This window comes from Polyodon spathula, chromosome 5 (genome assembly GCF_017654505.1).
Source record: "Polyodon spathula isolate WHYD16114869_AA chromosome 5, ASM1765450v1, whole genome shotgun sequence".
Classification (NCBI taxonomy): domain Eukaryota; kingdom Metazoa; phylum Chordata; class Actinopteri; order Acipenseriformes; family Polyodontidae; genus Polyodon; species Polyodon spathula.
Window position 1 is genome coordinate 74,762,785 of NC_054538.1, and position 72,089 is coordinate 74,834,873.

General features: G+C 38.7%; 1 protein-coding gene across 3 annotated transcripts; it reads right to left on the reverse strand.

Moving 5' to 3' along the window:
• Window positions 1-11,167: 11,167 nt before the first annotated feature.
• Window positions 11,168-47,962, reverse strand: LOC121316310 (thrombospondin-2-like). Of its 3 annotated transcripts, XM_041251326.1 has the most exons (23): window positions 47,585-47,960; window positions 47,111-47,185; window positions 45,983-46,539; window positions 45,772-45,856; window positions 42,835-43,031; window positions 42,162-42,302; window positions 38,088-38,181; window positions 35,972-36,142; window positions 33,924-34,100; window positions 32,445-32,618; window positions 31,925-32,052; window positions 31,664-31,816; window positions 29,492-29,710; window positions 27,954-28,061; window positions 27,706-27,865; window positions 24,768-24,886; window positions 23,929-24,163; window positions 22,523-22,750; window positions 20,089-20,360; window positions 15,852-15,949; window positions 14,873-15,012; window positions 14,442-14,472; window positions 11,168-11,979 (listed from the first exon to the last, which is right to left on the reverse strand). In XM_041251326.1, exons 2-23 carry the CDS (start codon window positions 47,178-47,180, stop codon window positions 11,976-11,978), a joined length of 3,561 nt encoding a protein of 1,186 aa, XP_041107260.1. In that variant the 5' UTR covers window positions 47,181-47,185; window positions 47,585-47,960; the 3' UTR covers window positions 11,168-11,975. The 3 variants fall into 3 exon arrangements, with proteins under 3 accessions (XP_041107260.1, XP_041107263.1, XP_041107261.1); XM_041251329.1 differs by lacking the exon at window positions 14,442-14,472; XM_041251327.1 differs by lacking the exons at window positions 11,168-11,979; window positions 14,442-14,472; window positions 14,873-15,012; window positions 15,852-15,949 and adding an exon at window positions 15,956-16,388 and having other exon boundaries at window positions 47,585-47,962.
• Between the last annotated feature and the right edge of the window lie 24,127 nt (window positions 47,963-72,089).

Below are 72,089 nucleotides of genomic sequence, written 5' to 3' on the forward strand. Positions count from 1 at the left end.
GAACGTGAGCTGCTATTCATACAGGCTACACAGCACATGCCAGAGCACTGCTCATTTTACTCGCTGGTGTTGAGAAAAGAGAACCCCTTCAGTCAAGACTACCAGTCACATTGGCTTCTGTCCAGTGTTTGTTTGGACATTAACCCAAGCTTTAGCATCCAAGCTTGATCCTCAGCTATGACATCACCTGTTTTCTTTTAACACACCCAGAGCTAGAGCTGCAGTCATTTTTAATACATCTTATTAAGCCCTTAAGCCAATTTACTTAGAAATGATCAAGCATTACCTAAAAGATTTCCACGAATAATATTCTCAATAATAGCAGAGTGCAAAGACGTTGATGATACATTCAAGGTGGAATTTTCTTGCTTATTCCAAACTTTGCAGAATTTTGATTGTAGCTACTTTACTCCAGTTGCCTGGAAATGTGATGGTGAGAAATTGAATAGATATAAAAGCAGGGTCATTTTGGTTTTTCCATAAAGATCCTAACTAAATTTTTCTTGAAGTGGATGAGTCCTTTGTAAACAAAAAGAGTATATGTGTCTCTTTGTTCATTTGTTTAGATATGTTCATTTTTTATGCGGCTTATATATTCGGAAGAGAAGGGGTCAGAAAGTTTTGAAAAAAATTACATTTTAATATTCTAAAAAAAATATTAAAATGTATGTCCTAAGGGGCTGAGAATGTAGTGAAAGAAACTTATAGCAGCTTGTGTAGTACTTTTGCTGGAATTTGGGGGTAAAGTACAGGAGATGAACTGTGAATGATGGCATCAGCAACATTTGTAAAATAAAAGCCTTTTCTTTAAGTGACCCTCCTACAAAAGATTTAAATTGTGCCTCAGATGCTCTGCACTATACAAAGTAATAAACCTAACTGGTGGCATCAAGAACTCTAAACAACCCAAAGAATGGCAGAGATAGATCAACCATGTAAAGTCTCCCTACTTGATAAATGGCAAATGGCCAGATGGCCAGGTGGCCATGATGGCTCAAAACCTGATTGTAAACCTGACATTTTGCGGACCTCTGTACTTCCTCTGTACTTCCTCTGTACTTACTGATGCTAAGAAGGTAGTCAATAAATCAAACTTGAGGGAAACCCCTCAGAAAAGGATTCAATTAAAGCTCAGCTGTGGTTTCAGGAGGCATGAGAACAACCTCCCCTCCACATACACCTTCAATTCACTTCAATAATTTCCTCCAAACACCTTAGGCAAATTTACTTGAAGAACTTACCGGTCTTGTCTTTTGAATTTCATGCAACCTCTACCTTCCCACCGCCTCACCAGCAGGCAGCAATTCTCTCCTCCCTGTCACCTCAGCAACAAGAACACAGGCCTCTCCCAGGGAAACAGAATTAAGACAGAAACGGCTGTTCTGTGAGAATGCATAAAATGTACCATATTCTAAACTTATTTTTGCGTGTCACAATCCATTTTGCGCTGTGCACAGATTTAATGTATGCATAGCTCAATTTCGCGGGAGTGGATGACAATTTGCGAGATCCTGCCATGTTTGAAATTATGCGCCAAGCACAAAACCAGTTTTGCGGGGCACAAAATAACGTTTTTAAAAAGTAAGCCTTAACTCCGCGCATATCACTCCAGCACTCACTCACCCAATCACCGATTGCAGGCACTTTCTGTGGTACTACAGCAATGGAAAACACCCAGCGATCATAAAAGGTTCTGTCCACATCTATATAATTAATGATTATATTCAAAAGAACGATTGTGATAGCAGCATCGCTAGTTTTAATATAGGTTTACAAAATAAACAGGGAAGCTAAAATCAAGATCGTTCTTTCGGACTGAAACAAAAACTAATCACTTTGGTGCTGAAAGAATAACTCCCAAAACAGAATCAAGAGTACAACATGGTGTCACAGTACATACCATCCGTATGTAACATAGATAGAGCCAGCAGATACTAAACTACCTGTATAATGCAGGAACACTTTACTTTAATAGACACACACAACAGTATATCAACCCTAGATTGATCAAGCAACAGTTTGCACCTCCTTACCTTTGATTCACATAGATTTCAATATCAAAGACACTGTTTATACAGTAGTAGGCTAGGCTACTGATTACTATATTGGTTAATATTTTGTTGACGTTTTGAATTCTAAATGTACGAAAGGTCCTCCTTTATTCCACTGCCCGTTCAGCCCATTTTATTAAAGTTGAATTAATTGTCCCCCAGGTTTGTCAAGCAAGCTATATATATATATATATATATATATATATATATATATATATATATATATATATATATATATATATACACAATTAAAAAAACAGGTGATTCCAGCTGGATTATTAATATTATTAATATTGTTAATTATTGTTGTTGTTGTTAATGAATGCATGTATTTTCTTATAACAGATGCCCTTATCCAGGGCAATTTACAGTTCTTACAAAAAAACACATTACGAAAATCAGATCAGACACGGAGCAATAGTGGTTTGATAAGCTTGATCACGGCTAATACTGAGGGGAAAAAAAAAAAAAACAGATGGTACTGTAGCAGAAAACAAGAAAGTCAAAAAATGTGAATGAATTAGAATGGGGAACATGTATTCATTTGTGTGAAGGGGAGAAGCTTCTGCCATCTCCACTGTTGATAGCAACACTGCATAGTGCCCCGCCACTGTCAGCATCGTAAATGTCAGTGTCCCATGCATCTGCCACCACCAGTGTGCCCTGCACTGCTGCCAGCATCGCCACTGCCAGCATTGCCACTGTCAGTGTCCTGCACTTTTGCCAGCATAGCCACTGCCTGCATAGCCACTGCCAGTGTCCTGCACTGCTGCCAGCATCGCCACTGCCTGCAACTCCACTGCTAGTGTCCTGCACTGCTGCCAGCATCACCACTGCCTGCATCGCCACTGCCAGAGTGTCCTGGACTGCTGCCAGCATTGCCACTGCCAGTGTCCTGCACTTTTGCCAGCATCGCCACTACCTGCAACGCCACTGCCAGTGTCCTGCATTGCTGCCAGCATTGCCACTGCCTGCGTCGCCACTGCCACTGCCTGTGTCGCCACTGCCATTGCCACTGCCCTGCACTGCTGCCAGCATCGCTACTGCCTGTGTCGGCACTGCCAGAGTGCCCTGCACTGCTGCCAGCATTGCCACTGCCTGCAAGGCCACTGCCAGTGTCCTGCACTGCTGCTAGCATCGCCACTGCCTGCATCGCCACTGCCAGAGTGTCCTGCACTGCTGCCAGCATTGCCACTGCCACTGCCCTGCACTGCTGCCAGCATTGCCACTGCCACTGCCCTGCACTGCTGCCAGCATCGCCACTGCCACTGCCACTGCCAGCATCGCCACTGCCAGAGGGCCCAGTACCACTGCCACCACAGGGACAGCCCTCTATAGAAAAGCCCAGAACGGGAAAAAGTCACTCAGGCTTATAGGGTAGAAATGGGGTAAAATGGGCACTTCCTCACAGAAGCCCAGAAGTAATCAAGGGGGTTAAACTAGCACCCCCTTACAGAAACCCAGGGGTAATCGAGGCATCCCCCTTAGAACAGCCCAGGGGTCACAAGAGGGGTTAAATGGACGTCCCTGACATAAAGCCCAGGACTACCATGTTTTGTGTTATTTTGTTTAATAAAGTGTTCAACATCACTTTAAAACTGCAGCTTTCTGTCTCTTTCCTGGACTCTCAGGATTTAACATCCATTACCTGCCAAACCACATCTTTAATAAAATAATTTCAGCAATCTGTATGGGTCTTCAGCTACGGCCCATCTGCCTCAGGGTAACTAAGTATAGGTTTCCAGCAATGCCACATCTGCCACAAGACATGCAGTCTAGGCCTCCTGCCATAGTCTAACTGCCTCCTGACAACCAGCCTAGGCTTCTAGCCACGTGGCCCCTCTACCACTGCACAACTAGCCAGTGCCTGCTGCCAAGCCACATTTCCAACAACGCAACTGCTTCAGGCCTCCAGCAATGCCACATCTACAGCGTCGCAACCCATGGACCAGTGACTGCTAAACAACTCTCTAGTGGTGTACACCACTGGTTTCAATGGGAGAAAGTGGCAACCTCTGGCCAAATCCACTCGTTTGACATCACTGGGTAGCTTGAATATTGTGTGAAAGTTTCTGATCCGTCTTTTTTTATCTACTGTGTCTACAGTGCAACAGCATGTACTTTGAGATCTACATCTATGGTGCATTGCTGCATTTTGTCCATTACAGGAAATCTGATTATATGATTGTTATTCCGTTCAACAATGTAATGACATTTTTTTTTACACCACTGGTTTCAATTGGAGTAAGCGGCAGCATCTACCAGCATGTAGGCATATGGTGAATATGGGTAAAATGGCAGTATATACTGGGAACGCAACAAAAGGTGCAGCACGTTTTTATTGCACACCTCCAGTTTTGCTCAGGCCCAGAAATAGTGTCCTTTCATAACTGCAGCTTTATGGGATGCTCACCAGTGATGCTACTGCCCATGTGACACTCAATGGCTCTCATTTGTCAAGCGACCTACATGTTTCTGTATTTCAGCAACTTGTTGCTTGTTAAGACAATCAACTTTCATGTAAGCAAAAGTTACCGATGCATACCAACCTAAAGGTAAGGTGCTTTCCATTTACGGTTGCCTGGATCTGTTCCAATAGCTTAAAACCATTCTTGTTATTGTTTTAAGTTTGGTATTAATGAAGCTGTAGAAAAAATTAATAAATATTGAATTAATCAAAACATACTTTAAAATTAGTTTTTAGTATTGTGTGAACGGGACCATTGTGTTAATTTGAGAATAACTCATTCAAGAAGAAATGTTTAGCTGGAATCCTTTTCAAATTCGATTCATTCAGTTGAGATGATGATCATGTCTCTGCAATTGCTGTTTTTTGGGCAATTTATAGAGGGTACCAGGTAAGTTACTGTTACCAAAATCATAACAAACTTATACAAATGCAATGGTACCAGCTGAGAAGAACAATTGTTCTGTTTCAATCAAATTTGTATTCCCTAATTTAAAGACCACCTCACCATTGCAACCCACGCAGTGACTGAAGCTCAGCATGTTCCTGCTGTCTTGCTAAATTGCTTATTTTTACCTGGCAAACTTAAGCAGCAGATGTTGCCAAGCTACTAAACCCTGGAGACAAGAGTTCAGCATGACTGGTCTCGGCCTGGTCTGGCTCTTGACCATTACGGACCACTGGAGCAGTGAGGCGAACCGGCCTTTACTAAGCAAGCCCCTGAGTATATTTCATGAATCATATTTATGGAAATTAAACCATGAAAGGTAACATTTGAGAGCATTTATAATAAAAGCAGATGTGCAGTTTAAAAGTATTATAACAGCTGTAGCTCAATTATTATATTGTACTAAACTTGTTTTGCTCAGTACCTCTATTCAAAGAGAGATACAGCAAATCCCTTGCCTTTGTTTGCAAATATCCTAATTAGTGGAAATATATTCTCTTATTTTTACGATTCACAAGATCCATAGATCCTTTCCAAGAGTTATAGCTGGGGTTCTATCCAAAGCACTCATTCTCCTCAGGTTTATACACTCCTGAATGATTTAGCACCCGATTGCACAGTTTATTTCCAAAACTAACATGAAACGTTATGAGCCCCTGAATTAACATTCTGAGTTGTTTCTTTCTTATTTGAAACATGAAGTTATACAAAATTTGCCATGAATCAAAAGGTTAGAAAATCTGGATTCTATTGCCTTTGTCAAAGTATTAGTGTATTAACTTATTGAGATATTTAATTAAGGTGACCAGATTTTTAAGTCCTTAAACTGGGAGAGTATGGAAATATTGTGAATAACTTCCAGCGTCCCAGCTACGGAGAAACTCTAGGGTTTTTCTTTTCACTTTGGCCATGTTTGATTTAATAATATCATATTGAAAGTGAATGCAGAGATAGTTAGAGTGGAATATTTTACTTTCAATTTTTTTTTATGATTAAATTATCTTATTGTCTTTGTAATGTCATTTCTATACAACAAGTATAGTTACAGTAGTAATTCAACAAATTTCTGAGATTTTGTTTTATTGCCAATTACTTCTGCAAATCTAGTCCCTTTTCTGCCTAAGAAACTGCATCTTCTCTCTTTAATTTTCACTTTCCATCTTGCTCTGTCTCTATCTCCATGCTATTCTCCAGTGTCCAATCTGCAAACCAGGCCCTTCCTGTATGAAAACAGTGCACTGCGTTGTAAACATGGCATGGTGGTGTGATATGACAGCGTTGATTTCTGCAGCTGTCGCCTATAGCTACACACAAAAATACAAATATCATGGATGAAGAGAAACACTCCAACACAATACAAATGGTACCTGTATGAGCCGTTATTGTTTGACTACAGTAGTCTAACCTGTTCACACTGCCAGAGTGATGATCCAGTGATATCCAGATATGCACGGCCATTTACAGCAGGCGTCGTTTTCAAAGAAATGGTTGAAGAAATTGACCCAAACTCTGCTCCTTTTCAAAGACTGCATTGCAGTGCAAAAACTGTGTCAAGAAACATCGAGGATTTAAGTGGCTATCTTTACAGTGAAACTGTTCAAGCGGCAGTAGATGCACCGTTTGTAAACGAGAGCACTGACCACAGTGACGAGTCAAATAATAATTTCTCATTGTTGTGTTAATGTTGACGCAGGTGAAATTCATCTCGAGTTTTTGAGCTTAATTGAAATAACCGAGCGTTGTAATGCACAAAATCTGAGTGAAGCCATCGTTGGTTGTTTAGAAAATGATCGAAACAAGTACCCTGTAGAGAAAATTGTGGGATTTACATCGGACGGGGCATCTGTAATGCTAGCCCAACGTGAAAGTGTTTCAAGGCGATTGAAAGATCACTATGGCGATTTATTTGTCCAGCACTGTATGACTCATTGCCAAGTCTTAATGGCTAAAGACGCTGAATCAGTCATACCTGACTTTGTGAAAAACATAATCAAAGTGACACTGAGACATTTCAGTGGGGCTGTAAGAAAAAAGGAGTTTAGACAGATCTGTGAGCTGAATGAAGAGGAATACTCAAACCTGGTTAACTACAAAAAAATTATCTGGTTAAGTTTGGCTGCCTGCATTGAGAGGTTTGAGTTACTACGGGATTCTCTAGTGCAATACTTTGAGAGAGAGGCATTTGGGAATGGGTCACCGAGTTATAGAACAAGTTGACAGAATATCCATGACATGCTACAATCTCCTAAATTCATTCTATATCTAAGTTTCTTGAATTGGGTTTTGCCACTTCTCGTATCAATGAATCTAGCGCTGCAGAAAGAGAACTCAAATCTATACAATGCATACTTTTCTCTGGAGAAATACTGCAAGGTAATTTTGAAGCCGTTTAAACAGCCTTCAAATGAGGATTCTACACAGGAATCTTTCATAACTCCAAGCGACCTGTCTATCCCTAGTGCCAAGGTCACAGAAATACTGAGGGAGTGAGAGAAGCAGCTCTACTTACCAGAAATGGAGATTGCTAAGGTAAAAGCAACATTCATTGAATATGCAAAAAAACTTGAACAGGCATTCAAGTCCAGGTTTCCTGAAAAAGAGCTGGTGAAATGCATGCTTTATTTGGACCCCTGCAACCAAAAGTCACCAGTCTCAGAAATTCAAAAACTTGCTGCAAGATTTATAAAGCACATTAACTCCAGCAAAGTTGAAATGCAATATACATTGTACTGTGAGGATGAGGCTGTGAAGACACTTTTCAACTCAATCTGCCGTGGCAGTGTCGTTACCAAATTATGGTGTATTTTGTTTAAGTCAAGTAGTGAGGATGAATACAGTGAACTAGCAAGGCTGTCACTTCTTTTACTGACACTGAGCCCTGACACCTGTTGCTGCGAACGAGGCTTCAGCCACATGAACTCAATTAAAACATCCACAAGGAATAGCCTTGAGAACTGTCGTGTTGATGCATGTCTACGTATTGCAACTGCAACAACAAGCACAAAGGACTTTGACGTGGCTGCGGCGGCAAGGTGCATTCAAAAATACTAAGTGAGTTCAATTTATTATTATTATTATTATTATTATTATTATTATTATATTATTATTATTATTATTATTATGCCTAGATAACTACTGTAGCTATATACAGTTGTGTTGCTCTTCATTGATATTCGTGTGCTTAGCTCCTCTATATATATATGGGAGAATGTGCTTTAAATCGGACTGTGCTCTACTGTTTGCTATATACCCCCCATGTCCATCACTGAGTCCGGTAATTTTGTTAAGTGTCCGTCATGCAACTTGGTGGTACCGACCCCTGGTTCCACTTAAACAATCAAACAATGAGGCTGACTCTCTGCTGCTCCAAGATGGCCACCAGCCACAACACACACATGTAGAGCCTCTGCTCTGCCGCAGTACCAAACACGTTTCACGTAAGTGGGCAGCTAAACCCTGAATTGTATTCAGGGAGCTTAGCAAGCCAGCTGGTCTGACAGAATGATAGAGGGTGTGACTCTAAGAGTCATTATAGAGACTTTGCTGCAGAGCTCTGCTCCCAAATTCAATCCTGACTGCCCAATGTGAAGGGATTCAAATATGTTGTGCAAGCCCTATATAGGGCAGGCATTATATTCAAAAGACATAGTCTTCAGATTGTGAGCATCTTTGCAGCTTGCATTAAGGATACTCGCACACATCCAATCCATGCCACATCATGTGGGAAGTCATCTATTACAGTATTTATTACTGACAATGGAAACCATATGCCAATGTTATTAAATATAAGATTTCTAATAAGAATGATAATGTGTAATTTTCATCAAAACAAAATAGCTTGCAGATACTAGAATAGAACATACATTTTAAATAACAGTTTTTGTTTTTTTTTATGTGGCAAGGTAGTGTAAGGTTTTATGTGGAAACGTGTGTCGTCAGCCATCCGCTTCTTTTCACTCTGCAGGCTCACCATGTGGCCACCTCAGAGCTACAACGTCGGAGGACCATGCAGCTCTAGGCCGCTTGCTGGCAGGCCCGCAGGCACCTGGCCAGTCTACAGGGGTCGCTGGTGAGCTGTGAGCCGCGGACAAGCTGGCAGACTTCAGCCCTCCCCACCATTGGGTGCTGCTCGGCCAATTGTGCACTGTCCCCTGGGAACTCCCGTCCATGGCCAGTAATGGAACAGCCTGGACCTGAACCGGTGGCCTCTAAGCTATAGGGTGCATCCTGCACTCCATGTGGAGTGTCTTTATTTGATGCACCACACAGGATCCCCCTCAATATCAGCTTTCAAGAAGACCATAAAACAGTATTCCCTGTAAGAAGAAACAGAAGAAGTAACAAAAGTACACTGAAAAAGGCACTAGCTGAAACATTTGTCCATTTGAAGTTTACCCCCAATCCTTGTAAGTCACAGTTTATCTGTGTGACAATGACAGTTAGAGAATTAACAGAGCGTGTAGTTGGTGAAAACAGGAGCACACTAAGTTTAAACTATGTATTCACTGTAATTACAATTATCCATTCTTGTGCACATCACAGCCCATCTGATTGCTTCAGTATCGATACCCATCAAGGCATCCTTAGTTGAGTGTAGTTTCTTCTTTAGTTTTACCATGCACTTGGTCCTCAACAACTCTTAATACAAAGCAAGCAAAGATTATTGGTGAATAATTGAAAATAATGTAATAATAAAAATCTTTAAAAAGGTGAATACCTGAACATGTACATTCTGTGCACACATACTGTACACATCTAACAGGAAAATAAAACTATACACCTGATGAACATAAAATAATATGCCACCTAGTTAACATAATCTAAAACATACAATGATTACACTGAAGAGAGAAATCTCTTGGAAGATATACAAAGTGTAGGTGAATGCTGTGATCAGTCCAGATACCTTAATGTTGGTGCATCTGTTGTAAAGGACCTCCAATTTCATAACAGGAGATTTTTTCTTTTGATTAATGTTATTAAAATGTTATTTTATTAATTATGATGAAGCAGTTTTCAAGGATGGAACCGTGTTAAAATGACATGATAAAAACTGGCAAAGGTTCTCAGAAGACAAGATATAGCAAATTATGTCTTCTGAATAATAAACCCTGTTCGATCTGATCCTTTATGCTGTACATTTATCATCCCCATCCTGCTACCATCAAGATGACGTTCCCTTCAAAAAAGCTTCTTCACAGCAGACCACAGTCACAGCACTGCGTTTTTTCACATGGGACAATTGGCTGGACTGTAGCATCGTTCTGAGATCTCTAAAAGTTTTATTTTCTCTTGCCGATTATGACCAGTTATTTATTTAGTCTCATTTTCAGACAATTGTCAACCTGTAAAGAACTCTTAGATGTTAAGATAAGTAAATACATTGTGTTAGGTGTCTCTTCTGTCATCTCCAGGTGTTTCTGTTATAAGACACACATATTCACTTATAACCACATAAATAAATATTGTACTCAGGAACTACTATTATTTATTTTATTTTTTTAAATTGTGTCTTATGTTCTACGCACAGTGTGACATCGATATAACATGTAATAGAATTGTGACAAATCCCTAACAGTGATTGATAGTATCTCATATGTGATGCATAATAATAATAATAATAATAATAATAATAATAATAATAATAATAATAATAATACGTTATTTAATAATAATAAAAAGACTGGTTAAAAAGTCTTCAATACCATATTTAACATATTCATAGCCAATACAAGCAGTAACTTAAAGAAAATCCCTTCATAATTCATTTTTTCCTTTCACTCCTTTAAAAGTTGTTGCTGTAAAGTAGTACTACAGTATATACCAGACAACGCAGTATTACAGCTGTGGAACAAACCAACCTTTTTGGTTGCAGTCAGACCAGAAAATAAAACAAAAGTTACGTAATTGATAGTTTATTATCCTATTGTTGTATCTGTACTTATAGAAAAAAAAAAAACGAGGGTCTTGTACTAAACTGTTTTTTTGTTTTTTCTTCTTCAATTGTAAAATTTCGTCTGTGTAAACAAATAAATAATTATTTACAATCCTTGGCAAAAAAAAAAAACTTCACTGCTTCCAACAAAACAAAAAAGGAAAGAAAACATACATAATTTACATAGGAAAATATGATACAGTCTAAATATTAACATCTTCACCCCCCATACTTTTTTGTTACCTTGAAAAAAAACTTCACTTCCATTATAACTGGTACATTTAATGAAACCCATCCCTGTTAATTTAGGGGTACAAAAGAAATCAGGTTTACAGGACAAGATTCAAGATGGCAGGAAAGAAAAAAAACTGCTGATAACAATGAAAAGCTATATAATGTGCAACAGAGCTGGAGCATTGTGATGTGGTTATGGAATACAACAGATTCTATTAAAATGAGCCAAAGTCCCTCACTTTACCAAAGCAGTAAATAAGAAGATGAAGTCAGATGTAAAGCCCTCTAACTGCATGTGTATCCTTACAACACATACACAAAACACAATCATACTAGCTGTGGTATCTGGATTTAGCAGATGATACTATCCTTTTAGAAAGCAGGCTTATATACAGCCCTTAAAGAGTCAAAAGTTCAATAAAATAACATAAACAAAGAAACAAAGTGGTTGTAGTACTCTTCAATAATCCCTTTTACAACGACAGCTGTCTCTTCTCAAATAAAGGAGAGGTACATTCAGTTTTAAGGTGTGGTGTTTAGTACAAGATGACAGTTGGAATAATGCTAGTGTATCTAGAAAAGAGAAACCTTCTACAAATCAGTCCACTCCTTTGGGATGAAGCTCAAGCTCAGGGCCTGTTGCCGCACATTGGAAGGCAAAGTTTCAGAGCATGGAATTCACCATGGCGACTCTTCAGCCAAGAGAAAGAGAAAGGTCTGTCTCGAGGGCAGGGCAGGAGGAAGTCAGGAGATAGTAGGGCTTGAACAGGATCTTGCTGAGGTGACTAGGTTGCACAGCCTGTACAGTACTCCCCCACTTCTGCAGCAACCAAAGCTCAGTTATCTAGAGGAACGAAGTTGAAAGTTCAGTGATATTTACTATAGAAACAATCTTGGTGTGAAGATTGTGGGTGAATGCTTTTCAACCCAACAGGCAAACATATAAGCGTGCTGTGGCATACAAAATACACAGTGCTACTATTTCTGTGGAATTATGGGTGAAACCAGCAATTACCAGAGAACTTAGGCCCTGGTCACACACCTTTGAGAGACTCTTTAAGGGTGTTTGTAAAGATTCTTTAAAAAGGCAAGTAAGTTCCAAACAATCTTTTGAACAGCCAAAGATGAATTCAGACCATATTCATAACAAACGCAACAATCTTTACATGAGGAGCATGTTAAAGTGAACAGAGCACATAATATTGCGTCTGTGTAGATGTTCATGGTCCTGTGCATGTACAGCTATGCCCAAAAGTTTTGCATTACCTAGAATTTTAGATTTAAGATTGAGATCTTTAATTTAACATCATGTAAATAAAGGAAATGCAAAATTGTACTGCAAAAGTACCATAATAGTAGTATAGTATTTCATGTTAGATTTGAAAATGTCAGTTTTTTAAATTTGTCAGTTTTTCGTTAAGTGCATAGAAAACTATAAAGCGGTATGTAATTCAATATGTTAACATAATATTATTCAGCAGGTTTTGTGGGGAAAATCCATAGGTATTATTGAGTATACTTGTTAAAATGGCGTTTCCATTCTTAAATCTATGAGACTTGAGATGCTGTGATGTTAATTAAGTCTTTCCCTCAACTCAAGCTTCTCCCCAATACATTCTTGAGTGATCTACTTCAAAAGGCCTCAATATTGGTAACAGGGTCGTAAAGATTTTAATTGGGGGAATGTTTCTGAAAACCAATAAACAACTTTATTCCTGTAAAGGGTTAAGAAAAATGACACGTGGTGGATACAAGGTGCCATGACTCTCCCATGAAATAAATAACACTGTTCAAATGCAGTGTGGCGAACGTGTAACAATTTATTTGATTAAATTGTTTTAGAATAATTTTAATGAAGAATCTTGTGGATGCAAGTTTAAGATTTGTTTAAGTGTTTTCACAGTAACATTTTAATGTTTATTGTGTTTTAATGAAGTTTAAAGTGAAAATAATTCTTAAATTATTTTATTTTAATCATTGTATAACGTGTTTAACATGCTTGTAAAGGCAATTTAGTAAGGAGAATAAAAGTGAAATGTGTATCCTTCTACAATCAATATTATTTCAAAATGAAGTTTTATTCTATATTATCTCTCCGAGGAGGGGGGAGTTACCATTTTAATGACGCACATTGCTTGTATAAAAGTTAGTGTCATTAAAACTGTAAACCAATGAAAGAACTGATTTCGGTCAGGGATAAACTTTTCGTGTTGACCTGGAAGTGATGGAATCACCAAAGTAAACTGCTTTTGGGCGCTATATTTAAAGCGAAGCAAGCATGAACTTGCTCTCTTGTTCCGATAAAACATTGCAAAGAAGTAAACTCAGAGCCATCGGTGGAATGCAGACATCCTCCCAAGATGCTGACTCTACATCCAACTGCAACTGCATGTTTCCAAGAAGACGAACTGCATTCCAAACTTTGTTTTTCAACAACGAGCACATTTCCAGAATAAGTATTACATTTGAAAGCCTTTAAGATTCAAGTAAAATACTATGTTTGATAATATCTACATGCAAACTAAAAGTAAAAACATTTAATACAAAGTAACCTTTTTGCTAAGATTACAGACAAACAATGTTACTTTGATGTACAGTTGAAACAAATTAATACTTTAACTGAACTGATGAAAACAACAACTACGAACATTGGAGCCAACATTGAATGAGTCTGTGTAACTAAAGTAACTAACTTTACAACTCAATGCTAAATGCAATTGAAAATGCTTATGAACTGAACTTGTAACATAATGCAGCCTTCATTCCGACCAACACAACAGATGCTGCTTCACACTGTTGCTTCATTATCCTTTATACTGAGAAATGAATATTAAATAATGATGCTGCTTCACACTGTTGCTTCATTATCCTTTATACTGAGAAATGAATATTAAATAATGATGCTGCTTCACACTGTTGCTTCATTATCCTTTATACTGAGAAATGAATATTAAATAATGTTTGTATTTTACCAACATAGTGGGGAAGTTGCCTAAGATATTGAGGTATTCATTTTAAAATATTATATCTTATATATTATATTGACTATGAAGCAAAATTAGTTAATTATATAAGGTAATGCAACATTTTTGACCATAGCTGTAGGTGTTCATCAAAAGCCTTGCTTTTCAAGACTTTTGAGGAGACTATAAAACTGGTTATAATCCAAAAGACAATAAGCGTGCAAGCAGATAAAACGTGGTCTGATAATTGCATTGTTTGTTTGCTGTACAAGGAAAAGTATCCATAATGACAGGCACCGATTTACAGCCAAAAGAAATTGTGAAAAACCTCCACTTATTTTACCTGATGAATACCGTGGGAAACTCTGGCATATCTAGATATTGGAACAAAGTGGAAATGATATTCAAAATTCATAATTTCATTTTACAAATTTCATGCTATTCTGTCATGTATATGTCAAATCATTAGCATCAGCTCTTTGAAATTATTTTTTTTTTTTTGTTTTTTGATCTGACATATAAATTGACTTTTGCGTTAAACCTTCACAAGAGCTATATCTGTTATTTCTGCAAGAGCAGTGTAACAACAATTAAAGTGAATAATACAATACCGGTCACCAAATGCGACTGGATTTAAATGTGATCATTTTTCTTTCAGAATGACACCTAGTACTGTCCTTGGTTGTTGTAATGTGCACAATATGAACCTGGTATCCATACAAAAAAAAAAAAAAACTAAAAAAACAGAGTAAAGAAATCATCTTAAAAACTTACCTCTGCACTCATATTTCAGGTCTGAGAAGAATACCAGCTCTTGAGAGAAGACAAACAGCCCTAACCTTCCACCTGCAAATGTCTTGTCATAGATGGGGCCTGAGTCAGCCATAATCTGCTTGCCTTCATACACCACCACCCTAGGAAAGGTGGAATATTAATATTATTCAAACAGGTATCAGTCAGCTGATAGAGGAAGCCTTTATGATATTTATTGAGGCACCACAAGCACCTGTCTGGCTCCTCTAAAGAGTACAACAGTAATCAACTAACTCTAACCCCAACCCCAACCCTAACCCTAACCTTGGTATTCGCACCTGTCAAGGAGATCCTCTGAGTACAACAGTAATCAATTAACTCTTACCCCAACCCCAACCCTAACCCTAACCTTAACCATAAGCACCTGTCCAGTTCCTCTAAAGAGTACAACAGTAATCAACTAACTCTAACCCCAACCCCAACCCTAACCCTAACCCTAACTTTAACCATAAGCACCTGTCCAGTTCCTCTAAAGAGTACAACAGTAATCAACGAAGAGGGGATTGGTATTTTGAATATTGTATTAAAAACAAGCAAAGCAACAAAGGTGTGTTAGATCATTTACATCTTAGTTAGCCAATGACTGAAATTTCTAATGGTATCTAATGGTCTTTTCCAAATATGATGACATTTCTGTGTGTTATATATGGGCTGTACTTCATATATTCAGTGCACAGTATACTTAGATAATAGGATTTTATAAAGTTTACTGTAGTGTATTTTCCAGGATAGTATACATGGGTTGTTACACAAGGCTGCTCAGTAATGTGTACTATACATGGGGGGGGGGGGGGGGGGGTCAGTTATATATGACAAATTACTGCAGCAAATGATCTAATTATAGACTTTACATGCAACATGTTCAGTATATTCCTAGAACTATATTCTTATCTTATTCTTATCTACACATTATTGTAAAGTAATCCTAGCTCGCTCTAACCTGATGAAGCCAGTCTTTGGTCTGTGGATCAGGTGCCACCTGTAAGCCGTGTAATCCTTCCAACCAATATTCTTAGGGTCGTGCCACAGGGTGCGAACCTGGAGGCAAGTAAAACAGTCGGCATTTCATTTCAGATTTCAAAGAAATGTCAAATTTGTTGCATTAGTATAATGGTTTACAGCAGGATAAAAGCCTCAGCTTTAAATCTGTTATTTCCCTGGTACAGGGGAATCTATTGTGACCACCAAAGGGATTGTGTAAAATGGTTTTAATAGAGTGCTTGTGCTAATAGAGAACAGAGAGAGAGTAGAATTTCCAGTGGCACTGTGATAGGGAAGACGTGTGCTGTCTATTGGGCGCGTGCATAATCCTGCAGGAGGTGGTCGGGAGTCTCGCGGGATCTGCCTGTGAATCATGGCAATGACAGAGAGGTTGGCTGAAGGTGTGTCGCCTCTCTCTCTTCGATTGGTCAGGAGGCGGTCTTGGGGGGTCGATTGACCAATAAAAGTGACTCTTTGCTGTCCTTTCCTTCTTGCCCTTTAGGAGAAACGACAATAGGAGCAGGGTTCGCAAACCTGGAGTAAACAAAAATAAAACATGACCGCCAGTGTCTAGAACGAGAAAAGAGGGCAAGCAAGCCCGGCTGAGGAAGACAGACTCTACAAAAGGTTTAAAACTTTATTATGTACCCAAGTGGGACGTGGGCAGTTTAGCTGGGGAAGTCTGGGCAGCCCTGTGATAGCGAGGGAACAGCAAAGAGTAACTGAAACCCAAGCCGCACCGGACAGCGGAGGCTGTGGGACGCTGCAAGAAGCAGCACTTTTTGTTTGTAGTTTTGTTATTGTGTTTTATTTTCCTTTTTCCTTTCGCCTTCTGTTTTGAATATTATTTTTAGCACCTGCATGTGCACAATAAAATCCCTGACCAATGAATCATATCATTGTTGGTATTGTTCATCCGTGGTACAACGGTGCCCCCTTGAGCCTTAAATAAAATCTGGACGCCGGTGAGGTGAGTTCGTGCGTTCAGTGAAGCCCCACACCCTTCCACGGGCACACTGTGGCTTCCAGTGATGCTCTGTTTTTTATATGGAGATGGGCACTGGAAGTAGGTTACCAGACGTTTAAATTTCCCAAGAAAAGTTTTTTGTCTAAAAATCTAAAAAACGCTTGGTGTAAGCATTTTATCGAGAGAAAGGGATGTATGGTAATACTGGATGATAACAGATGAGTTTTCTAAAATAAGTGCGCATCTGAAATCAGGTGTCGTTTTAACAAAAACTGCTATTGCAAATTGAAATTGGAATCTGTCAGTTTTTTATATATATATATATATATATATATAATATATATATATATATATTATATATATAAATATATATATATACATAACAAAAAACCCACATATTATATCTATATATATATATATATATATATATATATATATATATATATATATATATATATATATATATATATATATATATATATAGTATATATATTTAAATATCAGGTACCCGCCAAGCCACTTTGTCATTACCATCTGGTGGGACAAAGCATGTGGGGTATCATTGCGCTCCTTTTGGGATGGGTAATCAATCATACTGATACTTGTCAGAATGGCAGCTAAAGGGTATTATTAGAGGATCAAAGTTTTAGCCCCTTTTATTCACAATTTTTTTTTTTTTTTTTGTAGGGCCAACTGGCACGACTTCACTTCAGGGCTTGTATCAGTGCAGAAGTATGACTTATTATACCTTTCTAAACAGCTGAGGGTCAGATGGTTATTATGAAACCAATTTTTTCACAACATGTCTAAATATACCTAAAAATTAAGTAGTTTGAATGCTAAAAAAAAAAGTTATAAAATCCACTCAAATAATTCTGTTTAGAAAGCACCTCATAAGTGTCATTCAGTGGTCTCGTTCCTAAAAATTGTTATGTTACAGGTGGTAGCAAAAACACTCTGGAACTAGGATCTGAAATAATTTTATAAATACCTTGCATGGTCTCGATTTTATACAACATTGTTTGACGGGTGCGGTTTTTCATTTCCTCTTTTTCTTTAGATTCTTCACTATATAATCAGTGTGAAGGAGTTCGCCATTCAGGAGATATTATTCTCTTTCTGGAATCTAACCAGCATCTTCAGTAAACAGTTTATCTATTTATTTTAAGTATTAGTAAGCATTGTGGGTTTTGCAAAGCAATTTAATAGATCTGGTCACAGAATATCACACTCTCAGTTGATCACTCTAGGACTTGTAGAACTGGAGAAATGATGTTTGAAGTGGCGAGTGTGAGTGGAGCTGCAGTGAACAGAGCCCAAATGTGGCTTCCATGTGTGGGGAGACAAGTATATAAAAAAAAAGCACTAATATTTTAACAGGTGTTTTTTTTCCCCTGATTTAATGTAAATCACTTATTTCTTCCTACATTTAACCAAAAAAAGTTCAGATTTCACTAAATAAATAAAGGTTAACAAACACATGACTTAAAAGTTGGAGTGTAAGCAAATATAGAAATACATTTGTTTTATTTGAATACGCACTAATGTGCTGTTTGCTTCGTAATGGACCAATCAGAAGTAAGGTCAAAGGTAGTGGCTATCGTACTGTCTCACTCACACAGAGATTAACAGAGATTAAAAAAAAAAAATAAAAAATGGACAATGAGAATTTAATTAATCAAGTTGGAAAATATAATGTTTTTTTATGATGCCAGTGCTCATGGTTATAAAGACAATAAAAAGGGCAAAACATGGCAAGAAATAGCAGAACAACTGGAAATTGATGGTACGTCTGTCTCTTTATCTCACCTTAATTTTAGTCGAAGTGATGGTGGAGCGCCAGGCACTGGTTTCATATTTCTGTAAAATGACGCTTCTTAGTTTTAATAATAATAATAATAATAATAATCTATTTTTATATAGCACCTTTTATAGTGGCCCACCATTACAAAGTGCTTTACAAAATACGAGACATCATTGACCAATAATAATAATCACATTAGCTCTTTAACAAGCTGGTGGTATTCCCCGAACTGTTTCCTTTTAATGTGTGTGTGGTGTACCTATACTCTATTTCTTTGTGTTTTATTTTATTTACTTTTCATGACTATCTACAGTTGTCGTTTTCTTATGTACTTGTGCTGTATTGGTGTCGTTCGCTCCTGGTGTGCATACTTTATTCGCCTCAAATTCGCTCGCGTTGTTTGCGTTCGGTGTGCTTAACCCTTTAGCTTCACATTTAGCTGGAAATTTTTTTTTTTTTTTTCTTTTGTGAAAACCCAGATTTATTTATTTAGATTTAATTGCTGAACGATAATGTTTTTCTTATTTATCTGTGGGTAAATGTTGAAATCGGCAAATTTGAAAATATTTAAGTTAATTTTTTCACATTTATTTGAAGAAATGTTAGCTAAAAGTTGAGTGGCCAAGTGTAAAAAAAATATTTATGTATGTTAAAAAAGGGGGGCGACATTTAAAAAGTTTGCACACCACTGGCATAGTGGATGGCATGATGGTGGTGATGTAAGACATCTGAAACAAAAACACATTGGAAATATGAAAAAGCACCAAGTTATCAAAAGTGACCAGCCATTTAAAGTGGAGATATCAAAAACACAAGCCAAGCTTCAAGAAACCATTAGAGAATTAACAAAAAAAAAACGAAAAACAGAAGGGAGACTACATCAAAACAAGGGCAACAACTCAGGTAAGACAGCCATTAAATGTATTTATCTAAATGCTAGACGTCTCACAAACAAAATGTTAGAACTTGAAGCTACTGCACTAACAAGTAACTTCGATGTGATATGTGTTACAGAAACTTGGTTATCTGAGAGTGATGGAGATGAATATATTATTAGTGGGTATACACTGTATAGGAAAGGCAGACAGGAGAGAAGAGATGGAGGGTTATCTCTATACATCAACAATAGTAACGACTAAAGCTAAGGTTTACAATTAAAAAAGGCAAACTGTGAAGGAATGAAACAGGAACTAACAGAAGTAGATTGGAGTAAAATAGAGACAACATCCACGGAGAAAGGATGGCTATTTTTAAAAAAATGCAGTACTAGAGGCGCAAAACAATTACATCCCAAAAGTAGACAAAACAAAATCTAAAACAAAATGACCAAAATGGTTTAATAGATTAATTAAAAAAAATATTCATAGTTCATAGCACTTTACATATATATATATATATATATATATATATATATATGAGACTCACCTGTCCAGGCGTATTTCCTGTGTGCCACAAGGCGTTTCTCAAGTTCTCTCCAGTGCCGGTGGTAGAGTTGGCCACTTTAAGCGAGACTCCTGAGTAGCCGTAGGCCCGGGATGGTTTATCTTCCCAGTAGGTCTGGGTGATCTGCTTCCACATGACCACATAAAAGCGGCCACTGGACTGGTAGCCAAAAACAAAACCTGCGTAGTCATCATCACGGTCCGTGTTCACATAGAAGGTGCCACTGAAGTCAACGGCATTGAACTCATCAAAACCTGGGAGGGTTAAAGCACAAAAACATGAGCCATCATAGCGTGATACTGTATATTGCACAGACTGGTCAGGTTTCCTTACTCTACTTCGCAGAGATCTTAAATTTATTTGAGATATCTAGTCTAATGGGAAACTAGTACTGTGTTCTTTAGGGGCTACTAGAAACCTACATGCACCTTCATATCTGCACAGACTTAAATTTTGCATTTTCAATGCAAAAAGCCTTGGAATATAGTATAATACAATATACTATAGTCCTGTAGCAACAAAAACAACTACAGTACATCTACATGGAAGCTTACTTATTTTAAAAACAGTTCTTTCAGCTATGTATTTTTGACATTGTATCTTTTTTGTTGGGTTTTTCTTTGTTAATCAGATATATGCGTGAAATGCGTTGAACTGTCACTGTAGTCAACATTTGTAAGGTTGGATATGTGAGTACTGACTATCTATATATATATATATATATATATATATATATATATATATATATATATATATATATATATATATATATATATATAGTACTGTGCAAAAGTTTTAGGCAGGTGTAAAAAAATGCTGTAAAGTAAGAATGCTTTCAAAAATAGGCATGTTAATAGATTATATTTATAAATTAACTAATTGCAAAGTGAGTGAACAGAAGAAAATTCTACATCAAATCAATATTTGGTGTGACCACCCTTTGCCTTCAAAACAGCATCAATTCTTCTAGGTACACTTGCACACAGTTTTTGAAGGAACTCGGCAGGTAGGTTGGCCCAAACATCTTGGAAAACTAACCACAGTTCTGTGGATTTAGGCAGCCTCAGTTGCTTCTCTCTTCATGTAATCCCAGACAGACTCGATGATGTTGAGATCCGGGCCATACCATCAATTCCAGGACTCCTTGTTCTTCTTTACGTTGAAGATAGTTCTTAATGAATTTCGCTGTATGTTTGGGGTCATTGTCTTGCTGCAGAATAAATTTGGGGCCAATCAGATGCCTCCCTGATGGTATTGCATGATGGATAAGTATCTGCCTGTACTTCTCAGCATTGAGGAGACCATTAATTCTGACCAAATCCCCAACTCCATTTGCAGAAATGCAGCCCCAAACTTGCAAGGAACCTCCACCATGCTTCACTGTTGCCTGCAGACACTCATTCGTGTCAGCCAAATATTTCAAATTTTGACTCATCAGTCTAGAGCACCTGCTGCCATTTTTCTGCACCCCAGTTCCTGTGTTTTCGTGCATAGTTGGGTCGCTTGGCCTTGTTTCCACGTCGGAGGTATGGCTTTTTGGCCGCAAGTCTTCCATGAAGGCCACTTCTGACCAGACTTCTCCGGACAGTAGATGGGTTTACCAGGGTCCCAATGTTTTCTGCCAATTCTGAGCTGATGGCATTGCTGGACATTTTCCGATTGTGAAGGGAAGTAAGCATGATATGTCTTTCATCTGCTGCAGTAAGTTTCCTTGGCCGACCATTGCGTCTATGGTCCTCAACATTGCCAGTTTCTTTGTGCTTCTTCAAAAGAGCTTGGACAGAACATCTGGAAACCCCTGTCTGCCTTGAAATTTCTGCCTGGGAGAGACCTTGCTGATGCAGTATAACTACCTTGTGTCTTGTTGCTGTGCTCAGTCTTGCCATGGTGTATGACTTTTGACAGTAAACTGTCTTCAGCAACCTCACCTTGTTAGCTGAGTTTGGCTGTTCCTCACCCAGTTTTATTCCTCCTACACAGCTGTTTCTGTTTCAGTTAATGATTGTGTTTCAACCTACGTATTGAATTGATGATCATTAGCACCTGTTTGGTATAATTGTTTAATCATACACCTGACTATATGCCTACAAAATCCCTGACTTTGTGCAAGTGTACCTAGAAGAATTGATGCTGTTTTGAAGGCAAAGGGTGGTCAAACCAAATATGGATTTCATTTAGATTTTTCTTCTGTTCACTCACTTTGCATTTAGTTAATTGATAAATATAATCTATTAACATGTCTATTTTTGAAAGCATTCTTACTTTACAGCATTTTTTCACACTTGCCTAAAACTTTTGCACAGTACTGTGTGTATATATATATATATATATATATATATATATATATATATATATATATATATATATATATATATATATATAAAATCTTGTTTTTTTATAGTTTTGTAACACTTACCAACAGCAATGCCAGGGTCAGAGTTCGCCGTCTGGACCAATTCTTTGCCCTGGTGGCGAACCACCCAGTTAGGATCGATCTGTGTAGTGCCCTTTGGATCAAGGTGCACCATCTGGAACTTCCTGAAGTCAGTCACACTGATGGCATTGTTCTCGGGGCAGACGTCAAAGATATCAGGAATGCTGTCGTTGTCAAAGTCATCCTTGCACACATCCCCTCTGCCGTCCCCTGGAGTAGAAAATTCAATCAGTTTATAAATAAGCATAGTATTCTCATGGCATCAAATCATAATATTAATGTAACATCACATGAAGTGCTTGGTGTAACACAGGCCATTCCAGATCAAGGGCTATTCAATTGATTGTAACCATTTAAATCAAGGGAAGTTTTGGATTTCCATATCCCTGATACACAGAATCTCATCTGTAATAGACCCCATAAACTTGTGTTAGTCAATTATATATCAAATGCCATGGATTTCACTTTTAACCATAATTAGGCTTCAAAACTCTGGTTGGTCATTATGTAACCTACAGAAGTGTTATATTCAACTTATTCCAATCTGACCAAATGCAATTTGTTTCAAATAATCCAAATAACAGCGAGTGACATGGGAAAGAAGATCCAAATAAGAAAAAAAAAACAATTGCTCCTAGATTTCCTTTCTTTGGAGCTGAGCCTAGTAATTAAATTATTAGATTTAAAAGAAAACTTGTAACTAAATACACTGTGTCTCAACATCCAGTTGTAGAAACTTTGAAGCACAGAGCACAGTACAGCATGAGAAAGATTTCCACATCTCTTTTCTAATTTTTGGACAAATCATCTTTTACTTTTCCAACCCTTAGCTTGCCAAGAGCCCAAAGGGACATGTCATCATTTGGTTTCCAATATTTACTGCTCTGCATCCCTGCTGTATCAATCCAATAGGAATACCACACCAAATCATTCCAATAGCTACTGGCTATTCATTCCTAGCTGACAGATAAATATAGTCTGAAAACTGTTGTGTGTTTTGTAATCCTCAGGGAGAAAGGAGAGGACATAGAAAATGGAACATCTTAATTTAGAGAACTCCTTCCAAAAAAAAAAAACAGAAAGACTGATTGCACAAAAGTAAAATAAGTGCCAAGTTCAACATAGGGAAAACCAATAACTGAGAAGATGATCATTGTGTCTTCAGAATATTACTCATTTTAACAGCAACAGCCTTCTACTTCATCTCAGCATGCTACAGTACTTCTGTGGACATTAAGGGCAGGATTTTCAAAAAAACAGTGCTATTGTATTGAACTTGTGGTATATGTTCTACTGCTTAATTATAATAAACTTTCAAACAAACATTAAAATACATTGAAATCCAAGAGGAACACACTCCTTCTCAAGGTATAGGTCAAGAGTCTCACCATCAGCATCCACCTGGTCAGCGTTAGGCACGAGTCGGCAGTTATCTCTGTCGTCGGGGATCCCGTCATTGTCGTCATCGTGATCGCAGGCATCACCTTTGCCGTCTTTGTCGTGGTCGGCCTGGTTGGCGTTAGGAATGTAGGGACAGTTGTCCAGGTTGTTCTGATGGCCATCTTCATCTATGTCCTGGTTGTTGTCACACTTATCGCCCACAAGGTCATTGTCTAAGTCCATCTGAAGAGAAAATAGGTACTTTATTCTACCGGTAGACAGGTTTCAACATTAGTTGGAGAACTTTTCTCAAATTAACAAATTCAGTAAAAACTTAATATTATAACACCACAACTAGAGTAAAAAGTATTTAAAAGTACCATGATATTGTACTGATCTTTCATTTAAATACAAATAATTTAAATTTTAAAACAAGCATAAGAATACAAGTACGTAGTGCTTCATTTTAAATGGACGCAGTGTGTACAGCAATATCCGATGTTAACCTGTTCTGTGGTGCATGGACCATGAATGAACAAAAAGGTTGTAAGAAACTACATTACATTCAAATGTAAGTCAGTCAAAGAATCTCGTAGTATACTGTATCTGTTCTTGCAAAACATTGATAGAATTACTTAGGCAATAACCTTAAATAATCTAATTACAGTTTTATAAAGATACATTACATGAACAAAACAACTTAGTACAATGTATACAGAGAGACATCAGAAGCTGTCAGATTTGTTATCTTAAATCGGTGTATTGAACTGGATTTTAACCCGGTCCTCCAGGGGTGAAAGGTGTGAAGGGCAATTGATTGCAAGCTGCCTTGCTGGTTTTACTGTACCTGATCAGGGTTGTGCAACAGAGGACAGTTGTCACATTGGTCACCGACTCCATCCAGGTCAGTGTCCTTCTGGTCGGTGTTGTAAACATAAGGACAGTTATCGCGTTCATTCAGAATCTCTGGAAAGAAAAATAAAACAATTAACACTTACTGAAAGCTAGACGAAGAAAGGAATTTGGAAGCGTTAATGGAAACAAGTAAGTAAGGTACATTTGTTCCAGCTCTGTGAGATTGATTGACTGGCGGCTTCCAGTCCGAGGTAGTGTTAAAATAAAAAATAAAAAAGTCTAATTAAAGCTGCTCCCTCTGTCCATTGATGGCATTTATTTAAATTATATGTATGAATATTGCATCATAAGTAACCATTTCAATGTTTATTTTGTCTACCTATTCGCAGATGAGACAATGTATATAGAACAAATAGCCTAAAATATTAAACAACTGCCCAGCTATAGCTTAACATATGGTATTTATAAGTATTCATCGTTTAGGTATTCTAACATGATACTTACATATCTATCTGCCTGTAGCAGGGCAGCTGGAAAGAACCCTACACACAAATAGAAGGGGCAGGACAAAGCCCTGCTAAAAATGTATTATTTTGTATATGTATTACGATTTATTTATTATATAAAAGGACGGTGAAAAGCTGTATGTTTTGTTATTGTTGATTTGAATGAATGTTGTGTTATTTGAACATACAATGTTTAATTTGTATAATTGTTTGGTTTGGATGTGGTCTGGCAGATGTAATGATAGTGAGAATGTGGCTGATGCCATTTATTGAACTATTGTTCAAGTGTTTGTAATTATTTTGTTAAATTCACCAGTATAAAAGGCTGCAGCTGTCTGCATTCTAGAAGGGGGTGTTTGAGAGGAGCGAACGAGGGGGGGGGGGGACAAAAGTAAAACAAGAAGTAAACAAACTAAAGATCTAGGATCAATGAAGGCGATTGCCCAGCCTGACCGGGGTGTTGTGTTCTCTGTGCGAGACTTTGTTTTTGTTTGAATAATTATTTTCGCTCTGTGAGAACTGTGTTTGTGAAACCTTTTTATTTATTTTTGTTTGAGTAAACCCGATGCCGCAGTGCACCTTTGCACCCGAGTTTCTGCCTGTGTGTAGTTCCTGCTTCTGGCTGACATCACCACTCCTCCATCCCAGTCACATGTGGTGTCCAGCGTAGAATTACCAGCGCCGAGCAGAAACGGTGGAGGGCTGAAGGGGCCCCCCTGTGCGGCACCTGTGGAGAGTTCGGGCACGACCGGGAGGACTGTCCCTACGGAAACTCCTTATACGAGGAGGTGTGGAACCAGGGCCTGGTTGGGGACGCTGCAGAGTGGTTCTGGGCTGTACACAAGACCCGGCTGTATCCAGAACACAAGAGGGGGGAGGCAGAGTGTCCAGCACAAGAGGGAGACGGTCCACTGTCTCCTGCGACCAACGGCGAGCTGCAACAGTCCCAGGAACTGAGGGGGAGCTGCACTATTCCCCAGGGATAGGAGAGTACCTGCTGCTCCCACCTCCATCACCAGGGGATGACTGCCTGCCCCTCCCACCTCCACCACCAGGGGAGGAATGTCTGCCGCTCCCACCTCCACCACCAGAGGGAGAAGTGGAGCTCCTGTCATCACCTCCCAAGGGTCCGCTGCTGCTATCGCCTACCGAGGGACGCTGCAGCTATCGCCTCCCGTGGGTCGGTTCATGCCCTGCATTGCCTGGGGATGCCAGGCTTGCTCTGCATCGCCTGGGGTTGCTGCCTGTTCTCCGCCACCCAGGGTCTCCTGCTCGCCATCACCCTGGAATGCCTGTATGTCACCGCCCGGGGATGCCTACATGACACCGCCCAGGGATGTAGGCACGACTCCGCCCAGGGATTTCTTGCCACCAGCAGCACTTTCGCTACCGGAAGTAGTATGACCTGAGCCCCAGAAGAGGGAGATACTGGCTACGAAGGGGGGGGGGGGGGGGGGGGACGGACGACCTCCACCATAGCCCCGACCACCACCCCTGTGCCACAGCCTGGTGCAACCTCTGGTCACTGGGACAGACACCCAGGTCGTGGCACAGGTGGTTGCCTGCTCTGCTCCCCCTGGTTGCCCAGACATCACTGCATGGTCATCTGGGCTCACACCTCTGTCTGGGGCTGCAGCGGACCAACCCTCCTTCAGGAATGGGAGAAGGAGGACAATATGGGACTTAATGGAGGGTGGATGGCTTTCCAGGGGGAGGTGGCAGTTGGGGCCATAAGTGTTGCGGACAAGGGAGGGGATGTGTAGCAGGGCGGCAGGGGAGAGCCCTGCACACAAATAGAAGAATGTATTATTTTGTATCTTTATTGTTTTGTACTATGATTTATTTATTCTATAAAAGGACAGCGAAAAGCTGTGTGTTTTGTTATTGTTGATTTGAATGGATGTTGTGTTATTTAAAAATCTGATGTTTTCTTTGTTATTGTTTGGTTTGGATCTGGTCTGGCAGGTGTGACGGTAGCAGATCGTATCTGCCAGACATCTCGTGAGAATTTAGCTGGCTGTTTAAGTGTTTGTAATTATTTTGTTAAATTCACCAGTACAAAAGGCAGCAGCTGTCTGCTTTCTAGGAGGAGGCGTTCGAGAGGAGCAAGAGAGAGAGAGCGAGAGAGCGAGAAAAACTAAACTAAACAAGAAGTAAACAAATAAACTTGTGTTTCGTGTGCGAGACTTTGTTTTTGTTTGAATAATTATTTTTGTTCTGGTGAGCAGTGATTTTGTGAAACCTTTTTCATTTATTTTTGTTTGAACAAACCCTGTGCCACAGTGCGCCTTTGCACCCACATTTCTGCCTGTGTGTAGTTCCTGTTTCTGGCTTGACGTCACCACTCAGCCATCCCTGTCACTCCCTCATATACGGTTGTTTTGTAGTTTTATCCATTATCTCAATTTAATGAGATCTACGTACCATCTCCATCAATATCGATAGCACAGGCATCGCCCTCTCCATTATTGTCTGTGTCAGTCTGGGCAGGGTTATGCTCATAAGGACAGTTGTCACAACGGTCACCAACATCGTCCTTATCGTAATCAGACTGACGAGGGTTGTACAGGAGGGGACAGTTGTCCTGCAAAAGACATGACACAGGTTTAAGTATTGTGTCTGTTGATCGGTGACAATTTTTGGGACGATCAGAAGAAAACTGTTTAACTCACTCTCTCATCATCAATGTTGTCATTGTCATCGTCCTTGTCACAAGCGTCACCCTGGCCATCGTTATCAAAGTCTTCTTGGCCAGAATTGGGCAGGTTGGGGCAGTTATCCTGTGCAGAGGAAAAGTCAGTTTGTTTAACATGCTTGTTTGGCCTCTTCAGGTTTTCCTAATGTACTGTAGCCTGGACATCTCAAAGTGAGAAACATGTACCTGTATCAATGTATCCATTATGCAATGAAGTAGTCCAGTTTTCACAATAAGTCAATGTTGTTTCACACGCCCTCCTTTTAAATACATTGAAATACTTAACTGACTGCAATAGTGTCATTGTGTACAATTCTTATTGATACAACAATTCTCAGCACAGCCCAGCAAACATCTGAATTCAGTAGCTAAGTGGGACTTGAACCCAACATTAAGAAACCTGATAGCTTTTCCTGGCCAACTCTACTGGCCTCAGGAACATGAACACAGTGTAGCAGCTACACAGCTGTCATTTTTAACTTGCTAACACAATCAGGTGGGACTTTCACTTCTGAAATATTAAATGTCTCCTTCTTAGCCATTAGCTAATCTCTAAAACAAGCGCTCTGCTTCTAAACAATGAAAATTTGGGTAGCTTACTTACGAACTCTATCCCACTGAGAACTGCATTTCCTTTCTTCCTATTTAGAAGCAAGTGCAAAGGCACATTTTCTGAAAGGATTAAAGCCATTTAAAAAAAAAAAAAAGTATAAAACTCTCAAGAAATTCTCAGAATATTATATTACTGCTCCTACCGTAACTAAGTTGCTTCATGCTATTACTACTTTGCTGCAATTGCACTATTCCTCTCTGAAAATCTAGCCTTTGCCTTTAGGTTTAGTTTAAGTGCTACTGTGGACAAACTGTTTCTTACCAGCTAGAGAACATATTATAACAAAATAATAATAAATTCACATACAATTTGCGGAAAATGTGCTATTGGGTTTCAAATGATATTTCTCCTGCTAATAAGAGTCTGTTTTCTCCGGTCTGTACTCCTGTGTCTAATCATGTATTATTCCTGCTGACCTTATTGCTTCACATTGACTCAAGACAACAGTGTCAGGCCCATGGGTGCAAATAGATCCACTCAATAACATTCCTCTACTAAAACCACCTGCATAAACAATCAACCATCAAGGCTGGTGTGAGGCATCATCTCTCAGGTCACAAGAATGACGTTTATTTTCCTGACACAGTGGTGTCAAACAATCACGAAACAGCTTCCCTTTTTTTCTCTCTCTCATATTATAACTATGTTTATAATCTGTGTGTTCAAACCTGACTAGACAGAAGTACCCTTATAAAAGTTTGCCATTTAGACATAGAAGTTTGTCGTGCTTTTACTGGGCATTTACTGAGTTTACAATACTTGTCCTTTACCATGCTTATTTATGCTTTAGCATGCTTTATTAAACCTTGCTATATGGCTACAATACATTTTTTCTAAAATGGTTAAGGGGTGGCAGGTAGTTTTTTTTAACTATTGTGTCTGCTTCCACTACTGCCTCTTACCTTTATACAGTGGTAGGTGGCATTAGCACCACAAACCAGGTTCTGGTTGGGCCAGCCATCCAAGTCAGAGTCTTCTCCACAGACGATTCCATCTCCTGCATACCCAATCTTACAGTCACACTTGTACATGGGATCAATGAAGTGGCCAAGGTAGATGCACTCCGCAGACTTGTGGCAGCTGTGAGTCTTGTCCTTGCAGGGGTTCTCAGGTTCACATACCTGCAGAGACAAAGAGCTTTGTTTGAGTTTCAGAGACTGTAATTGTACCGCTCATCTATTACTCATTATCTGCAGAAAGGGTCCTTTTCAAATGAGACCGGAGCCCTTGTCCCATTACAGCAATGTTGTTAACCCACTTCACATTAATAATTGTTAGAAGAGCGAGCAATGCTTTGTCCTGAAACAGGTCCTCCATGGTGTAGGCCCTACATTGTTAATTATATACTGTTTAGAAATATAAGGTCAGATTTTTTATTTTTTTTTTTAAAGAAATGTGAAACTCCTATGTTGTCTCTCACATTGTATTATTGTAGGCTGTTTTACAATTTTCTACTGTATTTGCATGCCAATCTAATATTATAGGACAGCTTGTTTCCAAAATAATGTATTATACCACTGAATATCTCAAGAATGACTTTACACCAGACAGTACAGATAAAGTGAGATATAAATCAAGTTTACTTTTAAGAGTTTTCAACATACAATACCAAACTTGTGTATAATTCAAAGCCATTGTGCTAAGGACTTATTTAAAAAAGATTTATATAAAAGCATCTATGTTGCAGTTGAAAATATAGGAGTCACAGAGTTTGATGGAATTCCAAACTGCATAGTACATTTTGATAATATATGCTCAAGCTGTCTTTAAAGATCAGCCAGTACATGAGTCAAGTAATGTTGCCACAGTTGTAGCTTAAGCTTGCCAGAGATTTTATTTAACACAGGATACTTGACTGATATTAAAAGAGGCTACACTGGTGCTATTGCTTATCCAACTAAGCAAAGCCAATGAACTTAATGGGCCCTGAATCGAGAGAACAGGGTCATCTGCAGCAACCTCTGGCCTTTAGAAACACTGCTGTGGCAATAGCGGCTTCACATTAATAAGCAGGAAAGGGAGGCTACAGGGCTAGATGTATTAGACACAGCAAAAGCTTGGACTTGATGATGCCTGGGTCCTGCTTCTTGAGTTATGCCAAGCTCACTTCTGGCTACTTCCTCTATAAATTACATTCTGAAAAAGAATGTGAACTATTGCCATACGCTCACAAACAAAACAAAAATGGCATACTCCTACAGCTTTGTTTTAGGGTTAACTAAGCAGTAAGGGTACAATTGTAAATTTATCAACCTTTTTCAATGGTGTTTCATTAGATGGTTTCAATTACAAGTCACGATGATGTTATCTCCCAAGAATAAAGACGGTCAGTACCGAAAGGGGATGTGGTGGGGTAAGAATGCAGATGTTATCTATTTTTAATTAAATAAATGGCTAACTGGTCCAAGTGGAGTCAGTGTGGGGTTTGCTTGTAAAGAAAACATATTTCTGATGGCTGATCAATGGGTTTCTCGACCTTGCAAGATGTGAAGGTCAGATTTACATGTCTGCTGGACATGCAATAACAGCTACATCAAACCTACTGTTTACGGTTGATGAGAAGGAGGTCATTCAGGGGAACATCAATCCGACAGGACACAAGGGCTCCTTTGTCTCAAGCTTGATTTAAGTGAGTTTGCAGGGCGTACTTGTAAAATGAAACCACAGTCTACGTTTCCTTATAAGAGCCATTCTGCAGTTGACCGTGTTTTCTGCATGCTTATCCTATCAATTGACTGTACGTTAACTTGGTTAACAATACTAATCTAACATTTCTTGTGCTTGCCAATGTTTACAACAGTCTTACTGCATTTTAATAAATTATGGACTGTTTTACTATGCTATGCTTTCATCTTTCTTTTAATGGCAGGGTGGAAAAACTCAATTCAAATCATATGAATTACCTTTGATCCCATTTGATCTACTGCACATCTTAAGTTGTTCTTTAAAGATCATTGACATTCTTCTCTCCTACAGTATGATGCACGGGAAAGCCACAGTAACACAGAGAGAGGTTTGATCTTCATAAATGCTTGTTCTCGTTTGCAGAGTGAATTTCACTATCCCCTACTTACTTGCTTGTTTTTCTTGGCTGCCTCCACTCCCATGCCATATGGCTGGGTTCCTTTGTATCGGGGAGGGCAAGGCAAGCAGTGGAATCCCGGATTGGTGTTTACGCAGCGCTGAGCCCCATTCACCTTGAGGCACACATCAGACACCAGATCACACTGTAGGGTTGGGAAAAGGAAAAGTATAGTTAGCCTTGCTCAGCTGTTTTGGCATGACTGACATGTTTTACGAGCGATAACGGCAAATGTTTCAGTTGCTCCGCCTACCTCATTGAGATCTTCACAGAATGTTCCGTTGCCGCGGAAACCGAGGGGGCAGGGTCCACACTCCCAGGAGCCATCAGGAGAGCTGTTGCACTCCGTACCGGCAAAGCAAGGGTTGGAAAGGCACCCGTCTGTGTAAGAGTCAATCAAAAACCCTTTCAGAACTTTGTGAACATCCCATCATCACAAATGTTTCAGTACTCCATTAGTGTCATCGTAATGGTATACATGCACACAAAGATATATATTCACTTACAGTTAAAGTAGTTAACTCTAGTTACTCTAAAGCCTGAAACCCATATGAAAAGCCTTTATTTTATTTATTTTAAGAGCAATTCTGCACTTTCTGGAGGTTTATAATGACCCTTCTACTGACTTCTAACAGGAAGAGGCAGTGGCCAAAAATTACAGCATTGATGGCAATATAGTTTATGCATGGTGAAAGTATGGCTACAGATGCAACATTAATAGGATATTTATTCATATTCTGTTATTTAGTACTGAAAGAAGTGTCTGTACATACCAACAGGGCAGTCCTGCTTATTACAGAGTTCATTCTCCTTGGACTCTCCCAAACACTTCTTGCCCCCATACTGAGGCATGGGGCTGTTGCAGATTCGGGACCTTCCTTGCAGACCTCCTCCACAGGTATGAGAGCACGTGGCCCACGGGGACCAGGGACCCCAGCCACCATCAACTGCAAAGCAATGAACATATTTGTGTTAATGTGCAGTGGACATCACTGAATGCAGCAACAGTTCGGTGTCCTGGGCTGAACGGGAGGGGGGTAATGAAAGACAAGGTCAGTTATGTAGAAGTAATGACCTTTGCAGAAGATATGCTATTATATGTGGGTTTTTTTGTAAACATTGTGTTTTGAATGTAAATATTCTTTAGGTTATATTTTGGGCTAATGTACAATGGTAAACAGTAGTAACACAATGCAATTGGTCCAATGTGCAATGGTAGACAGTAGTAACACAATGCAATGGGTCTAATTAACCAATAATGGTACATTTTAATATAATATAGAATTATGAAAATGGTTAGTCCAGCTATTGTATTTCCTTTCTCACTATTTCTCTGCACCACAATCAGTATGGGTTAAACTTATTTAGAAAAAAATAAATCAAGTTTAATTGCTACAAAGCTAAAAAAAAAAAAAAAAAAAAAAAAAAAGTCTGTTATTTGACATTTATTTAAAAAGGGTATGTTTGTTTTGCTGAAATAACACGGCTTCTTGCATATTTATACAGCAGAAAGAATGTTTAGAAAAACGGAAACATATCAGATCTCAACAATTACATTTTCTTTAGATCAAAATGCTGATAACAAATGATATCACAGTCCAACATTAACAAAACAGTTAGTGTCTAGCCACCACTATTAAGCAAAAGAAAATGAACCCAGATCCTAGAACAAATGGTAGGATTTTATTAAATACAAATGGAAAATTGTATAAAGGAAGGAAATGTTTGAAAAAAGCCTGGAACATATTCAGTTTACTTATTTATTTTTAATTGTTAAGTTTCATACTTCATGTATACTTTTAAGTAATACAAATGCCAGATGGATTGGGTAAGGACATTAACAACAATCATTTAAAAAAAATAAAATAAATAAAGTTATGAGGTGTGTCCTGGAAGAACTTGATAACCAATCGAATACACTTCTCTGAAAACTGAAATTACAGGTTTTGGAGATGTGAGGGGCAAAATGATGCAATTAAGAAAATGATGTGCTTTTTGGCTTGTGTGTGTCTCTTGCTGAAGAGTGAAAACTCTCCATGTGATCCTCATGAACTCTTCTATCCCCTCCTATTGCATGTACTGCAATGGGTCTGCATGAACCGAACAAAAGCACAGTGCTCTCTTAAGGTCTCCTGTCTTCAAATTGGCCATTCTGTAAGATGTGGCAGCATGGCTCTGGGAATAAGGTGTAAAATAACAAATTCCAGTGACTCTTTGCTCTTCCCTCCCTCTTGATTTTAAGAAGCACTTACTAGGACAAGGGTCAGCGTCACAGCGTTGGGTCTCCCGCCCGCTGCCCACGCAGTCCTTGCCACCCAGCTGGGGTACCGGAGAGTTGCAGAGATGGATGCGGGTGATGATGCCCTCTCCACAGGTGACAGAGCATGGCGACCATGGGGACCAATGGCTCCAACCACCATCCTGACGAACTGAATATCAATACAAAACACTGTTAAAGGGGCAAGGGCGTATACTAATTATATATACACATTGCGTATAATGTGTATGCAGTTAATTACAGAGCAAGTTATAAACTGTGGTAACACAACTTACAAATCCTTTATAAATACTTACAACAATTGAGCCTTCTGTTATCTAAACACATTTAAAAAAAAAACTATTTAAAGAAGCATGCAGCTGTACAGAACACACTTGAGAGATGGAAGGTCTGTTCCATCAGTGCTGGGACATTTATTGTTTTGATTATAGAGATGCACGGTTGTCCATTTGAAATATACACAAAAATGGAAAAAAACTAGAAAGGAACACTTATGAAATGTATTTTGCAATAAACTTCTCCAGTTTTTTTTTAATTTTACCCTATTGTAAACACTGTGCTGCAGAATCCCCTGGAGTAAAGATAATGAGCTTCAGGAAGGCATGTGAAGTAAACTGCATAATATTACCCTTACTAAGACTACTGGGGACTTTACTGTGCCAATCTGTAATGAGAAGTCACATGTGAGGTACAGTAGAAATAACTACTGGTACTTTAATCATTATATCTCAGTAGGATCATCACTAAAAAGAAGCAAACAAGAACTGGGGACTCAGCAGTTTGCATTGAACATTTTTTTGTACGCTGTTGATATAGCCCAAAAGTCCCCAGAAAACTTTAGGTTTGCTAAGAGCAGTCACTGTGGAACTTGTTTCATTCTCAGTCAAACTGGCCGGGTTGAATGTTAGTTTTCCCTATAGGTTTAGTTGCATGAAACATGGTTAAGGATCTTCTGAAAATGTTCTGAACAGTCCCATTGTATCACATTCCATTTAAACAGGAATTACATCTAATTGAACTCTTATGCTGCTAACACTTTATGTAATCATTTAGCTCCTAGGCTTCAGGCTCAGAAGCTTTTTAATTTTTATTTTTCAGCCATTGTTTCTCCTTTGAATGCTATAAACTAAAAAAAATCTATTTTATCAAAGCTGTTTTTTGCATAGAACAAATGCAGTGCTTATGGTAAAGGTTGCAAAACACAGTTCGTTAGTTTGTTTAGCGCAAATTTGACTCTACTTCACCTCTTATTTTGAGCAAAGAATGCACAGTCTCCCAATTAATATAGTCTGATATGAACAACAGCCCAGGAAGAACAGTATCTCTTTGATTATCATTAACATCTTCAGTTCTCATGCCGTGGTGTATTCTAATACTGCTCTTAATTATAATTACTTCCTGCATCTTGTACTTGACTTTACTCTCATAGGTATCCGTATTCCCGTTTTTTGTATTTGCTCTTACTTGAAATCATTCTCATCCATTTATCATACTTACTACATGCTCTTACTGGACTTTACTCATATAAGCAAATATTTTTACTATATGTTAACTGCTCTCAGTCGAACTCGCTCTCAAATGTAATTATTTGCTGTATTCTTTAGTTTGCTCTTATCTGAATTTGATCTTATTTGCTACTGATTTTATTGTTCTTTATAACTGCTCTTATCTGTATTATGATACTCTGTCATGTGATATTCTGTAATATAATATTTTGTACTGTGATAATTTGTATGGTGATATTTTGTAACATTTGTAAGTCGCCCTGGATAAGGGCGTCTGCTAAGAAATAAATAAACAAATAACAATAATAGAATGTTTGGTTTACCAATGAGGTAAAATTAGCATTTTGGCATTCCAAAATGTATTGCCATTGCTAATTCGTTCAGATAAACAATTTAGAACAGGGTTAGAATGAAGACCAGGAGTGGAAGGGTCAACTCTGGGCAGCCCTGTTCAAGTTTCTTTAGGGTAATACACTGCTAATAGATGGTATCACAATGTTGTTCCTGTTGTACTTACCACGGCTGTCGCACTTCCCCAGGCTGCATCTCCTTGTTTGGATAGATGGTCCTCCACAGGCACTGCTTGTGGCATCACAAGACCTTCCTCTCTGTTGAGTTCCAGTGCCACAAGTCACAGTACACTCAGTCCATTCGGACCACGGTGACCAGCCATCTTCGCTGTCCTTGGCTGTTTAAAAACCACATAATACATGTAATAACACAAGCCACAATAAAATATTTATATGCAAAATGTAATTGCTTTATTTTAAGCTGAGGAATGTAATGTTCCACAGGGGAATAATAAGCATTCAATACAATATGTGGTATTAAACAAAATGCTGAAAGTTTGACATCAGCGCTCATAAACCACAAGCTACATCAAGCCCTAACAGCAGCCAGTCTATGGTTCATCTTCAAATGGTGAATCATAAAAGTGTGGTTTATTCTTGAAGGAGAACATTTTTAACCACCCTATGTTATTAAAACTCCTAATATGTAGCTGGGTTGCATTTCTGGTTTGATGGATTTGAGTTTACTCATGGCTTGTATACAATTACGGTTACTCAAATTTAAAACATGGTAGACTGTTTTAAGACTATGAAATCTAGACTGAATCTTCAGAAATACCAAAATGCATACAAATTTATAATTATTATAGTTCTTGAATTTTGGATTTGGTTTCTTGACATCATTTTATCACATATTTTCTCATCCTCACAACCATATTAACACTAGAAGCGCAAAGCCAAAATTTGGGTTTTAAAATTTAAATTACTCTGCGTTCCGAAATGTAATGTGTATGTCCATTCTTGACTTTTCTTTTTTTCTTTTACTGACGGCATTTGAGCCGCATATTCACAAGAAATTGATAATTATAAACAAGTCTACCTAGAAGAACCAAAACAGGTTATTTTAACCAGTTACTTCAATACATATTTATCAAATATAGCCTATAATCCTGCCTGTCCTTTTCAATACAATCAGTCCCATGATCAAGTGACGTCTACCTGTCTACATTCTTTGAGTGCTTGAAAAACATGCCTCTGAGTCATAGGTACCCCCTCGTATATATCATTGCAGGTTCATTCTCAGCTCTATGCACAAAACAAAAAAATGCCTGAGACAGTGGAATACTACAATGCCACAAAGTTCAATATGGATGTGCTGGACCAGATGACACGACAGTATTAAGTCAAAGCTAGATCTCGTCGGTGGCCTGTGGCTGTATTTTATAATATTTTGGTCATCAATGCATATGTTTTGTGCAAGGAATGTACCAGGGAGAACTGCAACAGGAGGCACTTCATCTTGCAGTTAGCCATGGAGCTTCGGCAAGCACATATGGATCAGAAAAGGGCAGAGACAGATGCTCCTTCTGGCAGTGCCGCAGCCGCTGCACCCACATGCAAGAGGAAACAGTGCCAGGTTGCAAAATGCAACGACAACAAAACTTTGGCTGTCTGTAGCAGTTGTGGAAGGGCAGTGTGGGTAAAAGTGGAGAAGAGTGTATTGTGTGTAGACTGTACAGGTTAGAAAGCTGCCAGGTATGTAGACTAAATGAATATGTTATGTAAATAGTTTATTGTATTATAGTTACAGTATTTATGTTTTGAAGTAGTGCATTATAGTATTTTTTTAAAGACCCTTTGATGTTATTTTTACAAACAAATAAAATGTTTATACAATTTTTTATGTACAGAGACCTGTTACAAAATAGTTACAAGTGAAATGTTTATTTTATTTGTTCTTGTTTTGTACTGCTCCTTTTGAAAAAAAAAAAAGTTTTGTTTTCCATTTTTTTCTATTCCATTTTGTTTCTGCTATGCAAATGTTTAACGATGTTCATGAATAAAACTTTTGAGTTTTATATGATTGTTTGTCTTTCATTATCATATTTAAGTTTAAAAAGCAGTTTTAAAAGGTAGTTCGAAATTCCGGCGCTTCTGTGTTAACCAGCCAATATTACCAGCAGGGCCTGGTACGGTTATTAGTATGCTCTACTTCTTTTCAAACATATCAATTCATTCAAATGTTCTGCTGAGGTTACAATAATAGAAATCTAACTTTGGTGGCCCCTTTAAATGGTTAGGCATTAAGAATAACAATACAACGACGCATCTGATTGCACTTACGCAGGCACACTGGACAGCATTCACCTTCGATGAAGGATGGACTTGCACAAGACACAGCTGGGCAATTGATCTGGCGACAAACTGTTTTGGATGCCTGTTCAAAGAAAATATGCATATTTATAGTACCATACCTTTATATATATATATATATATATATATATATATATATATATATATATATATATATATATATATATATACAGTGGCAGGGCAGATCCCTGTCTGTAAATAAAGTGGCGTTTGGCAGGGATGGGGTTAATTCCTATAACTGAGAACAGCCACAAAGTATAAAAAGTATAAAGAGAGCTTGAAGCTCCATTTGGGAGAGGACTGCCAGGGAGCTGGTTACAAGGAGAAATACTGTGCGCAACCAAGGAGTGCTGGGTGTATAAAGACAAAGCTACTGTGTGTATAGAGAAGAATGTATTGTGTGTCTAGAGAAGAAGCTATTGTGTATCTAGAGAATGTATTGTGTGTCTAGAGAAGAAGCTATTGTGTATCTAGAGAATGTATTGTGTGTCTAGAGAAGAAGCTATTGTGTATCTAGAGAATGTATTGTGTGTCTAGAGAAGAAGCTATTGTGTATCTAGAGAATGTATTGTGTGTCTAGAGAAGAAGCTATTGTGTATCTAGAGAATGTATTGTGTGTCTAGAGAAGAAGCTATTGTGTATCTAGAGAATGTATTGTGTGTCTAGAGAAGAAGCTATTGTGTATCTAGAGAATGTATTGTGTGTCTAGAGAAGAAGCTATTGTGTATCTAGAGAATGTATTGTGTGTCTAGAGAAGAAGCTATTGTGTATCTAGAGAATGTATTGTGTGTCTAGAGAAGAAGCTATTGTGTATCTAGAGAATGTATTGTGTGTCTAGAGAAGAAGCTATTGTGTATCTAGAGAATGTATTGTGTGTCTAGAGAAGAAGCTATTGTGTATCTAGAGAATGTATTGTGTGTCTAGAGAAGAAGCTATTGTGTATCTAGAGAATGTATTGTGTGTTTCTACCTAAAGTAATGTGTGTGGCTGGTAAACAGCTCAGCTGGCCAGTATAGTTAAAAGTTAAAGAGTGTTTTTGTTGGGACCCCCCTAGTTAAGCTGTGTTTAGTCTAGGTTAAACTGTGTTTAGTCTAGGTCTCCAAGTGGAGATTTTGTGTATATTAAAAGTGCTTTAAAATGTTCAGTTGTTGTGTCAAGGTGCTGTTTAAGGGTATAAACGAGCAGAGCAGAGAGAGGCTGCATTCGTGTATTTGGCAGGGATAGGAATTAACCCCATCCCTGCCAACCACCACCAAAATACCAAACATTATTTACAGACAGGACTCTGACTTGCCACATATTTTATATATTTATATATATATATATATATATATATATATATATATATATATACTGCTGTGCAAACGTCTTAGACATGTTGCATCTTTCTACTGTGATGCATTGTGAGCATCAACAATATACTCAAAGCCCCCAATAGTGTTTTCTACTATTATAACAACATTGCATAAAGAGTGAAATAGCTCACATCACTTGATTTTCAAGGTGTAGTATAAGAAGCATAAATCAACAGGTACAGATAAACACATGTTGCTGCGATGGTAGATGGAACCCTCATTTGCAAAATGCAGGAGTAGTGCACGTTGGGACCTAATTTGCATATGGCTGGAGCAGAGCATGATGGGACCAGGCAAGTGGATTTTCTACCACTCTAGTTTGACAAGTGGACTGTTCTATTTCTCTTTTTGTACGTTAACCCTTGTGTTATTGTTTCCTCTTGTGTGTACCACTGTCCTGTCCTGTCCTGTCTTGGATAAGATGCCGGTACGAAGGACGCTGATGCCCGCCCCAGGAGGATGCTTCCCCCCCTGGTGGATAGTGACTTGCCATTAGAAGAGGAAAGCATGCCAGCTGTATTCACCTGATAATTCAAGCAACAGCAGCGATCAACGCAGGCCACGGAAGATCTCCAGCTGCAGTCAGAGCTCCCATCCGAGAGAACATATACTCTCCAGCTGCAGTGCAAGCTCCCATCTGAGAGCATGCACGTTCTCCATCAGCAGTACAGGCTCCCATCCGACAGCATGCATGCTCTCCAGCAGCACTACGGGCTCCCATCCTAGAGCATGCAAGCTCTCCAGTGGCAGTACGGGCTCCCATCCGAGAGCATACACGCTCTCCAGCAGCAGTGCAAGTTCCCATCCGAGAGCATGCACGCCCTCCAGCGGCACTACGGGCTCCCATCCGAGAGCATGCACCCTCCCCAGTGGCAGTACGGGCTCCCATCCGAGAGCATGCATGCTCTCCAGAGGCAGTGCAAGTTCCCATCCGAGAGCATGCATGCTCTCCAGCGGCACTACAGGCTCCCATCCGAGAGCATGCACGCTCTCCAGTGGCACTACAGGCTCCCATCCGAGAGCATGCATGCTCTCCAGCGGCACTATGGGCTCCCATCCGAGAGCATGCACGCTCTCCAGTGGCAGTACAAGCTCCCAGCCGAGAGCATGCATGCTCTCCAGAGGCAGTGCAAGCTCCCATCCTAGAGCATGCACGCTCTCCAGCAGCACTACAGGCTCCCATCCGAGAGCATGCATGCTCTCCAGTGGCAGTACGGGCTCCCATCCGAGAGCACGCTCGCTCTCCAGTGGCAGTACAGGTCGAAGTACACCAGAAACGGGTGTATGACGTCCAAGCGAGAGGACTAGTTTACAGGAGGTGACCTAGTCTGTGTCTACTGCCCCCGGAGAACGGGGGTTCAGCCAAAGCTGCAGAGTGCCATGAGGTTGCCACCCGGCTTGCCCCAGAAGTTCTGGGGTACCCTCTGTTTAACAGCTTCCAGATTGTCTACATCCCTCCGTTTCCTTATCAAGTCCTCTAAGCAGCCAGTCTCCCTGGGCAGAAGCCCACCACGCTGCTCGAGGGGTGGGGGGACAGATGGACTCATCACCCCCTCCTTAGTCAAGAGGATCCTGTAAGGCTGCTTGACTTGGGGAACTGGCAATGCTCCCATTGCAGCCCCTCTGTTCCTGCCAGGGCCACTATGCGGGGATGCTCATACGCGAGTGGACTTCCTACTGCTCTAGTTGGACTGTTCTACTCTCCTTTTTGGATGGTAACCCTTGTGTTAATGTTTCCTCTTGTGTGTACCACCATTCTGGCCTGTCTGGGGTAAGTGTGATGTCTTACCATCAGGTGTGTGTGAGTCATTTGGTGTGACTCCCCTGATTCGCCCCACTGTGTGTTGAGTGCCCAGACTTGTGTTATGTTCTGCAGCTGTACGGGTCTTTACTTGGCTAAAATATCAACATCTGAAAACATAACTTATCAAATAAAATCTTCCAATCAAGTTATACAAGGCATGGTCACCAAAACACAGAGCTGTATAAAACAGTGGGTGGTAAGAATATTGAAATGAATTAGCTTAATACCTGATTTACACTTCTTTCATTAAACTTTGTTGACTTGAGTTGACACCCCAAGTTTGCTTGACTGGGGTGTTCGCCACAGACGACGTTCATGCAAGATTGTGCAGTACTACAGATCTTTCAGAAACACAGAAAACACTACTTATAGCTACTTACAGACTCCTTGCAGACAGTATGATCAGCTGACAATGTTCCCAGGCATTGCCTGTCACATCACCTCATTGTAAACTTGCGATGATCTGGTTTTGGAGTTTTATGAATTCGGCTGTGACCTATTGTCATTGATCAGTATTAAGTGTCTCTTTGGAATTGCTGTGTTTTCAAGGTCATCTTAAAAGATAGAAGTCCTCCATTACCACTATTAACTCAATAATGTTTGGAGGCATCTGCTACAACATCTGACGGCGAATACACATGCATGGATTCATTGATCTGTGGTGGATATTTTGAATTACCGTGGTGATTTATCACATAAAAGGTACTGCCATGCATATATACATTCTGTAACGCTGTGTACCCTGCAAGTGAAATAGAGGCTTAACCAAGACTGCTGAAGAACTATTACCTTTGCTGTACAGTTTAGTATTCACACTATAAAGTGAATGTAAACCTATTTATGTATTGTGTGTTGTAAAGACCTGATAAATGAATGCTGCCTCACCGTGCAGGTACACTTGGTACAGCTGTCCACAATCCAGTCCTCATTGTCTTCAAACAAGCGGCCATCTTGCCAGCACATGCCTTTCTCACTAAAGTTTTTGTTTGTTTCCAGCATAACGCGCAAGATCTCATTCTCCTCTGACTGAAAGAGAAATAACAGGAGTCAACCCATAAAATCCAAATAAAGGATTTCCGAAGCCCAATGGCACTTAACCAATCAACAGCTTACACCAGGGGTCTCGACCCTGGGCCTGGAGGGCCACTGTCCCTCTTGGTTTTTGTTCCATTTACGTTAAATTATTTAATTGGACGAATTAAGTGCTTGTTAGAAGCTTAATTGGTCCAATTAATTAATTGTACAGTTAGAACAAAAACCAGGTGGGACACCCGTCTGCCAGGACCAGTGCTGGAGACTTCTGGCTTATACCATCATATTATTCAAGAATATGTTTTTCCCAGAATTGTTTTTTTTTTACACTGTTTTGCTTTATAATGGACCAAGACTAAGTATTTCAATATGTATGCTATTGGCTCAGTCAGGAAGTCATAAATTGCCATTAAGACCTTTAACATAGCAACTAAAAAATACCACATCACAGGCCAATATAACTTATTTACTACTTACTCCCCTATTACATTTAGATCTGTAGACTTACCAGATCTTATATACTTACCACTTTCTGTAGCCCGTCAATGAGGTTGCTAACAACAACACGCAGTCCTTGAAGTTCCTGAAACATGCTTCCAAGCTCTTCACATGAGTGGTCACAGAAATCATTAACCTTATCCGTCTTATGACCAATGGCATTGGTGGTTATGGCTGGACTGACGTCAACCATCTCTGTGCTTTCACTGACTGTATCCATTTCATCTGAAAACAAAACAACAAAGAAACCTGCTTTTGAAATCGTTTCTTGCATGGTTAGATAGATTAACACATGATACTACAGTAATTAGTTAAAGACAAGTCACACCAACTGGGGTCTTTGCCGTAGGTCACTTTGGCACTGATTCTGAAGCCTAGTCAAAAAAAACTGAACATTCTTTTCATAAAAGATGTCCATGTTTCATAACTGCTCCACAGAGAGAAAGATGACGGCCAAATATTGCAAAAAGAATGGTATAAAAGCCGCCAACCAGAAGCAACACTCTGAGACCTTTGAAGTATACTATACTGAGATTTCTCCACAAACAGCTCCCCCGAGAGCAATGAGAAGCAAACTGCAGCAATAAATCTTCAGCTCCCTTGTTAAAGCTGTTACTTCAAGTTTTCCGGCAAAGATACAATTGCTCTTTCACCCACTGCAGCTACTCTAGATGTTGTTGTAAAAAGCACAACAGCACACTTTTACTGTTACTCCTACAAGTTTAAAAGTGTTCCTTTTACCCGAAAACACTTATGCTATACTGTATAGAAATAACAAGAGAGGGAGCACTACGCCACCTCAATACTTGCATTAATACTGCATGCAAATCTATATGAAAGGTGTCTGTGATATTTGAATAATGAATAGCATAGTTCTATTTGTTTGTAAAACTGAATGGGTAATGAGTAACAGATATAATATCATAGAAGAAGCAACTTTTTGGAATTGCCTGCGCATGAAAAGAAAATGCCAAATGTTTCAACAGGTGTGGAAGTTACAGGTAGAAATGATTATTCTTTTTTTTTTTTTTAAACCATCTGAGTAAGCAGACACTGTAAATTAGTACTACCATTAGACCGGTACATTATGTCAGATGATCTGGGAAAATATTGCACATAATATTGGTGATGTAAATCTTTAGATGATATGATTTTGTAAAATTTACCATTACTTTTGGGGTAAGAATGCAACCCTTAAGATTTCAGTGCATATTTCACTGTATTTAAAGGCATTAATGAGGGTGAGTATAGCACAACATACATAAAGAAACAATTGTACTTGAGCTGTTACAAAGTCCTATTGCCAACTAAATGATTTGGTGCATGCGAATGTCAAGATATATTTTACTTTTACTGTCTGTGTTACAGCACTACATTAGTAGTAATGATATTGTGGGCTTTATGAAATCAATGCAGTATTCTACTGTTGTGAAACGAGAAAGTGCAGTTGACTGGTATAAATCAGAGCTACTGTGGAGAGGAGATATACTACTTTCCCCTAGGAGGGCATTTTATAAGCCTTAATCTCAATGAGAACTTCCTAGACATGTATCCAAGAATTGGATCCAAAACCTATAACCTTCTGGCAATCAACCAGATGAAATGGTTTGACCCCAAAGGAAATACAGTTTGCGGGGGCATCTGTGCAAGCGCGCTGGTTCCTTATTGTTACAAACGAGACTGCACAAACCAACCCACTTTGAGAAAGGAGGACTGTCAGTGCTGGTTCATCCCACAACACTCTTTGCTATTTACCAGCTTGAAATACATATCCTGCTGTCGTGAGTTTCACAGTTTTATAGCACTCTAAACATTAGAGTGCATGTATTTGGTTCCAGATTGGCTGAGAAAATATATGAGGTTTATAATTCCACGTAGAAATGTACAGGACTTTACTTCTCTTAAAAATAAAATAAAAACAGTACAGTTACTATACTCAACCTGCAGCTATGTAAAAGTATGAAAAAACAGTCCTATTACAATTAAATGTAATCATTCACACCTTAAAAAGACAGCGTTTTGATCCAGTTCCAATTATTCTGTATCTTTACCTCTGCTGAATTCACAAAGCATGCATTAATTACAACATCAAAAAAGACAGAGCAATTGAGTAGTCCCCATACTGTTCCAATGCCAGTGTCATTACCGACTGCCAAAACTGAACTAATTAGAAGAACTAGACCATTTTCAACTCACAATCATGTAGATTAGTGCCTTGCAATCTGACCATATTTCAGGGATCTTCCGTATGGAGCAAACTGTAAACCACATACGTTTAATCTGTGTCAATCAAGCAGGACAGTAACTATCATCACTTCTCAGTACAAGAAATCACTAATGTGCTTGTTATGACCAGATCTCAGCTCGCAATGAAGACTGTATTCAGATTGTTCAACAAAGGGCTTGTTACAAGGAACTAGGGTTCACATTCCTTGAGCATAGCTCTTGACATCTGGATTTGTTACCCATTAAATGCTTATAGCTATAACATCATTCACCGTGCTCTCAAAAAGTTTGTCTGGATATAAATTTAAAATAAACCGTTTACTAAAGTGTCATCTACTGGTCGGAGTGATCACACATAGTGACAAATGCCAGTCTCAGATATATGACTAGTGTTGCTAAAGGTGCTTCCCTTTTAACCAATACTTTAAAACCTGTTTTCTTATGAAACACTTGCAACACAGGGAGCAGGAAACTCTGTGTTTGACAATAAACTACAGGTGAGCCAGCTGGAAAAAAATAACTAAACCAAAAATAATTTCTGTTAAAGTTACAGATTTACTGCAAAACAGAAGACATACAAAAACGGTTTACGAAATGGGTTACCACTCATTATAGGTACATATTTATTTCCGACAGGATTTTCTGTTTGATTCTTTGATTTCAATGGAATTTGTATTTGTTCCACTTGTTGGTCAAATACAGGCACAGTTATTGTTCTGTAGTGGAAGTGATATCTTACCTGTCTTGCTCAGCTGGCAGCCTTTGTTACGAAGAATATCATCGGCTGAGGTGTCAAAAATGAAACGAACATTCTGCAGCAAACCCTGTAGAGGATATTTTAAAAAACGAGTTCAACAAAATAACGTGCATGGTCATTTTGCAGTTTACTGTACTTTTACCATGATTAGACAATATAGCTGGAAGCCTTGGATTTTAAACCCATTTCTTACCCTGAAGTGATTTTCACGAATTGCTCCCTTAGCAACATACATTTTGCTCCGGTCTGACCTCAGGTGCTCATAAAAGGGCTCATCCAATATGAAGCCGTCGATGTGGTTGCAGCCAATGTAGAGGTTAGCGCTCTCTCCATGGATATGCAGAGTGATGTTCTTCCACTGAGAGTCCGACAGGTCTACATCCTCAAAAGATACAACGTTCTGGGAGCCATCCACCCAGTAAACCAGATCCAAGGTGTTCGCCCTGCCATTGGACACTAACTCAAACTGGCGTTGGGTGGCGCCGGGTCCTTCAAGAGCTATTAGGGTACCCCGAGAGCCCCTATCTTGGCGCATGGTGGCTGTGAAGATGAAGCCCTCGTTGTTCTGTATTAGCTGAAGCATCTGGTTGAGAATGTCTGGCTGGACTGGAGGTAAGTGATCGAATCGAATGAAGCGGTAAGCAGGGGAGTCCGGGTCTGGGCCACGAAACAGCTTTGCCCCCAAAGTCTTGCGGTGAATTTGACTGATTTCAAACAGGTCAAAAACGGTCTCATCTTCTAATTCACCATCTAGAAGCAACAATATATATTTTAAATAAATACAGTTTTACTAGTTGTGCTTCCCGGCACAACTGCAAAAACAGTTACTATATAGAACACCCCAAGGGAAGCTTAACCTGTCTCGCAATATCTTAATTTTGTATCAAAATGCAACTATGTTTTTGTGACATGTATTCTGTTTAGCAGGATTTCTAAATGGCTGGAAAATGTTTTTTAAATTCAGTCAAGATGTTTTCCAGTTTCAGGTGGAAATACAGTAGGTGTTCAATTATTAAGTGCTATTCTCATGTAAAACTGTCATCCATTATACTTTAATGGTTCATAAAACACGGGTTAGGTTTATTGGTCATTGGGATACTTAGTAATCAACATATAACACAGTAACTTACTAGTAGATCATTCAAATGACTACTTAAGACTAGTTATAACACACATACTTACTATGTAACTGGACTGTTGGCTTATCAAAACCCACTGTACAATAATGCAAAATCGAAAACTTCAAGATATGCAACAGCAGCATTTGAAAAAGACTTATTTTCAAACCAGTAAATGTGTTTATTTGGTGGAATTGTATTACCTTGAGCCTTTGCAGAAGCACAAATAAGAAATAAAACAGACAGCAGCAACAGTCTCCTCCTGTGGACCATAACTCCTACAAAAAGGGAATGACATATTTTCAAGCATGTTTTTTGTTTCAAGCATTTAACTAATAACTGAAAATTACGACAGGTCATTAGTTTATAGATATTTTTATTCAATATGATTTGTGAAATAACATTTAGCCACTTTGTAACAGAAATTATATAGGTCTCTTTAATATATGTATATATATATATATATATATATATATATATATATATATATATATATATATATATTATATATTATATATATATAGAGACCATATAAGTAAGGTATCTGGTAGATCTATTACACCAGCCACTGCAGTGGATTTGAGGAAGACTATTGACTTTAATGTCAATGGTTCAATTAATAGTCAATAAATAATGAGATATAAATACACAATAATTAGTTTTATGAATAAACTCACCTGGTAAAAATAAAAAAAAGTCCAGCCCTGGAATCTTCCTAAAAGTTTTTTTTTTTTTTTTTTTTTTAATAGTCCAGTGATGAAAGATAAAAGTTGAAAATGCCTGGGGGAAAAAGTAAACTCTCACATAGAACTTCACTGTTAAAAACGTGAGGCACACTACAGGCTTCAAGCCCACTTGTTAGAGGCGAGTTAAGGCTTTAGGGTGTTAGTGGTTCTTGAGATGCGTTCTTCCTTTTATACTCTTTTCTCAAGAGCTGTCAATCACTTAATCGAAGATGTCTGGATCCATTCCTCCAGCAGAATTACATAATCAAGTAATTTGCTCTCGTATACCTGACGGCAATCCCAAATACAGCCCCTTTGTCCTTTCAGGCCGATCCCACTCACTTAAAATAGACAGTCCCGATTCTGTTCAAGGGAGGAGTCATCTGAAGGGTGAGACACAAGGAGAGAGAAAGCGAGAGGAGGAAGGCAAAAAAAAGTCTCTTTCACTCAGTGCAAAAATACAGAATTGAACGGTAGTCAAGACAAGAACAGAATCCATATTACTATTTGGCATTGAACAACACAGTTTGTGTTACATTTAACACACATTCTGTAGTTTTGTTACACACAAATATTGTGCAAAAAACTCAAGGCTAAGAATAATATATTAGTCTAACTTTTACGTCCAATATGATGGAGGGTATGTTACCAATATCAATCAATCTTAAATAGTTAATAGTTATTTTAAATGTGTTTGCTTATTTGTTTATTTATTTGTTTGTTTTAAAGTTTTGAGTTGGAGAGCGAGGTTTGTCGGTATAGAAAGTGGTTTAGAAATAACGCATACAAATATAAGAGATCCCCAAACAGTAGCGTAAATACATTTGATTTCAAGAAATATATTTACTTTTTGAAAGCAAATATGTTCTTAATATGAAACTCGTTTGATTGTTTAATGATTACCAGTATTTCAAACTATGCTTGTTTTGGGAATGTTTTTAAAAAGTAATCAAAATATATGTGAGTCATTGGTATTTAAAGGGAGAAGGGCTCTATTTTCTATTTGACTTCTAAAGTGGATTTTGACATTTTGGTTTGCTTTTCATTGCTGGCAGCATTGTCTGTATGAATCTGGAAGGAATTAGCCTTTGTAGCGCTCAGACTGCAGCCCCAGTGTTAGAACGGGAGGGGGTGGGTTTATTTCACTGGCGCTGCTAAAAACCAAACATTCCTGGAGATTTTAAGATCAGCCGTTCCGAACAATGGTACATCCATAGATGATAAAAAGCATTAAAATAATCCATTATGCAAAGGATCTCTAGGTGAATTGTTGATGCGGATAGATCGGTATGTATAATATTTGTTAGGGTTTCAATTGACCGTCGATTAAAACGGAATCAGCTTCTCAATTCAGTCTCGCTAAAAGCTTACAACAGGGTTCCCCTGTCTACAAAAACACGCTTAGGGCAATTCTCACCTGGACGATCATCAAATAAATCATGTACCTGTTGAGTCATGGCAGAAAGAAAAAAAAGTTGTTTCAAAGGCAGATTAAGCCTCCTTCAGGCTAGTCGTAAAGTTAAGACCTTACTTATGATCAAATTGACAACGTATGACCAGTCTTAAGACTTGAGTCAGCTTTGTGAATACGGCCCCAGGTTACATATAGATATGACAAGCAAATAAAACAGAAAAAAGCTCCAGACTACTAAGGTTGATTGCAAACATAATAAAAACGCTAAACAAACAGAAAATGAACTTGAAGCTACTTACTAATTGACTGCAAAGGGAAAGAGAATAAAGTAACATTAAAAAGATGCACACAACTGCTCAGTGATTTACAGTAAACTCAGTTATTTTACATGCTTGTGCAAATTACAGTGAACCCAGTTATTGTATATGCTTGTGTAAAGATTTACAGTAAACCCAGTTATTGTATATGCTTGTGTAACGATTTAAAGTAAACCAAGTTATTGTATATGCTTGTGTAAAGATTTAAAGTAAACCCAGTTATTTTTTATGCCTGTGTAAAGTCTAAAAATCAACCCCCCTTCCAGAAAGCTACCCCCTTATTCCGGGGTAGTTTTCTGGAATAGATTCCGATGTTATCCAGTATCTGTTCTCTCCTCCCAGAATCTAATCCACCAGTATTATGTCTTGAAGGTTGTAGTAACTGAATAGAATTGACATCATCTACCCCATTTCCTCAATCTCTCCCAATACCCTAATTTAGCATGCTAATAACAACATGCAACCCTCTACACAATGATTTATTTGAAAATAAATGCAATTTATAGTAACATAGCAATGAGTATCACATATTGCCAATCACGTAATATAATTCAATGTTGAACAATCATGAATCAATTCAAATTTAAATTATCGTGTTGATAACAATTGAGAAAAATACTAACAACTTTAAACAATAATAAAGTAAAACAATTAAACAAAGTTTCAAATGAGTTGTCTGCATACATATATCTACAGTGTAAGTCTGTTGTGTGTTTTTGCAAGTGAGGGCTTCAGAGTCTGTAGGTATACAGTATCTGCACATACTGTGTTTACAATTTGGTAGGGTTTCTTTCACTTAGAAATTGATGACTAATTAAAATACAGCTGCAATTCTCATCCTTGTAACCACAGGTTTACACTGGAAACATTCCTGAAAACATTGAACGCATCATTTATATATTTATAAAAGGCAACACCTAAATTACCATATGTTGTTTATGTGACCTACAAATGCTCAGGCAATTGTATCTTTGCTGTTGGAAACAGTCTGTCAGTGCCTGTTGTATTTATACATATTTTTAAAGATGAAATAATCATTTTGAAGACAGAAATGGGAATATGTCTTATGTCTGAAGGATGATAAGACCTTACTATAGAATTACAGTTTAATTACCAGTACGTAGGACAATATAACTGCACAAATTAGGGTTGAGTCATGCAGCAACAAACGTCTGGTTTGAATCCCAGTTGCCCAGGATTGGGAGTCCTGCGTTGGCCTTTGTGCTCACAGGGATTAGGGGAGCAACACTGGCAGTTGTTGGCTCTCTTCACCGCACCACTGCAACCTCTACTGATCAGATAGTATCCATCCCAACCGAGTTCTCTACTCCTGGGTTCTGTAGCTATGCACTGCTAGGTTTCACTCTGCCACTGGCTGTCTTTAAGGTTTTTGCCTTACTGAAGGGATAATTTGCATTATGTGTCTTTAACTATCTATTAACTTGTATAGGGGGAAGATTATAAATGGTTGACAGTGTATGCTGTATAATTGCATTGAAGGGATCTGATGGAAAAAGCCTGTTCTTCATCTGTTTCTTTTAATTAGTTTCGTAATGCTGATGGTGATAATGGTTGCTATTTTTTCCTAGATAGTATTGAAGACTAGTGGTTTTCATTAGTTCTTTCCTAAGTATATTCAATAATTGGGGTACTTTTGAACAGAAGGTATTGGTGAAGTTCGATAGATCAATACGTTTTCAATAAAGCTCACTGATTGTAGCTGATGGATCACAAAGCTTAGTTATTTTCTTTTTGAAAGTCCTGTAAAATGATGAGAACATAGTTTGTCAAGTTTACTTGTCACTGTTTTCGTAAAATGTCATTCACAAAGAGACATTCAGTGTTGGGATCACACAATGAGAAAAAACTGCTGTTTCATTCAAGCAGCTCTTTTGTTGAAGATACAACCACACACAGCAAATATTAGCTTCCTCAGCCTTCAACTTTACATCGACCAGAAATGGCATTTATTTAAACCTCTGGATGAAACATGGTAAACATTTTATCAATGATGAAACAATTACCTTTGTGTTTTTAGACATAAAAAATATAAATTAAAAGCTCACATTGTGTCTCAGTACAGAAGTTCTAACAATATTGTTTATTTTGAATAAAACAAACAGATACATTTATAAATGTATAAATGGCAGTATATATTCATAAACTGTAGTTCATTCCAATTAATTCATTCAAAATTGTATATGAAATATGAAACCACTTCTTAGTGAAAACAATAGTATATATTAGACAAAATGATATAAGGCAATGCTGCAGTCCAGCAGGGAAGACAGGTGAAGTCAACTATTTTTATCCTGAGTGATGTCTGACAGATATCCATACCTTATCTGGTAACAATTATAGCCACACATTTATATTAATTCCTAATTATGAATCTTATTTTATGAAGTTATCTGTAAAACTAGATTGTACTAGAACATTTGAGATGTATGTGTTGGCTTGATCAGGTTCAAAACGGAGTTGGAATGGTGAGAAATTCTCTTCCCATTACTAATGGAAAACAGCTTTGCAATTCTGCTTTGATCCATTGATATGCTACTAATTTTAAATGTTTTTTAATAGTGTTCCTTGTTGTTTTTTACATTTTCGTCACTAGTTTTACAAGAAACGTTTAACAGCTGGGTAATGAGACGTTTTCCTTTGACAGCTTGAAGGGAAAAGGCTGAATCATGACACACTGACGGCTAGTGAGGGATTTTTTGTCCATACTGCAGGAAGATTAGGAGGCATAAAAAGAAGTAATCATAATAAGGGGCACTTGTTATTTAGAGAAATCTAACCTAGTGAGTGTCATCTGTAAATGGTGTCTGATCTGAGACATGAGGACGTGAAAGGAAAACTGAGGTCTAACCCATATGCTAGTTCCTGTTGACATTATCCAAAGAGGAAAGCCTCAGAAAGGGGATTGGATTGCTTTAAATGTTGACATTCAGGATGGGATCACTTACATCTAGGGATGGAAAGTTCAGGGAAATGTGAATGTGCTTCTTGGAAGGATACTGCAATTGTGAAAATGTATATTCCCTGACTGCCAAATCAAGTAGCAATAAATGCATTTTAAGTGGGAAAAATATGAAGGTAAACACAGTCTGGGGGACTATAAAGTAATGGGATTTACAGAAATAATACAGGAAAATGTCCATTGTGTTGAAGACAAGAATGATTTTAAAGCCCAGTACAACATGAAAGAAACTAGCTTCGCACAAACATTTCAATAGGTCTACCTGAATGATTATTTTTTGCATAGGGACCTGCCTGATGTTTGTCAGGGGAATAAAAAACAGTGTATGATGTTTCAGTGGGACTAAGGCATCATTTAACAGTCTAAGACAGAAAAAACAACAGCTGTTTTTACAATTACAATGATAATTGCAAGTACAATTATAATGAAAAATAAAGTTTAATAAATAACACTGGGATGATAGCATTAAGAAATCCTTAAAACTTAAGAGTACATGTTGAACAGTGGGCCTCATACAGTAGCACTGCAATACTTTATCGGTGTGCGATACCATTGGTAGGTCAAGATATGCCTAAACAGTGGTACCAATGGCTCATACCCCAGTCCTCCCATCCAGTAAAGAACTGTTGTCATTAGTTATTTGATAAGAACTTTAGGGACAGCTAACATTATAGGCATACAATTTCTTGTGTCCTAGGCTAATCCTAGTTGAATTGGAGCATCTTAAAAATATATATGTGTGTGTGTGTGTGTGTGTGTGTGTGTGTGTTTCAGATTAAATACACCTGTCTCTGTAAGGTCCCACAGTTGGGTAGTGCATTCAAAGCAAAGACACTACCATGAAGACCAAGGAGCTTTCAAAACAACTCTGGGATAAAGTTTTAGAAAGGCTTAGGTCAGGGGAGGGGTATAAAAATAGAGCAGGTCGTCCTCCCAAACTGAGCAGTTGGGCAATTGTCCATGCCTCCTTGTCATTTCTTTGTTTGGTCAGCCTCCCACCCCTGCTCCTCCTCCTCACAGCCTGTGTTGTCCAGGGGAGCTATGTGTCTGCCGCTGGCAATCGCAGTCATTACATCACAGTTCAGCAAACTTATGGGCCGGGGGGGGGCCCAGAGTGCCACTTGTCCTGATCGCTAACTACAGCTGCCATCAATCAATAGTCATTACATCACAGTTCAGCAAGCTCATGGGGAGGCTATTGAGCTGTAATGGACAAGGCCGTGGGCCAAAGTATATTAGGTTTCGTCATGGGCATGGCCATCTGTCAAATACAATAAAGAATCATTCATTCAATCTTTTGGTGGATGTCTCCTTTCTGAAACCCTTATGTGGCAACACATGTTTTTCCATTGAGATAATGACACCATATTATTTTTATGGTTTGAAACTATATGCTTAAAAACAGCTATTATGCAGCGGGGGATTTTTTTGTGTTTTGTGTTTTTTTGTTTGCTGCATCCCACCTGCAATATTTCTAGCATGTTGAGCTTTTATTAGTTTAATCTGGTTTTCAGGAAGAAGAAAGATTGTACTACCAAAGCATCTCACAGATGATCAGGAACACATTCTAACGCATACTCCACAAAGCAATAAATAATATTTATGACTTAACCTTTTATGGCCGCCACTCATTATTATTCATATAATCATGAGAAAGGGGTATGTTGCAAGTATCAGACATTAATCCCACTGCCTGTCTGCAGACATCCAGATGGTTACCGTATAACTATTTGTGTAATAAATTAGACTAGATATATCAGCCAGGTTACACTTATGATTAGAAGATTGGAATCAGTTCATTTTAGAATTGAGAGTGTTTACCCTAAAGAAAATATGACTGGTTGATCTGAAAAGTCAAAAATCTTTGACTAGTCTACGAAAGACCAGCAAATACAAAAATCAACCAAATATGTGCATCAGCTCATCCAAAACTCTGCTGCTCTTCCTCATTTCTCCCACACTACACAGCTGCTCCGCTCTCTGCACTGGCTCCCGATTGCTGCTCGCATCCAAAACTCTTTGCACTCGTCTATCTTTGTCTTGACCTCTTTGCTCCCTCCTATCTCCAGACCATCATTTCTTCCTAAACCCCCTCTCACCCCCTCTGCTACTCCACCAGCAGATTAACTGTACCCCCATCCACTCCCCCAGCCTGCTTCTTCTCCACCCTCTCCCCTCAGTGGTGGAATGACCTACCCACAGATAACAAGACTGCTCAGTCCCTGACCATCTTCCGATGCCCCCTCAGGAAACATCTGTTCAGACAGCATCTGTAAACCTAACAATTCTCAACTATACTGGACTATATGGCACCCAATTGTACCAATACTTGCATTAGCTTGCACTGAACTGCTCCATACCTTGCCGTATTCTACTAGTGCTCTTAATTATAACTACTTCCTGAATCTTGTATTTGATTTTACACTTATACATAGCCGCATTCATGTTTTTTGCATTTGCTCTTATTTGAAATCATTTTCATCCATTTATCATACTTAATATGTTTTCTTAATGGACTTTACTCTTTACTCATATACTCATTTACTTTACTTTACTCATATAAGCAGATATTTTTACTGTAAGTTAACTGCTCTTAGTTGAACTCACTGTTACATGGAATTATTTACTGTATTCTTTATTTAGCTCTTATTTGCTACTGATTTTATTGTGCTTTACAACTGCTCTTACAGTAGTTGTAATATCATACTGTGTAATGTGATATTCTGCAATGTTAGATTCTGTAAGGTAATCTTTTACAATGTGATATTTTGTAGCAATTGTAAATTGCCCTGGATAAGGGTTTCTGCTAATAAATAAATCATAATAAATAACAATATAAAAATGTGTCTGTAGATATAGTAAGGAAACAGGGATGTAGTTTCCCTACAATGCTTAGAAAATTCTATAGATTACTAAAATATCTACAGCACTTAATAAGAAGGAAGAAAATTGAAAGGCTGGCCAGCAGTTTACAGTACCTTTAATAAAAACTGGAAATACACCATCTGCAATATAATCCCTGTCTTCCTTGGCAGAGTTTCACTAAACTAGTTTACTCAGCAAGAGTAATTCCAAGGAAAGCAAACCTCAAGCTTCCATTTTCAGACTTAGCAGCACTTTATACTTTCATCCAAAACAGTAAAACACTACCCTCCAGGGGAAAAGATTGTTTGCAGTGTGAATCGTCTGTTTGTTGTTCCTACCACCAGAATCAGACTTGGAATTGGACTTGTACATTTGAACTTGGAAGTGCCAGTCTCCAGAGTACAGTATCTCTGGCTGAGGTATCAAAACAATGTTTACTTTGTATTTACATAGTAGTTACTTAGTAAATTAGTAAATACATGGGTACACATAATTACAATGTTATTATAACATAGTTATAATAGTTGAATAGTTGAAATCAGCTACTGCCACCTGCCCCCTGGACCCCTGGCTGACTAACCTTGTCCGTTTCTGTGCTTCTGATCTTGCTCCATCCATTATGCACACTCTCAACCTGTCCCTGGACTCAGGATCGATTCCTGCTGCCCTCAAGCTGGCCTGAGTTACGCCGGTACTCAAAAAACCCTCCCTTGACCCGGCTGACTTATCCAATTTCTGTGCCATCTCCATTCTCCCTTTTCTTTCCAAAACTCTTGAAAGGGCTGTAGCCAGTCTGCTGATGAAACATCTCACAGATAATAATCTGCTTGAATCTCTGCAGTCTGGTTTCTGGTCGCACCACAGTACTGAAACTGGTCTGATCCGGATTATGAATGATCTCTGATCTTTTGTCAACATAGATCACGGCATTCTTCTTGACTGCCTTCAGAAATATGCAGGGATCTCTGGAACCTGTCTCTCCTGAATGTCCTCTTACCTTTCCGGATGCATGCAGTCTGTTTTCTATGCTGGATGCAATGGTGTCACAAATCCAGTCACTTGTGGTGTCCCCCAAAGATCTTCTCTTCAATATCTACATGCTTCCCTTGGGTCATCTCATGTGCCAGCACAGCCTCATGTTTCACTTCTATGCAGATGGCACCTAGCTCTACCTAAAACTAAACACTGGATGACCCTCTGCCATGGTCTGACTCAGCTTGCATTCAAGACATCGAAGGCCTGGATGTCTGCCAATTTTCTTCAGCTAAACACCAACAAATCTGAACTTATTATATTAGGATCAAAAATTCAACTCAAGAATCTCAATATAGCTGCCCTGAACCTCAGAAACTGTCTGCTGCTGCCTTCACCCACTGTACAAAGAACTTTGGTGTACTTCTTGAAAGCAACCTCTCCTTTGATGCCCACATCTCCTCTGTGGTCAAATCTTCCTTCTACCATCTTTGAAGCATATCCAAAGTCTGTCCCTACCTTTCCCTTACAGATGCGGAGATACTTTGTCATGCATTTGTCTCCTCTCGACTAGACTACTGCAACTCTCTTTATGGTGATCTCTCGGCATGCACCATAAACCGACTGCAGCTAGTTCAGAATGCTGCCGCCAGGATCCTTACCGGATGTAAAAATACATAAACAAATCCCTCACCCCCAATCTTTTCTAGCTGCACTGGTTACCTGTAAAGGTCAGGATTACTTTCACAACTTTCTTGCTCACCGACAATGCCCTTCATCACATAGGTCCCAAGTACCTCCTCAACCTGCTGACCCGCTATGTCCTGTCTGCAAGCTGAGGTCCCCAAGCAAAAGTGCACCACACTTGGAGAACTTTTGTTTAGCTTCATGACTCCGACTCTTTGGAACTCTCTCCCAGCTTTGGTGCGTGATGCTCCCACTTTAAACTTTCAACTCTCAAGACCCACCTGTTCTCTTGCTTTCCATGCTCTTTAAGCCTGATATCTGCTATTAGCTGCTGTGTTGTTGTTACTATTTCATGTATTATACTACTATATCATGTAGTATTCATTTTCACTGCATTTATTGTATTATACATTGCTTTTTACTGTATCGTGTATTATGTATTTCTCTGTATTTAAAGTATTATGGATTTTTTTGTTGTTACTGCATCTTGTAAAGCACTTTATGATTGTAGTCCACTATGAAAGGCGCCATATAAAATAAAGATTTATTGATTAATTCATTGATAATTACAATGTACTTAATGTGCAAAATATATTTCCAAAGTATGACTCCAACTCTAATCCTAATTCTAAATCTCACCCTAAGCCTTTTCTGACAGAATTGTGTACTTACATACATGCATATCGTGCACAAAGATTTACACATTAATTGTAACTTTGCATAATAACATTGTAGTATGTGTAAGTACAGACGTAATTACTAAGTAACTACTATGTCAATACACAGAATTAGTGGCACAACGTAAAGTGTTACTCTTTTACATCCTAATTACAATGATTTTATTTGTGGGATGGACTTTATTGCTAGTTGCCAATTCTGGCATAAAATAATTCTGCATTTGTATACTTCCTAATTGTCGTGTTACTTATTTAAGGGAAAACTGTGCTTTCAGGATATCATTGTAAAATCTACATACAGTATACAGCAGTGAAATATTTGTATAGCTTGTTTTTGTAAGTTTTGTTAAATGGATTATTGTTGTACAGTGTATCTCAACAGGGCTTCATTGTTGGAGTGAGAATCGGGGAGGGGGCCTTGCTAATTTGAAAACCTGTGGTTTGAATTATTTTATTGTTTTTTTAGGTGTCACTCTTGAGTAGATCATACAGTTCTAGTCAAAAGTTTACATACCCCAGTGGAAATGTCTAAATTCTAGAAATTTCTTGAAAATAAATAATTATAGGCAACATCTTTTGTGGCAAGAGTTTTGCATTTGTGGATGAGGAAAAAAAGTTATAAGAAATATTTGTCTACATTCCAGAACCTTGATTGTATTCTTCTTTAACCATTCTGAAGCAGATTTTGATGTGTGGATCGTTGTTGTGTTGGAACGTCCAGTTCCGCTTTAAACCAAGTTTTGTAGCGGTGGGTTTCAGGTGATTGGCCAATATCTTTTGTTTTGTTATGGAATCCATTTTGCCTGTATTGGAACTAAATTTCTTGGGCCATTAGAGTAAAAACAGCCCCATAGAAGGATATTACCACCTCCATGCTTGACAGTAGGTATGGTGTTCTTTTCTTTGTACGCCTCACCAGATTTTCTCTAAATGTAACGACTATCAGTGTGACCAAATAGCTTGATTTTTGCTTCATCACTCCACAAAACCTTTGACCAGAAATCATATACATCATTCAAATGCCTTTATGCAAAATTTAAGCGATTGTCCTTGTGACGGTTTCCTAAAAGTGGCCTTTTCCTTGGCCTGCGACCACTGAAACCTTCATCATGCGATACTTGACCTATGATTGAAATGGAAACCCGGTCAATTCACTTTGAATATCTTTGGCAGCCAATCTCGGATTTGTAATTAACCTTCATCACAATTCTTTTACTTGTTCCTGGTGAAAGAACCTTCTTTCTTCCAGACCGAGGAAGCGTTGTGACAGTATTACGAGTCTTATAGATCTTGATAATGGAAACACTAGTTGAAATTGAGATACTCAAGCTTGGAAATCTTCTTGTAACCGTCTCCATCTTTATAACAAATAAATAATTCAGATAGCTCTTTACTTTTTTCCCATGTTGACTTATTGGTAATGACAGCAATCATCCTATGCCTAACCCTTTTATACTCTAAGAATGTTCACCTGCAATCCAGCATTTTTTAGACTTTTCTAGAATTAGGTTCTGCATTATCATATTGAAATTTCTAGCACATTGTAGATAATACTATCATAGGGTATGAATGCTTTTAAATTAGCATTTAAAAAAAATAAAAAATCAATTGCTGAAATAAATAATTGTAGACATATATTTCTTGTAACTTGTTTTCCTCATCCACAAAAGCAAAACTTTTGCTACAAAAGATTTTTCCTAAAATTCTTTGTTTTCAAGAAATTTTTAGAATTTATAAATTTCCACTGGGGTATGTAAACTTTTGACTACAACTGTATGTGTGGTGGTTTAGCATTGGTGGCTGGGATCTGCAAGGGAAGAATCGGGAAAGAGGTCGTTGAGTCTATGTGTGCTGACAGGTGAGATGCTCCACAGTGAGACTGTGAATACTGGTTCGTCCACCTTGATTTCAATGTAAGCTCCTCCTTGTTTTCTTTTGTTTTTTTTAAGTATGTTTGAATAATTTCTCCATCCCTATTGTGTTATAGTTACATTACTTATTTATTTATTTTTAGTCAGTAAGGCATGATGCCACTGTAAAGCAAAGACTAACAATTGTGCTGCAAATTGACCAGCCAACTTATTTCAATTGTGATTCAAGCAGGCCTCCAAATGCCAAAATACACTAGAGGCTAGTGAGTTCAGTTGCTGTCTGAGGTAAATGCATCAAAACATTTTGTTATTTAAAATCTGTTTACTGATTTTTACAAGAACACTATACATATGTTAACAGAAAATGTGCATGCGTCATAACCTTTTATTTACAGCTGCATTTTTGTTTGTGCATTCCAGTTTGTTAGTCTTGTAACTGTACAGAACTTTAGGATAACTGGATGCTGCCTGGATGCTGGAGATGGAGTTCACGGAGTTCAGAGAGCAGACCCTGGCTCAGCTGACTCATATAATCTGAGCACAAAGCCTTGGTTTCTCAGTGGAGAGAGACAGTCAGGGAGCTACAGCAGGACAGCCAGGCCCTGAGGGCAGAGCTAGGGAAAGTAACTAAGCAGCTGCAGAGGAGAGCACAGCACAGCGATATGAGCACAGAGAACTGCAGAGGTTGAGATACCAGCTGCTCCTACTGCAAGCTTCTGCCAAGGGATAGCACAACCCCCTCCAGCACATTGACACACCACCAGCCCCACCCCCTTCCCCTCACACATTGCATACCCTTCCCCCCCCTCCCCTGCCCTCCGGTCGCCCCCTGGCAACAAGACAGAATAGCAGATGAATAGTGAGGTGGTATTCCTGATAAGACTCCAATAGGAAATATCTGAACCAGAGGCAGCTGTTCCCAGGCAGGACTGTGACCAAACGAAGCTGTCCCACTACAGAAAGTGCCCTAAAGATACTATTAAAGCATCATACACACGGTGACAAACAACTTGGGCTCCCACGGAGGCAACGTGGTAAAGTCTGTGAAGCATGCAGAGAGAGCAACACAGGAGTTCCCTGAATCCCAAATCATGATATCCACCCTGCTGCCAAGAGTGGGCGTGCCCCAACACATTATCTACGGCATCAATGCAGAGGTGTCCTAGGGCATCTCCCTGCTGCCCAATGTGCACCTGGCACACCACCGTGACCAGCCAGAAGCTCCACCTTTATTACCAGGTGCACCTTAATAAGTAGGACATGAGGGCCTTTACCACTCTGCCAATCTAGGAAGGGACCCTACCAGCCCCCACCCTGAATAAACGTCGCCGGAGCAAGTCTGGGCTATTCAACAGCCGACCATGGACAGGATTACCCAGGAGGCAGTGCTCAATTGGCTGAGCATTGTCGGGGGAGGGTGGGGGGTGTCCTCGGCCAGGGTGTCCTCAGCTCACCACGCACCAGCAACCCCTGTAGTCTGGTCAGGCGCCTGTGGGCTTACCTGTAAGCTGCCCGGAACTGTCCCCTGACGGACAGCATGTGTTCATCTTCACCGCTCCCGAGTCAGCGCAGGGGTGGTAGCGTTGAGCTGAGCCTAAATAATAATTAGGCACTTCAAATTGCGAGAAAAATAACAAAAAATAATTGGCAACAACTACATTTTAAGAAAAAAAGAAAAAAAGGAGTTTTGTTATAAGAAGGGTTCATTATAGTGACTGCAACAGCACAGAGGGTGACAGCCACATGATTGGATAGATCCCTTTGTACCACACACCCATCACTAGACAGAGGAACAGCTATGACAGTGTGGTGAAAGAGAGCAGGAAACAGGTGCTGCATTTCTGGATGGGACTGTATATTACTAACGGCAAGATCTATGTGGATTCTCTAGGCAGATCCACATACAACTCAGCCCTGGGCAACAGTGTGGCAGACTACACCATTACAAACCCAGTTTCTATTAATGCATTTATAGTCTGGCAACAGACCCCTCTATCAGGCCATTGTCAAACAGTCCTGTATCTAAAAAGAGGTGATCAAAACATTCTGACCCAACAGCATATCCCACCCCACCCCCCAGCGCCCTCGTCAAATTATACAACCTCAAACCAGGCTATAAATGAACAGAGCAGTGCTGAGGAATACAAACATAGAAAGTATGCTCAACAGCTTTCTAACCAAAACATTTAAAATCAACAAAGATGGAATAAATTCGGCCATAAATTATATAAATTATCTATTTGAAACAACAGCAATACATTAAAAAATCAGAGACTGAGTGTAAAACAACTAGAAAACAATTAAGAGAACTATCCAATCAAAAACATAGAGAACCCAACAATACGTTATTACACCTCGGCAGTGCAAGACACTGAAACATTATAAATACATTCTAAATAAGAAAAAGGAAGAATATGTGTCTAATAAATTATATACGTTGTCCAATACTCCTTTTGGGAACTATGGAACAAATTAAATACTTCAAAAACTGAAACTGAATTGGTAATCAAAAATTGGTAATATTTGGAAAAATTACTTTGATAAACTTTACCAAAAATTTGATATAAATGAACTAAATCTGGCCCAAAATTCAATCTTAAAAACAATAATTAAAAACAACCAGAACACACTCGGTTTCCTAATAACTGTACTGGAGTTGAAAGAAACTACAAGCCCTCAAGCCCAGGAATGCCTGTGGGATCGACAGCATCAACAACGAGACGTTGAAACGCAGAAGTTCCAGGCTTCAGGAGGCCCTGCTCAAATTGTTCAACCTCATTCTGAGTCCAGGCCGCTTCCCTGACATGTAGAAACAGGGTCTTATATCCCCAATTCACAGAAGTGGAGACAAATTAGACCCTAACAATTACCGAGGCTGTGTGAGCAGCAACTTGGGGAAGGTGTTCTGCAGTATCATTAAAGGATACTGACCTTCCTTCCTGAGCACACTGTCCTGAGTAAGAGTCAAATTAGCTTCCTACCAAACCATCGCAACTCTGACCATATTTACACCCGACACACCATTATCAATAAACATGTCCACCACAAAAATAAAGGCAAAGTATTTGCTTGTTTAATAGATTTAAAAAAAAAAAGCATTTGACACAATTTGGCATCTAGGAATTCCTCCAAATTCTTGAAAGCAGTGTAGCAGGTAAAATCTATGACATCATTAAAACAATATACACAGAGAATAAGTGTGGTATGAAAATTAGCAACCAAAGAATAGAGTTTTTCACCCATGGGCGGGGAGTGAGACAGAGCTGCAGTTTGAGCCCAACACTATTCAACATCTACATTAACGAGCTGGCCATGGTGTTGGAGCAGTCTGCAGCCCCTGTACTTACTCTACATGACAAACAAATTAAATTCCTGCTGTATGCAGATGACCTGGCAATAAACCTTGAAAAGACCAGAGTTAAGGCCCGAAAGCCAGATCTCAGGGAAACAGGTACCGCTTCACTCTGAGCAGCAATACACTGGAGCACAGCACCAGCTACACCTACCTGGGTCTGAAAATCAGTGCGTCAGGGAACTTTAACCTGACTATAAATGCATTAAAAGGCAAGGAATGCAGGGCTTTTTATGCAATAAAAATTGGCTTTAAAAAATTTGGCTACAAAACATGACAGCATTCAACCAATTCTTCTGTATGGTAGTGGAGCATAGGGTCTACTTATGAACGGCAATTATAACAAATGGGATCAGAGCCCAATAGAAAATTTCCAAAAACCTGCAAAAACCTCCTGCAGGTTCACAGGAGTGCAGCCAACAGCGCCAGCAGGGCTGAACTGGGTCAGTTCCCCTTACCCCACTCCATACAGAAACAAGCGCTGAATTACTGGGTCCATCGACCGCAGGCTGATCCACAGTCCTACCACCACACAGCACGGAGGAGCTCCACACTATCTCAGGAAGAAAATGAATCTGGTACTGAAGCTCAACCAATTGAGCCAAATTAACACCAGAGAGCTACAGAACAAATCCAACAAAAAACTCCCAGCAGTATAAATGAGAAAAATACATTTAAACTTGAAAAAAAATGATAAATCCCATTGGAAAAATGAAATTAAATCACATTATAAACTAGAATGCTATCTGGCAGAATATCTTGTCTGGGTCAAAAATACAAAACAAAGGCAGATCCTGACCAAGTACAGACTCAGTGACCACAGCCTGGCCTTGGAAACTAACCGGCACAAAAAAATCCTGGATAGCCAAAGAAAAGAGGCTGTGCTGTCACTTTGATCTGGGAGTGGTCGAGACAGAGGTGCACTTCTTGTTACATTGCCCCAAATAAAAACAAACCAATTAATTGTAAGGAGGCAATGAACAGCACAAGGCATATAGAAATACATACTAAAGCAATAAAAAGCTTTCATAGAAACAACAATCCAAACAATGTCCAACCATAAGAAGAACTGCCCACCTAAATGAGAACATATAAAAAGTCCTACAGTGGTGTATTCAACAGACACCCATGTGATGCAAAGGCAAGACAAGGCAAGGCAGATAGTTTTCAAGCAGCTAGTTTTTGTGAACATTTTCCAGTAATTCCAGCAGAAGATTTCAAAGATTTGAGAAATTGATGAAAAAAGCTTTCAATATGTCATATTCAACTAAGCTAGTTCAGCATGAGGCTCAAAATGTTTATGCGAACAAGTTCCACTTCAAGACATTAATGACAAACATTACTGGAATTTAAGTAAATATGGTTCTGTATTTAAACTTTAACGATTAGCTATAAAATTGCACATTTCTTCCACCAACAACTATGCAATACTTTTTAATTGATGTTGATGGTTTCATGCATAGTTTACAAACAACCAGTAAACACACATAAAGTTTTCAAATGCCTCATTGCTTAAAATGATTGAAATGCAAGGGTAATTTTACAGCTCCAGTTTACCATGCTTTCAAATTATCAGAAAACTGATCATTTACCATTTGAGTGGATAGATCTAGTAAATATGAGTCAAAGTGGTGTTTGTAAGACAGTGGACGTGTACCTATAATATATATATATATATATATATATATATATATATATATATATATAGAGAGAGAGAGAGAGAGAGAGAGAGAGAGAGAGAGAGAGAGAGAGAGAGAGAGCATTTCTGAATTCCTAAAAACTGATTTCGTATAGGAAATCCTAGTGCTGACTGACCCTTACTCTCAAGTGCTTTTACCTGTATATAATTCATTATATCTTCGTATTTTGCCACAAGACATGTATTTTTTTGTTTGAAGAAATGTTTAAAAGCTATAAAATTGAAAGGTCACCATATTACATTTTTTTTTTTTTTTTTTTATTATTCTGTATGTATGTATGTAGAAGGCTAACGAAAGCAGACAAATTTATATATTAAAAAAAAAAAAACATGTTTTTAAGATTTTTATGCAAAAACCAATGAGGTCTGTCTTTGCTACAGTTCACAAAACAAAATTCAATGAACTGTCATCGTTTTCATACAAAAATGTCTAAGAACAAATATATAAATAGATATTGGTCTTGTTAAAATGCATTATCCTGAAATTTGACATTTGACCTTTTTATGGTCTCAGAATGCATATAAAATGACACAAACTTAATTAATTGTTAGTAATTTACTTTACACATCTGAAATAACAAATAGTGAGAAAACAAAAACAAATCTATCTGTGTTATTTTTAAACCTTAACTGTCTCAGTTAGCGGTACGGAGTAGTACACACGAGTCATCTATTCGGGTGATGATATCATGTTTTTGAAAGCTATAGGAAAGCACACTAAGCTAATCAAAAGGATAACAAGCTGGCTGTCCAGAGATTCTTGGGCAGGACCTTTTTTTTCTCTGACGAAAAATAACTTGTGTGTTCAGTGCGCAGACTACAGGGAGAGAAAGAACAAAAACACAAAATCTATGCGACGTTTATATATATTCCCAGAATCTGGCTTGAGCCATGAATTTTGAACGTTGCGCTGCAGAAGAAAAGGTGGAAGCTGTAACACGCCGGCCAGCATCTTTTTCTTTTTCAGTCTGAATCTCTGCTTTGTCTCAGCTGCTTTCAATTTGAACAGACATACCGTGTAACGTCCCTTAGAAACAAGAAACAAACCACTAACCCAGTCACTCCTTTTTTGCAAGAAACTTTGAACTACCCATCGTTAAAAATAAATACCAGTCAAAGAGTTAACCATTTCCCTCCACAAAAAAGAAATAATAACACTAATTACAGGCGTTACATACAAGCTTTCAAGGTTTGTGTGAGAAAGTAACCATACAAATATGCTTAAAGTGAGTACTGCAGTTGCAGACTCTTGAGATCTGTTGCCATGGCATTGGGACTTACAGAACAATCACAGTTTCTTTCATTTTTAATGAACTGTTGTCCACTTTCATTTCATCTCGCACTGCAGCTTCCAGTACAGTTGAATCAGTGGAAGTTGTGCTTTCAGCAGCAGTTCAGTTCAAGCCCAGGCAGAGCTCTGTGGGAGGAGTCTTGGCTTGGGGTCCCTGGGTACAAAGGGAGCTTCTCCTAGCACTGTGTTACGAGCTCTGTGCTCAATGGAGCCTAGACAGTGGTGGAAAGAAGTTTTTTCTTCACTTTAATTCACATTTATGCTCTGCTCATATTATGTATATTTATATAAAATATATATAGATATATTATATATATATATATATATATATATATATATATATATATATATATATATTCTATATATATATATATATATATATAATATATATATAAGATCGGTGGTAACATTCTAGGTGATGCAAAACATTTGGCCATAGCTGAAGTTATTGTATCTGTATTTTGAAGTCTTATCACAACAAAGGGGGCATAACGGTGGCAACCCATTTGCTTTCATAAAACAAAAAAAAAGGCCAGGTGCCGGACAGAGGCATCTCTCTCCATTTCTTATTTTCATTCAGTGCTTATTATGCTTTTATTATCAGAAATCATGGCTTCATTTTGCTAATGCCCTTGAAAGGCATGCCTACATATAACAGGCCTGAATGCATATTGCAGAGCAGAGTAGTGTTACCTATAGCTGGAACTAAAATAATGCATTGCTACACTGACCTTCCTATGACACAGAATGCAAGGTTTTCTCTTTCAAACTAACCTATTTTAACCCTCAAAATGCTGTCAGAAATACAATATACTTTGATCACAACATGAAGCCTAAAAGGTGAGGAGGCAGTGTGGTCTAGTGCTTCAAGTCTAGGGCTTATACACAGAAGGTCACCAGTTCAAATCCCACTTCTGACACTGACTGACTCATTGTGTGACCCTGAGCAAGTCACTTAACCTCCTTGTGCTCCATCCTGCAGATGAGATGTTAACTCAGTGTCCTACTGTAAGTGATTCTGTATATATATAATTTTATGTTTTCTTTTTCATTAGAACGTACCAGTAGTGATGTTTCAGTTCCAAGTCATAATAGTATTGCTATACGATGTAATCAGACCATAATAAAACATGAAATACAGTCGGCCACCATCTGACTTCTGTCGTTTTCTCTTTGGTGTCAAGCATGTTATAAATCATGAGAAATTTATCTAGGCCCTTTTCCCCTGTACTATTTCAATTTATGACATTTCAGTGATTTTATAAAATGTGTTTACTGAATCTAATTAAATGTTTAGTGCAATATATGGAACAATATATAATATACAACATATATTTGTAGCGTTTCCTGCTCTATACGTATCTAGTGATAGAATAAAAGGGAAAGTAATACAAAAATACATATATGAGCCTGAGAACGAGTAAAGCGCTTTGTCCAGATTTTTTGTCAGGAATACCAGTATTTCTAAGAGTGTCTACTAGAGGTCATGGGAAAAGTCGAAATGTCTGTATGTCTGTATGTACAACTTGGGATAAAACAATTTTGTATAAGTGGTCATTAATGACCTAATTAGGAGCCCTATAAAGGAAGCTCTTTGTCTGGGTCTAGTTGAAGGAGATCAGAACCTTGTGAGAACCGTGGAAGCCAGTTGTTTGAGTGTTTAGTTGTACCATCTACCATCTACCTGTTCAAAGCCACCTGGAGTGAGAAACCACATCAACAGCCTGTGCAGGGTGAGCGGGCGGTTGTTTGCATCCCAAACCAGACAATATTATAATGTTACTGTGTGTGGCCATTATTGTGTGTTTTTGTTGGAGATTAATTTTTGTTTAGGTTTCTCTATGCACTGTAAATAAAATGCACCCTTGTTTTGGAAAGCAACCTGAAGTCTCCAAGTGCTTTATTGTGAAAATCAGATGGCCACTTTGTCACAAGTGGTGTCAGCAGTGGGATTAGAGCGCCCCCTGTTAGCTTGGAGGAGAAATTGCAGACTTGCTTTTCCGAACTTATCATGGAGGAAGTGCTAAAAGCACTGCTACAAGCAAACGCTACGCAGCTGGAAACTAACGAGGTGCAGCAAGTACAGCTGGCAGAACAATGGCAGCTGCAGCAAGAGCAGGATGCGGAACAGAGGACCACCAGCCAACAGGTACTGGCTGCCAGATTTGACTTGGCTGAGTGTACCAAGTCAGTGGTGAGTAACCTGAGACCCAGTCACCTGCTACAGAAAATGATCAGTGATGATGATGTGGAAGCCTACCCTTTCTCATTTGAGGAAGTGGCCACCAGGGAAACGTGGCCAAAGACACAATGGGCCGGACTTGTAGCCCCCTTTTTAATAGGCGACACTCAAAAAGCCTATTATGACCTTGCACAATCGGCAGCTGAGGACTATGACTGGCTGTAAGCTGAAATTTTGGCATGCGCAGGTGTGGCGATTGCAATGAGGGTTCAACAGTTCATGCCTGGAGCTTTAACCCTGAGCAAGCCCCTAGGTCATAAACGATTGACCTGATCCACATGGCATGAAGCTGGTTGCAGCCGGACATAACAGCACTCTATGTTTAGATTTTTAACTACTAAGTAACAGATAAACAGCTTTGCTTCTTGTTAGAAGACAGGGAGAGTTCTGAAACTTTGGAGCAGTGGGCAGTACCATGTTTACAGTTTGGAAGAGACCAAGCTAATGATCCTACCCCGGTTAATATCAGAAGTCTGGTTACAGAGGTTGAGGGGGTTGTTAAAGGTGCAGGGGTATATTATATATTAAAAACCAGTCTACTGTACAGAGTAACTCAAGTAGGGGAGGATCAGGTTGAACAATTTCTAGTGCCATCGTAACATTGTAACATGGTAATGCATATTGCACATAACCATTTGTTAGGGGCTCACTTGGGTATTGAAAAAACAACACAGCGCATACTGAAGAGGTTTTACTGGTTAGGATTACACAAAGAGGTGGAAGATTTTTGTAAATCCTGTGCAGAGCGTCAAATAAACCAGACCCTGTGTTAAATTAAGAGCTCCCCTAGTACCCCTCCCAATTACAGAGTTTGAACTAATTGCCATGGACCTGGTCGGCCTGTTAACCCGGTCAGCCTGGGGACCTGCATATGTATTAGTGGTGCTTGATTATGCCACGAGGCATCCAGGGGCAATGCCTCTGTGGAACACGGCCTCCAAAACTACAGCTAAAGAGCTAGTTCACATGTTTACTCAAGCAGGAATACCGAAAGAGATATTGACTGATCAGGGAACACCGTGTGTGTCTAACCTGATGAAGGATGTGTGTAGTCTCTTAAAAATTAAACCAAAATGTTTTACCCAGACGAACACACCTGGTAAGTCACAATATTGTAACAGAACCAGGTACACAAGTAAAATTAAGACCATACAGAATTCCTGAAGCAAAAAGAGCAGAGGATGACTTGATGAAGGGTAATTGGCAGATACCAATCATTGATAGTGTCAAGGAGAAGACCACTCCAGATGGACAGTATCAGTATATGATAATGTCATTCGGACAACACGGCGCCCCGGCCCCTTGGATAGGGTCTTCAGACCACATGTAAATTTTGCATAAGCATATCTACATGATATTCTGATTTTTTTTGAGGACTGGGAAATATATTTGGCAAAGGTGTTAGATAGGGTTAGGGAAGCAGGCTTAAAAACAAACCCGGAGAAATGCTATATTGGATTGACAGAAGCCAGGTATTAGGATATGTGGTTGGGAACAGTGTGGTTAAACCCTTTAAGAATTGACCTCGACCTGTTAATAAAAACCAGGTCCATGCCTTCTTGGGTATAATGGGTTACTACAGAAGGTGTATCCCTAATTTTCGACTTTTGCTGCGCCTCTTACAGAATTAGTGAGGGCTAAGGGATCAAACATGGGTAAGTGGTGTGATGAGGCAGAGAAGGCATTCCGTTTATGAGGAAGCATTTTGTGTAGCAACCCAGTGTTAATGGCGCCAGACTTTAAAAATCGCTTTATAGTACAAACAGATGCTTCAGGCGTAGGCACTGGGGCAGTGTTATCTCAGGTATTCGAGGGTGTGAAATATTTTGTGTTATATGTATTTATGTATTAGTGCAGGGGGTGTGTGTATGTATAGGGAATATAGAGGTGGCAGGGAGGGAGTTAAAATCCTCCCTGGCTGGAGCCGTGAATTCAATAAATGATTAAAAGATTAATTAAGGCTGCAGCTGCAGGTGTATAAATAAGGTGATTAGTGGTGTTAGTTGGTTAGTGTTGGATTTAATGTTGTGAAGGTGTTTCGTGTTGCTGTGTCCGTGTCCTGTTTGTGTATGTTTTGCAAGTGTTCTGTGTAGCCTTTTATTTTGGCCCTTGCACCTGTTATTTTATTAAATGTGTTTTGTTTAGAGTTTCCGTCCATGTTATTTTTGTTTGTGTGAATTAAACATGCACATTAGCACTTTACAGTACCTTCTGTGTCTAAGTCTCCCTTCCTGGGTGAACACCATTGCCAGTGACGTCATCCTGTCACAGTCCCAAATCACATAAACATTCAACACGGTTTGACTCTACATTTTCTTTACATTATACAGTATACTACCCTCCATCAAGTATTGGATTGATATGAGCACACATAATGTCCTGATGCTTGTTGGTGGTACTTTTCCCTAATGTCCAAAGCACACTATTTCCCTGTCCTCCACGGGTCAAATGCCTCATTTCCTTTTACCTTCCCCTCATTAATCATATTCATTTCTCAATTAAACAGCCATCTGTCTGAGTGCAGCAATGCAAACAGGATGCTAACCCTCTGCCAAACACTTATAGAATAACAACTGCCAGAATTCTAAACAGTACAACTTGCTCTTATACTTGAAGAATACAGAAGCAAGGACAACATACAACATGACAAGCCCCACATATCATCATCATAAAAACATTATGTGGATGCTATTTAAAGTATAATTGTATTACATTAGTAGGCATGCTCTTGACCCTTCTTTCATTGTAATACAGATCTTTGCTTTCATCACCATCATGTATGCAAATGGAATACATTCTAACTTTTATTCAGTCATTATTTCTGGGGATGCTGCCAGATCTGATCCACACTGCTTGGAAACTGTGGTTTTACATTTCCTGAAATGAAATGGCAAAAAAAAAAGACATTCAATTCTGTGAAATGGAAATCGGGATGGATGTGAACCATTCCAAGTTCCATCAGCATATTTGGGTAAAGACAGAGCTTTGGAGATAATTATTCAGTGCAATTTCAACAAGTGAGAGGTCATGGTTCCTACCCATTGGCACCACTCTTAAGACTTGAAACCTTGTGGATGTCTTAGCATTAAACTAAAGAGCTATACAGTCTGTGTCATCCTCAGTCATAATTTCATATGGGCTAGGGTCGTATGATTTGATTAATGTGGTAATAGAATTCTCCCTATTAAAGTGTCTCAATCTCAACGAATCTAGAGTGGAACAATTTATTAATTAAACAGTAACAGTTTTAACCAAAAACCAAAAAGGTTATTAAAAAAAAACAAAAAAAAAAACAATTAAGAGTCTGTGTTTCTTGCAACAAAAACATGTTAAGACTATTTATAGCATATTATAGAGGGATAGCCTCCTTGTGTTAGAAGAATCTACAAGATTGTGAAATGGTAGCGTCGCTGGCAAGGCTATTTATCGGCTGGAGGGAGACTCAGAAACTGAAAGCTGTAGTTAAAGCATGCTATTGAATTTACACAAATACAAACAAAACAGCAACAAAATAAACAAGGTAGGGGCTTTTACTTTCACTGGTTATGAAATACCTTGATTGAATTCATGTTTAATAATGGATGATTATTAAGTACAGAGAGCAGTATATTTAAAAAAAAAAAATAGGCATCAAAAATGGAAAAAAAAGGATTTCTTCTTGGAGGCATCAATTATTATATTTGATATTATTATACAACCCAGATGTAGGGATTGTGTCATTCAAAGCAATCAAATTTGTAACAAACCAGACTCAAAGCTATTTCTAGACTGCATTTTCAAATTCAATGTTAATTTCATTTAGAGACTGCTTGCATATCAGCTGTTTCCTAAAGCCAAAGCCCTCTTTGCGGGCTACACTGTGAAGAAGTCCAAAGCCATAGCTGGTTTGTTGATTCGGCAGTTGTCAAAATTTCTAGCTGACAACATGCAATGTTTTTGATAAAGCAAAAGGGTTTTATAGCTTTACTTATTTTAACCCAAGCCATGTGTTCTATACATGAAATGCAGTGTTCACAGCAGGGTAGCCAGTCACACATTCTCGTTTTCCAGGAAAATTCTGAAATTCAACATATTTTTCCTGTCAAGTCTG

What these genes read in the sequence shown, in the direction of transcription:
- LOC121316310 (XM_041251326.1), bottom strand. Translation starts at nt 47,180, where the DNA reads ATGGTCCACAGGAGGAGACTGTTGCTGCTGTCTGTTTTATTTCTTATT. An exon ending in TGCTTCTGCAAAGGCTCAAG is followed by an intron (nt 46,540 to 47,110) that starts GTAATACAATTC and finishes TGTTGCTTCTAG; the next exon opens with ATGGTGAATTAGAAGATGAG. An exon ending in CCACCTACCACTGTATAAAG is followed by an intron (nt 28,062 to 29,491) that starts GTAAGAGGCAGT and finishes TCCTCTGCACAG; the next exon opens with GATAACTGCCCCAACCTGCC.